Source organism: Carassius gibelio, chromosome A4 (genome assembly GCF_023724105.1).
Source record: "Carassius gibelio isolate Cgi1373 ecotype wild population from Czech Republic chromosome A4, carGib1.2-hapl.c, whole genome shotgun sequence".
NCBI classification, from domain to species: Eukaryota; Metazoa; Chordata; class Actinopteri; order Cypriniformes; family Cyprinidae; genus Carassius; species Carassius gibelio.
In genome coordinates, this window is record NC_068374.1 from 27,568,150 (window position 1) to 27,640,238 (window position 72,089).

General features: G+C 34.7%; 2 protein-coding genes across 3 annotated transcripts; one reads left to right on the forward strand and one right to left on the reverse strand.

Annotated features, from left to right (window-relative positions):
- Window positions 1-1,475: 1,475 nt before the first annotated feature.
- On the reverse strand, window positions 1,476-5,423 carry LOC127971068 (prolactin-like). The gene is made up of 6 exons (XM_052573827.1): window positions 5,358-5,423; window positions 4,985-5,072; window positions 4,666-4,859; window positions 3,634-3,741; window positions 3,113-3,292; window positions 1,476-2,088 (listed from the first exon to the last, which is right to left on the reverse strand). Exons 1-6 carry the CDS (start codon window positions 5,421-5,423, stop codon window positions 1,897-1,899), a joined length of 828 nt encoding a protein of 275 aa, XP_052429787.1. The 3' UTR covers window positions 1,476-1,896.
- Window positions 5,424-11,557: 6,134 nt separating this feature from the next.
- LOC127975523 (protein kinase C-binding protein NELL2) lies at window positions 11,558-53,511 on the forward strand. Of its 2 annotated transcripts, XM_052579668.1 has the most exons (20): window positions 11,560-11,887; window positions 12,523-12,651; window positions 18,301-18,451; window positions 19,636-19,809; window positions 19,911-20,007; window positions 20,108-20,180; window positions 20,258-20,340; window positions 21,059-21,187; window positions 22,132-22,234; window positions 22,744-22,835; window positions 23,957-24,059; window positions 25,403-25,537; window positions 28,247-28,372; window positions 33,887-34,009; window positions 35,132-35,227; window positions 47,727-47,867; window positions 48,045-48,238; window positions 48,328-48,504; window positions 51,320-51,547; window positions 52,760-53,511. In XM_052579668.1, exons 1-20 carry the CDS (start codon window positions 11,836-11,838, stop codon window positions 52,799-52,801), a joined length of 2,448 nt encoding a protein of 815 aa, XP_052435628.1. In that variant the 5' UTR covers window positions 11,560-11,835; the 3' UTR covers window positions 52,802-53,511. The 2 variants fall into 2 exon arrangements, with proteins under 2 accessions (XP_052435635.1, XP_052435628.1); XM_052579675.1 differs by lacking the exon at window positions 48,328-48,504 and having other exon boundaries at window positions 11,558-11,887.
- The last annotated feature ends 18,578 nt before the right edge of the window (window positions 53,512-72,089 follow it).

The following is a 72,089-nucleotide window of genomic DNA, read 5'->3' on the forward strand; positions in this document are numbered from 1 at the left end:
CATAACAGAAGATTTTTGAAATAGAAATACAAAGAAGTTTCTCTGTCTTACTATCACTTTTGATCAGTTGAATGCATTGATGCTAAACATTTTTTTAATATAAATATAACATGTATTTATTTTAAATACATTTATTAAATACATATTTTAAATAAATATATATTTTTATAAATATATACACACATTACACCCCAGTGGAATTCGTCAAGCAATGTATATAACCTCAACTATTGTTAAAATGTGGGTGCAATTTCATATTTTAATTGAAATTTTTATGAGAGTAACAGAGGCAATCATTATATTTATGCTTGATATCAAATTTATCAGTACAAAGTCATGTCATACTGTATAACAGCATCATTATTCTAGTGTTACTGTATGGCAATGGCCTCACCCTTAAAAATAAACTTTGTTTTGCCCTCTGACAGAGTCTCTCAGTTTTCTTTCGTATTTCCTGTTGAAATGTGGGCGGGGCATATAAAAAATATTTTTTTATAGATGGCCAACAGTCTCGAGTCACGTCACAGCCACAAACCATCATGTACTTGCTTTTTTAGTTGGTTGCAGATAATATTAGAAAGCATTTAATATGACAAAATGTCCAAGATTTATGAATAACTTTAATCCAAGAAGAGAACATCTATAAATTTGGCAAAAGTTTTATGCATGTACGATCAAAAACTAAAAGACATGGACTAAAAGCTACAAAAGTCAAATTTTGGGTTCTTGCGGTCCTTACTATGGTTTACAAATAATGCAGTTTTTCAAAACAGAACTAGACTTTTTCCTCCTTGAACATGACAGTGCACCTGAATATGTGACACATGGTCTGGTAAAATGGTAGAGTTCAGGCAGAAGCACAGGCCCCAGTAGTGTAACTCTAGTGTAATTCAATGCCTTTCTGTCCTACTGTATGAAGATTAAGCTGTCGTTACATGCAGAGAGAACACACAACTCCCACCCAGATATAATTAAATAATTATTAATCCCAAATGCACGTGCAGGTTTGCCTAGCCCAAATTAGTGATGAAGGAAATGTTTGTTCAGCACATTACGTGTTTTTTTTATTTTTTATTATTATTTTCTTTCTGCAAAGTAGATAAAATAAGAGATAATGAAATCAAATTAAAATGTAAAATATGTATTAAAATATGACTTATCCATAAATACTAATAAAATGCAACAAAATATGCAACATAATACATTGACAATTATAAAATTAATTAACATTCGACACACCCACACAAATATATATATATATATATATATATATATATATATATATATATATATATATATATATATATATATATATATATATATGTATATTACAGAATTATTTTCAAGCTCCAGTGTTGTGTGGTGGGAAGTGTGGTTGCAATACCATTTTAATGTTTCATTCAAATTCTTTAATAAATACAGTAAACATTGGGTCTGTGCTGAAGAATCTACAGTTTTAATGTCTTTTTTTTTTTTTGGCATCTCAGTTCATCCAACGAAAATTTTCTTTCTCATTGATAAAATTTGAAAACATAAAATAACAACATGATTAAGAGGAGTTTGACTTATTTGGAATTATAAATATTAAGCACTTGGTACATAGAAAAATATTTTAAAGAATGAATTGACTTTACAGGCAATTTCCTGTAAAGAGGCTAAACAATTTCTCCCTCTATTACTATGTATGTTTTTGATAATTATAGCAATACATTGGTTTGGAGTACTAGAGTATGAAGCGATGCAAAAAGTCAGGTTTATTGACTGGGATCTGGTGAAGTCTTAACGGATGGTGCAGAATCGAACATGCTTGATATGTTGGGACCAGCATTTGTCCATTGTGCTGTTCTTTAGTGCAGGTGAAAGGCCATTGTTTTTTTTTATTTGTTGTTTTTTAATCTAACAGTGGTGCTCAGGTACGATTCTGCACTTAAGAATCTTTAGATAGTTCTGGACTTTGTTCGAATCACGGCGAAAGCAGTACAGGAGCTCATAGTTGCTCATGGCCTCTCCGCTGTCAGATATAGGAAGCATGGTTTCTGCTGCAGACAGCCCTGTCACAGAGTTGCCAAGCATTCCCAGTACTCTCATCTGACAGAGGACGAGACAGAAAAAACAATGAATGAATCACAGCGTTCTTCACAGACAGGGTACAGAAAGTTCACTAAATGTTTATTGTCAACCACAGCAGGTCTGAATACTTTTATTTAACTTTTTTTCCTATCCTGTTCCAGTGTTTGATTAATTGGGATAGTTAAATAATTTGTCATAAAAATATCACTTAGTAGGAACCTAAGAATTTGAGACCAAATGTTGGTTTTGTCATTGGTTAAACTGTACATTTCCCACTAAGTAAAGAAAATATTTAGTATATAAAAAAAAAAATTTGCCTGCAAATGGAGAAAATATTTATATAAATTACATATAAATAAACATTACATTTTAATGTAATTTCTACTATAATAAATGAAATATTTTGAGAAATGCGATTTTCTCTCCCCTTAGATTCTGGTAATATTCATAATTTGCAAGTCATATAGTATGGATTATATAATATGATCATACTTATTTTTATATCTGACAAATATGAGGAAAATGCATATTTACATTACCAAATTGAGATATAATACTGCACTTTAAACCTAATACCTATCTAACATGATAAGCATATAAAAGTTAATTTGAAATTGTTTTAACTATAAAAAATAAATATTATACTACTAAAATTATATATATATATATATATATATATATATATATATATATATATATATATATATATATATATATATATATATTACAATATTTATTTCTTGAATATTGTCATAATGATCACTTTCAATGTATCATTTAACTGTTAGATGCATTAAAAAAATTAAGATAAAATGTGCTTGATTCCAGCTACTCTTTACTAATATTTATAATTTTATATTTAGTGATATTTGATCCAACATACCTAATACTCACAACAGAAAACATCTCTTATGCTGAGTATGAATAGTATGAAAACCAAAGATCTTGTGGAAAGTGCCTGCAGTAACTTATGACACATCATACTCATAACTACAATCGGTGTCGCACACCTTTTCTTATTTCCTGCTTTGATGTGACTCACCTTCTCAGCTACTTTCTCCACTCCTTTCCTCAGCTCATGGGCCATGTCACCCATCTCCAGGGCTTTGTTACTGCTGAAGCTGTTGAAGTCCTGCTGGTGAGCCATGCTCTGGTGCAGCTGGAACAGGGGGTCCCTCCAAGCCACCAGCAGTTTAAGAATCACCTCTGTTAACTCTTCACGCTGACACACAAGAATTAGAACCACAGTTATGACAAGAACAGTATCTGAAGTCTCATTTCTACATGTTCTACAGATTTGTCTGAAATTATATATAACATACTAATGAGGCTTGAGAGTTTGAGGAGTTGCTGTGTTACTTAATTTAGCAGGTGTGACTTTAAGTGCATTAATTGATGGGACAGTTCTCTTGGGGCAGGCTGCAGTTAAGTGCTTTGCTCAAGGGTACAGAGGTGATATGACAGTAGTGGGATCAGAGAACACAGTCCATTAATGACAAGCAATGGCAGCAGAATCACGTGATGAATTTATAGGAAGATGGCTGATTCGAATGTTATACTCACAGCTAGTTTCTGTGCATTCTCTTTGCCGTTTGGAGTCAGTATGCTGGAGGTGTGACACTTGCGGTAGATCTTTCCAATAGAATTTTTGCTGGGAAGGAAATACTGTTCCTTCAGAAAAAAGAAAAAGAGAGAAGATGGGGGGTGGGGGGCATTCAGTTTGCATATAGTTATTTAGTTTATTAATTTTACAATTTTATATAAATATAGTTGTATAAAATATTTGTAGAATAAAATAATAATTTATCAATTCAGTCAACTTTTAAATTGTATATAACTGATCAAATTGATTTGTGTACTTTTAAAATATCTACAATAGCTATTATTATTTAAGTTCAAATTGTATTATTAAAAGCTGTTAATTTCGAGTTTTCATTATGTATTTTAAATATCTAAAAAAGGCTAATATTATTTTAATTCACACTAGATGTTACGAAAATTGTACATTCGGTTGTTATGCATTTTATTATGCACTATATATAAAAAATTGTCAGATGCACTTAAAATATTTTTAAATGTCTATTCTTATTTAAACTAATATTTTATATTAACAAAAAGTTAATTTTGCTTTTATGATTTTATGAATGTTTTGATGCATTTTTAAACATCTAAAGTGTCTATTATTTTAATTAAAACTTGATATTAACAAAAACAGTTTTTGAATTGAAATTTGTTGCTATGATATTAGCAAAAATAGATTATTTTATCCGTGATATATATATATATATATATATATATATAAATATTTCAGTCAATTTATGCAATTTATGTTTTTTTTGTATGTAGTTTTTTGTTTATTATAGATAAGTAGATTATTTAGTTTAGATAATTACTTTAAGTAATAGTTATACAAATTTACAATTCATATACTGTGCATTTTGATATACAGGTACATTATAATTTTTTCTAAAATGCATTCTTGCATTACAAAATTTGAATATAACACTGTAGCATCTGGACAACATTTTACAGCCTCCTCACTTTACAAAGACTGTTGCATTAGAACATTTAGTAGAAGAGACAGATGTGACTCACAAACTCTGAGTGCAGATCGTTGGAGAGGCTGTGCATTCTGGCAGAGTGCTGAATGACCCTGTCGAAGAGATCTGCCAGGGACGGGACGTGACATCCTGATGGCCCGTGTGTGCAGATGGGCGCGGAGCTGACCCGGCTGTGAGGATCCAGGCACAGAAGTGCCACAAGCAGCACAGCCACTGCCCACAGAGACAAACCAAAAGAGAGAGAGAAATAGAGACAGAGAGTAAGGGAGCAGAGGGTTAGAGAAATTCAAAGTTCCTCCGAGAAAAACAGGAGAGTACATCCACAGATTGAAAAAGAGTTTCTGATTTCTAACTGTAGTCAGCCTCATGGGCTTCAAAAGCTAGTGGGTCTCCTTGAATCAGAGCCTCTGTCAGTTCATAGAAATACCTTGCTTCAGGCTCCTAGACATTCTGAGAGAAGAGGAGAGGAGAGGAGAGGAGTGGAGAGGTTGTGGAAAAGCAAGGGTCGGACTGCTATTTAAAGTGCCCAGAGTTTAGATGATGAGGGATGAATCTGCCCATTAAAAAGAAGGGAAGAACGAAGGGGGCGGGCATGAAAGTGTGCGTGCAGATGATGGCGTGATTGTCACAGTCCATCGTGTCTGTTCCTTCAATCAGATGGTGACTAATGTAGCTTTCCCCCACCAAAGTCCCTGAAGGCTGCACACTTCAATTTTGTGTTCTTACCTCTTTAACTCTCTCTTTCATCCGTCCTGTCATCTGACCCATGAGAGTAACCCGGGTGACTGGCATGCTTGCCTTCTGACATCCAAAATGTCAAAACTTGAAATAGTTATTGTAAGGAATAAATAGTAAGAGACAGAGATGGACTGGGTTGTTTTTAGAGTTTATAATTAATTCAGCTCTGTTAGTGTTCAGTAATGCACTGGAATAATTCCAAAAACTGGAAAAAGTCATACATTAAAGTAAATATATATAGTAAATAAAAAATATGAATTTTTTCTTGCATCGTAACATTAAATGGTGGTTAGAAATAAAGAAATTATTTATATTAACATGCATAAAATATTATGTTATTATCCTATAATTTTTGAATTTGTACCTTCTTAGTAAGTTCTTAGAAAAAATTATATTATATTATATTATATTATATTATATTATATTATATTATATTATATTATATTATATTATATTATATTATATTATATTATATTATAAATATTGAGGAGGATTGTATTAAAATGTTTGGAGAAGAGAATATTTTTAAAATATAAAAATATTTGTATGAGGTATGAAATAGGAAGAGAGTGAAAATGTGATATTTTTGAGTGTTTTTTTTTTTTTTTTTTTTGAGAGTCGCTTAAGTTGAACACAGTGTTCACTGCTTCTGTTTTTTTTAAGACTCAGTTCACTCAGTGTGAACACACTGATCTGACAAAAGCCAACAATCATTGCAATTTGATGTTTGATTTTGCAAATAATTTCTTTAAATTCAACATGTCTTGCTGCATGTGCTCTGTAAGAGACACTTGACCCTCAGACATTTGTGTTCGTGTGGTTGGATGTTCAGTACCACTGTGTCGACCATCATACGCCACCCAACCCTCAAGACACGATATGTGTGTCTATGACAGGTTGACTTTAAACAGGATGGAAATATGACGTCAGACAGCTGGATAGGCTGTGGGACTATTATTAGAAACAAAATCTTACAAACTGTCATAAAACAGTGAAGTGTTCTCTCAAATGTTCAGGGATGAAAATAGTATTCGGACAGAATGCCACTTCATATGATGATATGTGTAAAGCAAGATGACAGAAGGGATAGGGATCAGGTGAATGGATATAACTCTGTAGATGAACCTTATCTACAACTAAATATAGTTTTCCTTTATTGCTTTAGTGCTGAAGTATTACTCTTCCATTCAAAGGTTTGGGGTTAGTAGAGGCTTTTTTTTAAGATTTATTTTTGGCTTCATTATGATAGGACAGCATAGAGCTGACATGTAATGGAGTGGGAATGTTTTGCTTTTATGTAAAAGCAAAAGTTGGTAATTTGTAAATACCGCCATAACACAGAAGAGAAAAGAAAAGATTTGGTGACTTATTTTTGAATTATATACAGAGAAGTCCCTTTTAGTATGGCCTGAGTCTTTAGTTTAGTTTAGCTTATCCCATGACTGTACATATAGTAGGACAAATGGTTTAGGGGTTAAATTAATGTTATTTAATATAAAAAGGTTTGGTTGTATATCAAACAGTTTGCTAAATAAAATGGGACACAGAAAGCTAAGAGGATCCAGCACCACGGACAGCAACTTCTTCAAGGCAGGATATTTGAACCCTTCTTTTGAAAATGTGCAGGAAGGTTAAGGGTTTAAAACATGAATCGTGTCCATGGGATGACTTTTACTCTGTAAAAGTCTAAATGGGAAGTTCAGGCGTAAAGAAAGAACTTAAAAAAAAAAAAAAAGCCATTTTGAATCATACTGTACACTGAGTGGCTAAATGCCAGAGTGACATTTTCACCCATTAACAAACAAAAAGTTGGACAAATGCACTCTCAAGAGCACTTTAGACAATATAGTACATAAATGTACAAAAATAGCATCAGTATGTTTTTAAACCTTTTAAAAATGAAAGCATTCCAAAAACTACTTGGAAAGATTTCTTAGAAATGTCCAGATACACAATGTTGTTTCCTGACCTCTTGAAAACTTTACATGTACTGAAGGCCAGGCTCATGTCAAATGTATTAAATCAAATTGGACATCACTATTTATTTTATAGTAAAATACTGTTACATTAACAGTTTTTGGAAGTGAAAGATCAAGTCCTCTTATAATTTCAGTGAAAACTGTAAATTGACATTCTCAGAATTGCCCGTATGATAGCTCATGCTTATTTTAATATATATATATATATATATATATATATATATATATATATATATATATATATATATATATATATATATATATATGTATATGTATATATATGTGTATATATATATATATATATATATATATATATATATATATATATATATATATATATATATATATGTATGTATATTTACTTTTTTTTCTTATTTTTGTTTATTTTTATTAGGTATGCACATTAAGGTTTGATGTCATCTTAGTTTTAGTATAATGTTTACTACTATGATGGAGTTTGATATTTTTTGCATTTGTTTATTGTTTATTTTTTTACAGTGTACGTTATAATGCTTTTTCTTTTTTTATTATTATTATTTTTTTTTACTTATTTAGAATATATATATATATATATATATATATATATATATATATATATATATATATATATATATATATATATATATATATACATATATATATTCCAGTCATCAACAATATTGTAACATGAAAATAATGGACATTTCAAAATGTTAATTTTGGAATCTGTAAATCCGTAGTTAAAATAATTTTTAAACTTCAATTTTTGTGAAATGTTTGGTTTGAAAGATTATAATTTTTTCAAATTAATTCCACTCCCTTAGATAATTTATCTAATGCGATGACATTTTACTAAATTTCTAATTCATATTTAATAGTGTCTAAATGCTTTTAGAAATGGTGTGTATTGCTCAGCTGATTATCAAAGCCTCTGTCTGACATTTTCATCACCCAGAAAGGTTGTGGGTGGACAGTCCAGCATAGCACTCTGTACACAGTTCAGATTAATTTGGCAACATTGCTTTTTAGAGGTTCTGCATGAAGACTCCACTGGTGGCCCACATGCACTTAGCTTCATTTGTGTTTTGGTTCAGATGGGTTGTTATGTTAACTGGCAGGCTGCATATGCATACATGGCATGACACGGGTTGGCAGAGGTCTTCACGTTTGGCTGCATGTTCATGTAGTGTGCAGCACTTAAACTCGCATGCTTTTGAATCACGCTTATGTTTTGGCAGCAAGGAGACATACCTTTGACCGCTTGCACTGGCTCACATGGCTCATCATGATGGCGTAAAGTGGACTGATGTAAGCTAATTTTTTTTATTTTGTGCAATGAGTAGTCATTGCTGAGGTTGTGTACAGTACATGTGAATCATTTTGGACTTTAATTACCTAGTGCTTTTTTATTTTTATTTTTTTTATTTGTAACATATTTAGCAAGATGGAAAATTATGCAAACTACAGTATATGTTTTGCTACTGAATTGTTTTGCAAAAATCAGAGTCATTTTTGAAAACATTTTACAGGTGTTTCACATGTTTTTTTTTGTTTGTTTTTTCAGCAGTGTTACACCTTGTACTGGCACTTTTGTCTGTATTTTTTTTTCTTGGTCAGTTGCACAGCACAGCTGGTCCTGTGAATACTGAGTGCACCTTAACAAATACATTTGTATATTTCTACATTATACACAGTATATGCAGTAAACAAATATGTTATATTAATCTATCTATTAAATATCTAAAATGTAATTGCTTTTAATTAGAATTTTTATGCACATTCATTTCTAAGAAATTTATATATTAATACAGTTTTATATTTTATACGTTGTGTGTGTATACAATACACAAATATACTATATATATATATATATATATATATATATATATATATATATATATATATATATATATATATATATAGTCATATATATATATATATATATATATATATATATATATATATATATATATATATATATATATATATATATATATATATATATATATATATAGTCATACAAACAAATATACGTTTAGATATCTGAGAAACTGTGTCTGTTTGTTCCACTAGATGTCAGCATTGTATATCTATACTGTATATTGTTTCTTAGCCAACTTTGCTTCCTTTTTACTTGTTGCTTATCTACATATTGGTAGTTAATACTGTAATATGTTTTATTATTATGATTGTAATTATGTGGGTATTACTTGCATTCAAAACGTTTTATAATTTATTGCAATGTATGATAATGTCAAGTCTTAACTAGTGTACAGTTCAACTACTTTTTATATGTTCTTATGCTGTACTCTTTATGAATGCTTTTAAAACAGGCTGCATTGTAACAGTCACAATTATATATATATTAGGAATGTGCACTAAAAGCTTTAGAAGATGAGAAATCCTCCTTCTTGTGCTATGTTAGCTGCGTATCAGAAAAAATACATATTGAATGACCACCTAACATTACAGCCACCATCCGAAGGGGACTTGAAGAGGTTAAAAGGCTCAAAATATTATCCTTAACCATGGGGGATCATAAAGAGGAGTATACTAAAAACACTCTCTGTCTCACTCAATCAAAAACAGTGTGGTTTTTATTATTCTCTCTAGTGAAGAGAATGATTGCAGCACTCATACTGCAGTCCCCAACTGCTACTTTTATTGGAGGCCACAAAAATTGTCATGTAGACAGGCTGTTGTCTGAAACACTTGTTGTTATGTAGTGCCCAAACTGATAAGGAGGACAGCTACCTCACTGTGGATTGCTTTCTAAGCTACCTTCTGTCTCACTGATGCCTTGAGCTGTCATTGTGGAAACTGAAAGGTGCGTGCAAAGACATCCAGCAGTTTCTCTCTCACTTTCTTTCTGTTTTCACAACAGGTTTCTGGTTTCTATGCATTTAGATTAATACCATGTATATTGCATACAGTGGTCTAATAAATAATAAGTGATGGTGGGATCTTGTAATCAGATTTATAGGTTCACCATCCAAATGATTCATTAATAATGCATGAGCTTTCACTGCACATGCACACACGGAAATGCCACGTGTTTTTTTATTTTTTATTTTTTTTATGCAAAGCATTGAAACCACATTCTCATGGACACAAAACAGATGCAAGAAGCATTTTTTGGAAAGCCAGCCATTTTAAAACAGTGCTCTGCTACATGTATCACAAGTGCAAGACTGACGCGCATCATAAAATCCCTTTTTGATTGGTCCTGCAATTATTAATTATGCCTCACATGACCTTCTTCTTTGACCCTTCTCCATATGCAAATACACTGCAGATGCCATGGCAACGTGTCTTAGTTATTTCAGTGAAACAACGCTGGATATCCAAGCAACAAAATCTCTCCCATGCTTTTAGTAGATGAATATTTAATCAGTTCCTCTCCACTGATTTACATTAGTTATTGTAGGTCATTTTCATGTTGGGGATCATCATCATCAGTATCACATTTAGATTTTTTTACATAAATGAGCCAACAGTAATTATACATTTCATAAAATGATCACAGTAATTTTAAGAACCCTGAATATCTTAGAACTTTAATACCTGTTTTAACATAATAGCTGGTGCGGCCTTTTGTATCTTGACTGTCCGAGACTTCCGCTGACATTCGCCTCCAACTATTTTAGCTGAACAGAAACAATTATGCTGCTTGATTTTGCAAACTGGTATTTGTTATTGTATTATTTTTGATTTATCACTGTAACACACTGGTTCTTAGCGCTTATTACTGCACTTTGTTACTCTTCTAGTTATTTACCTTTATTGGAATGTTTGTCGGAAGTCTCGCACATAATGTTTACTTAAATGGTGTACAGTTCCATACATTTCAGGTGAAATTCCATACAATTCATACATTTCAGGTGAAATTTGTTTATATTAAAAATAAAAATAGATTTTATGGATTTCTAGCTAAATGTAAACCGTTAAACAATCGTAAGACTAATATTAAAATTCACGAAACAACCACAAGTTTGAAACAAGCTTTATCCCCAATGTAGAAAAAAATCATCAATGACAGGTTTTTAAGTATTTGAGCTTGTAAAAATGTTGACTTTTAATAACAGCTATTATTGTGATATTGTATGCGTAATGTGTGTATCTGCAAACTTAAAATGTTATATGAATTTTTATAGGCTGAACCACGTGCATGACCAGCAGGTGGCAGGATTTATGAGCTGCAGGTGCGTGTGTTCAATCTCTCTCTCTCTCTCTCTCTCTCTCTGGTCGTGAGGGAGGACAGAGGCACCTGCATCTTTCCACGGACAGCTCATTCACAAAAGGACATTGCCTCCCCAGAAGCTGAATTTTCGCCTCATGGAGTTTTCATTCTTGCTTTATTTCCCCGTGTTTATTTGCTAAAGTTCTGGCGAAGTGTAATGAGGGTTTGAGGATGCGTTTATTGGAGATGCATCACTGAAACCCATCTCGCTCAGTATCCAGCAGAACATCAGCATGATGGAATAGGCGTTTCTCTCCCCTCCTTCGCAATGGGATTATTCAAACTTTATTTTGCGTTTTGCAATCTCGGACTTTTCTGTGGTAAGCTTTGGTATTTATCCGATGTTTTATCGCTAGTTAATTTAGGCAACAGGATTGGTGCTGCTATGAGATAGTTATTTTTGCTTAGTGGATGGTCACACTAAATACTTACAGTGTTTGGGAAACCGAAATGTTGAGACATGTGTACAGATATTTAAGCATTCTGTATAAATGTGTTCTAACTTATTTAAAATTGGTATAGCATATAATAAACATTTAAAATAATAATAATGCAACTGTGGAATACCTGTAAACTGTAAAATTAGCTTACCATAAATTGAAAAAGTTATACATGTAATACTGTAAAATCCTGTATTTTTATTTTATTTTATTTTACTTTTTATTTTTTATTTTTATTTTTATTTTTTTTTTATTTATTTTTTTGGGGGGGGGGGGGTATTATTTAATTTATTCAAGGCTACATATTTTAATTATTGTTAATTAATTATTAAATGTGTATTAAATTTAGATTTTCTGTGATTTTTTTGTAAGTAGAACTGAGCATATGTTTATAATGCTCAGTATTGATTAACTTGAATATATATATACAATATTATCACTAAACACTATTATTATATTTAATTGCTTTTATTCAATTCTGTTTGTAAGTGATTCCATATGTTTATTTTCCTTAGTTTCAGGTTTTGGGGTTGATCCAGCATTACATGTGGATATCTTCGAGGAGTTTGATAATGTGAAGTCAAGTGTTGGAGTTTCCCAGGTCCAGGGGTTCCACAATGAGACCAGAGCGTATCTGTTTGAAGGTGCGTATAACTGGCATTTAACAAGTCAATCAAATTGCTTTTGTTTTAGTATCAGTGTGTAACTGACATCACAGCAGCTTTTCAGAAGAAAAAAAAAATGCATTCACAGTGAGCTTCATCAATTTAGAGGAATTGGAATCTATTGTCAACATCTGGTGAGACGAAACAGCCAAGCAGACAGCTGGTTTAGAACGGCATAATTCCAGATCCCACTTAATCTCTCATGAAAAATGGATCAACCCAACAGTGAAGCATCAATCCCAGGAGTAAACAGGCTCCTGTGTTGAGCAGCAAGTTCTTGCCCATCAAAGAATTGTCATCCCATTCAGGAGATGTGGTTAATGAGGACGGCGAGTAGAGAAGGGAATAACATCTGGCTCCGCTGCTCACTCTGAATGCCAGGATGATGCTGTTTATGGCTCTAGAGTTACAGTATGATAAATAGAACCAGTTACCAAAGAAGTCGGTTTCTAGGGCTCTAAAAATTAATTTCCATGTCATTGACTGCTGCCCTTTCCAGTCTTGCGTACTCTTTTCTTCTCTTTTCTACTGTGCTCTTTCTATAACTATGATGAATAGATAAGTCACTAACCAAAGTATTCAGCTAGGTTTTGAAAACAGATACAGTATGTGAATAATCTATTTGTTTATTCTCTTTTAAATCGTTATTCTATTCCATACTATTTCCGATCTACTGTATTTTATTTATTTATTGTCTATTCCTTGCTTTGTTCTGTTCTGTCCTTGTCTTCTCTTGCATTATCATATTATAGTCTTTGTTTATTCAATTACATTTCTTATCTAATATATTCTGTTCTATTCTGTTTTATTGAATGTCTGGTCTACTGCATTCTTTTCCATTTAGTTTTATTCTATTCTTTGCCTGTTCTATTATACATAATCCTATCTGCATTCTGTCTCCTTTATTTTATTCATATCTGCTGTGTTTAATTATTTTATGTTCTATTTGTGTAGTTTACTTTATTTGGTTCTGTGTCTGCTCTTGTATTCTATTCTATTCTATTCTATTCTATTCTATTCTCCTTTTTTGCACTATTCTGCTATTTCTGTCCTTTGTTCTTTTCTATTCTATTCCACTGTTTATTTGGAGGGCTGTTTTAGCAGACCTTCCTATAGCATCGGTGTCCCTCTGGTGATTTATAGCTGGTTGTTTATTCAGATTGATATCCCGCTTTGAGCAGTTTGGGGTTAAGTGTCTTGCTCAAGGGCAAAATGGTGATGGCCATTCTCTGCTTTCTGGCTCAACCAGTCTTAAGCACCTTAGGACAAACCACCAACCTTTTAGTTGCTAAAGCGCTATGCTGTCACCACTCCCGTGACCTACGATGATGACAGATTTTTATGCATGCAGTAATGTTCTAGGTTTGCAATTAGCCAGCATCTGTGTCATCACTTCTGTTCCGCACTGCAGTATGAATGGTGTATGAGACGTTGCTGCTCAGGGGAATGTATTCATATTGTATACGTTGTGCATGTGCAACTGTACACCCATACATATACACACAAACATTGCATTAGACAGACTTAGGATGCATGCATATTTGGTAGAAAAAAAGTCAAAAGACATTCTGGGATAAGCAGAAGCATTTGATATGAGTGGAGGCAATAGTCTTGTTCTAATTTGGGAAGATGGCACCTCAACAGTATTGATTGGCACTCCAGTAAATGCCAGTGGGATTGTGGAATTGGGATCTAAGAGACAGGCTTCAAGACAAGGTCATAAATGTGCAGAATGCAGATGAGAGACCTATCAATGTCCATTAATGACATCCATGCTGTGCTGTTTATTCAGGAGAAGAAAGAAGAAAATAGAAGAGAGGAGGAGGAGGAGATATTAAAGATAATTCAAGGATAAACACATTATAATGTCCCTGTAGACAGACATTGTGGTATTGAGTAAGTGCAAGTGGGTGGTATGAACAAAATCTTGTATCATGGTATGAGTAATTTTCTATCACAGTTATATATTTGTCACAGTACGCTCACAGACAAAAGCTGTACCCAAAAAAGGCACTGATTTGTACTTGTAAAGTAATAAAATGGTACTAATATGTACAATTAACTGGTAAATTAGGTGCAAAAATGTACATTTTCACCTTTTGTACTTTAAGGGAACATTTCAAATAAAGCTTTGCCCCTTTTAACTTAGAGTGTAGTTATATTTGTTGGAAAATTAACAAAAAATAGTATATGTATTGCATAAAAAATAAAATCTTGGAGAATGGATTGAAAGGCAAAGACCCCAAAACTTGTCGGTATTTACTCATCATTATTAACCCATATGTATTTTATGGAATGCAAAACATGAATTTTGAAATATTCTGTATACTATATTCAATATGATGAAAGTGAATGAGAAATGAGGCTGTCAAGCTCCAAAATGTCAAATTAAGCTCCAAAAATGACAATAACTGAGTAGGTTCTTTTTAATGAATCTGTTGATTCAGTTCACAAATCCTGAATGATTCATTCATGAATTAAACTAACCAGTTGACTGAATCAGTGAATAATGACTTAAATGTTGTTCATATGAGACATTTGGACCACTGTTAATATGTTAATGTGGTTTTACATTAAAAAATGTCACCTTTTATGTTTGGAATGACATGAGACTGAGTTCATAATGACAGAACTTACATTTTTGGATAAACTATCCCTTTAAATACTTTATTAAGCTTACTTTGTTATTTCTATTTCTATACTATTTCAAAAAAAATATCTTCAGTTGAATCATAGTTGAATCTGTACCCTTGAACTGTTGTAACTTCATGTTAAACATCAGAATGCCTAAAATACATCTGCAAGTCTGAGTGTAGCTGTGTTTCATTAAATAACTTGTCCTGACTGAATGAATTAATGAGTCAATGGATGGAGCAGTGCGGAAGCAATCAATAAAAGAAAGAAGTTTGGCTCAGTTGTACCTCTTCTGTCAGACCTGTGTTTGCTAGATCTTTTAAGTGCCAGGTTCAGATTCCTGCTCATTCATGCGCTATTTGAGCATGCAGCAGCCAAGAGGGACATCTGCTAAGTGCACTGATGCAGTCTGGACCAGACAAATACTATATTTCACTTGTATCACTCATCCTGCATTCCCCAGCTGAGATTCCATGTCTCGACTTTGTGTCTGCAGCAGGTCGATGAGATATTTCGCAGGGACTTCAATGAATACTTCACCCTCATGTTATTTCAAACCTAACTTTCTTTCTTATGTAGTACGCAAATTGAGATGCTTATCAAATTAAAATGGCACAAGTATGAGTAAATTAATTTTCATTTTTGTGAAAACTATTCCCTTGATACATGAATCTGTGGCATTTCTACAAACCAAACCACTGCTTTGAGTCACAGAATAATAGACCTCTGTCTTCTGATTAATGCAATGTTAACTTTAGGAGAGTAGCTTGCTCGTTTTGTCATTATAACAGGCCTTGAATAATTCAGAATATTTTTGTGCTCAGTGGTGACTGTGTACTCATGGCCTGGAATTTAGATAGTCTAATGTTCCTTAAATGAGATTAATAAACTAGAATCTTTAATGTTTATTTAAAAACTTACTGATAGATAAAATAATAATTTTTGTTATTAAATGTATTTGATATGCATTTTTTTAAATCTTTTAATTTATTATTTATATTTATATTTAAATATTTAGCTCACTAACTTTATTTATTAAAATTCAATATTTTGCTGACTTTGTACAAATTTGTACAGATTTGTAACAGATTTGTTTTTATTTAATTAATTATTTATATTTATTTATAATATTTAGCTCCTTTTATACTTAAAATTTTGTACTGATTTTATATTCATATTTTGCTAACTGTCTGCACAGATTTGCAACATTTATTTCTGTAATGTTTTGCTGACTAGTCTATCTGTACAGATTTGTAGCCATTTATTTAATTGTAATATATATATATATATATATATATATATATATATATATATATATATATATATATATATATATATATATATATAATTTGTTAACTCTCTGCACATATTTATTTATGTATTTAGAGCTAACTCTTTATCTGTACAGATTTGTAATTATTATTATTATTATTATTTATTTAATTATTTAATTATTTTTAAATATATTTATTTAGAGAGTCATTACTGGTAATCTGCATAATTTCCTTGCAGAAAGCCATCAACGATTTCCAGCTGCTCTCTGACCCTTAAATGCTGCAATCAAACGACTTGCCTTTGATTTACAGCACTTTATTACAACCCTCAATGATGAGTGGGATAGAAGAATAGTGCATCTGAGACCAAGTGTCGATCCAAGGGCAATCAATTCAGAGAGGTTTCCAAAATAAAGGTGTTTTCCTAGCCCTTCCCCAGAGGACTTTAATTTGATACTTGTGAACTGTCCTGGAATCCATTAGATCAGCTGCGGTGTCCTCTGTGGATTGTCGAGGTTACCAGGTTAGCTTCAGCTCACTGTCGTACAGTGTATTTGATTAATGAAGGTGCTGAAACTCCGCCTCATTCCTGGTGTACAATAGGCACATGGCTGGGGCTTACAGCTCCCCTGAGCTTTACTTGACAATAGCTAACAGTTGGCCTTTATGTGTGATCGAGTGTGTGTGGGTTGCATGTTTTTTTTTTCCCTGTGAGAGGATCAGACCCAGACATTTTTTATATTTTGACAGGACTGATTTAAACATTCATCCCTGAGGAGACAGTCAACTTCCTGTCTCCTTCTCATCCAACTCATCAGCTTTCCCAATGTGTTTCCTTTCTTTCTGCTTTTTCTATTTCCATTCCATTGCAACTCTCATCGGTGTTAGAACATGACCTGCAAGTCATCTTTAATGAAAAGATGATGCAAATCATCTTTTCCTTAAAATTGTCCTTTGTATGCTCAAAGTATAGCTTTATTACCTTGAGAAAGTTATCTTCTAGAATTCCCATTCATCTCAATGGTTGTTGCTCAGCGACCACCAACTTTAGCCTTTAGTTCTTGAACTGGTAAATATACAGTATATATTCTTTTCATTGTCCTAAACCCGTAGCAACTGTGCTGGTTTGTGATGTCACAAGGCAGCAATTAATATATGTAATTATATAAAATATATGTAATTTATATCTTGTTTTAGCACAAAATGACATTAATGGCAATGAATGCTTTTTGAGATGGCAAAGTTGTTTTTACCTGCTGGCACTAACCGGACTATACTAACCAACCAAACTTTAACCTCTTGGTATTTATCATGCTCACTTATTCCGTTTAGTTCAGTGTTCACACTGGCTCCAGAGTGGATATTTTAACTTAAATGTCACCAGTTGGCCTCGTTGGCTTAAAACACCCATCTTAGTTCCATAGCTACATCATGGTCAGGAAACTAAAGGCTGTTTCTGCCTCTAAGCCACTTTGCTTGATACCAGTAGCCTAAATGTTTAACAAATTCAATTACATGCTGATGGTTGTGTTGAATACGTTACGTACTGTAGCTTGGCCACACAGAGTTGAATGGATCAAACACATCTGTGTGACCTGTTCTGGGATCTATAATATATAAAGCATGTAATATATTCTTTAATATATAATGCATGTAAATTGATTCAAGTTGAATGAGAAATTAATGTCTCCTTCACTGATTTTGTCACTCTCTCCATCAGGCACATTAAGGAATGCAAGAGTGTCCCTCAAGGCAGCAGAGAGAATTCTTCAGAAGCTGAGAGGAAGAACTGAGTTCACTCTTCTATTGACCCTCAAACAGGAGAAGTTCAGCTCCGGAGTGCTGCTGTCTATCCACTATGGAGATCAGAGGTGTCTTATCTATCTCTATCTGTCTGTCTGTCTGTCCATCCATCCCTCCATCTTTCAATCAGTATGCCTGGCTGTCTGTCTCTCCATCCATTCCATCTCTCTCTCTCTCTCTCTCTCTCTCTCTCTCTCTCTCTCTCTCCCTTCCTCTATCTATCTATCTATCTATCTATCTATCTATCTATCTATCTATCTATCTGTCTATCTGTCTGTCTGTCTGTCTGTCTGTCTGTCTGTCTGTCTGTCTGTCTGTCCGTTTGTACGTCTGTCTGTACATCTGTCTGTCTGTACATCTGTCTGTCTGTCTGTACGTCTGTCTGTACGTCTGTCTGTCCGTCTATCTGTCTGTACGTCTGTCCATCTGTCCATCTGTCCATCTATTCCTTCTGTTGGTTGATCAGTCTGTCTTTCTGTCCACCATCCATCCATCCATCCATCCACCTCTCTTTCCATCCCTCCTTCCTTCCTTCCTTCCTTCCATCCATCCATCATCCATCCATCCATCCATCCATCCGTCATCCCCTCTTTCCATCCCTCCTTCCTTCCATCCATCTGTCCACCCCTCTTTCCCTCCCTCTTTCCTTCCTTCCTTCCTTCCTTCCTTCCATCCATACCTCCATCATCCCTGCATCCCTCCATCCATCTCTCCCTCCCTCCCCCTCACTCCCTCCCTCCATTGATCCATCCCTCTGCTTGTCTATCTATTTGGCTGTTTGTGCTTTCATTCTTCCGGTAGGCTTTTGCTCCTGTAAAACCTTTGTCCTTTTTTTTCTGTTTTGATTTACTGTTCCTCAGAGGAACACATAATCTGTTTTCATGATGGGATGTCTGTAACACTTCTGATTGGGGTGTCCACTGACATTTCTTAAACACACACAGTATTGATTTTACCACATCTTTAAGGTCAGCACTCAGAGTCCAGGCCAAGAGATTCACGGATCACTGCTCCTCTTCACATTCATTCAAAACTATACATTCCCTTGGGCAGCATTATTCCCTGCTGCTTTGCCACATTCCAGAATTTAATAATGACTTCTTGGCAGCTTAACCTGCTGAAGTCTTGTGCATGGGAACATTAGGGCTAACAGAAATCATTTTGGCAGCAGTTATTTCCTGGAGTTCTTAGATTTTAAGCTTGATTATGACTTTTCACAAGGGTAAATCTGTTTTCTTGGCTTCCTCCTCAGGTTTCTGGAGGTAGAGAGCAGCGGTCTGCGTAATGAGATCCGTCTCTTCTTCCAAACCTCAGACCAGCGGCAGCAGAGAGAGGTCTTCCCCTATGGTCTAGCAGATGGACACTGGCACAAAGTCTCCCTGGCATTCAGCGCCACCCAAGTGGTGCTCCATATTGACTGCAACAGGTGAATGGCTTGAGAACCACCAGAGATAGATTTGAATGCCTTGTAGTAGTCCTTATTATTGGCCACTCATGTGTTGCTTTTTATTTTGGCTTGCTTTTCAGAATTTACGAAAGGATTGTGGAGATGCCATCTATGGACTTTCCCAGAGGAACAAACATCTGGCTTGGTCAAAGAAACGACGCCCATGGGTTTTTCAGGGTACAACATAATCTTGTACATTGAAAACAGACCATAGAATATGTAATACTGTTCATTTATCTTGTCTACATCTCTAACTTTCTTTCTGTCTTTCTCTCAGGGAGTGATGCAAGATGTTCAGTTGGTAGTCGTACCCCATGGATACATCATCCAGTGTCCAGATCTCAACCGTAGTAAGTGCATACGCTCAGAAAAAAATACCAATGCACTTTGTTTACTTGCTGGTAATGCATTCCCTCCACTTTTGCAGCTTGTCCCACTTGTAATGATTTCCATGGGCTGGTTCAGAAGATCATGGAACTTCAAGATATTTTGGCTAAAACATCAAGCAAGGTACTGTAAGCTTTTAAAAAATGTTTAGCATTGGGGTACCGTGTCTTTAACATGATTTTGCTGCTTGCTCAATTTTTATTATTTGGTGCTGATGCAAAACAGTTGTTCCTTTTATTCACACTTTCCTTAATTTCATTCTGTACAATGAATTTAAATTTGTAATATAGAAGTTAATTTAATCAATTTGCATGGGGGCTACATGAATAATAAATAAATCATTTGAGCAGGGAAATTCCAGTTTTCAGCGTGAATTGTATGGGACTGGATTAGAAGTGTATATGTTAAAATTAAGTGTTATTTTTTAGTTTTTGAGCAAAATGACAAAAGAGTTTAAATGACTTTAAATGAGGGCTATTATTTCAATTCTATTTCACTACTTCTTGAAAAATGTACATTTAATTCAGTGTGTTTCATTGTATTTAATTCTAAAATGTAAAATTGTTTTTGTTTAATCTGTCTCATTTTATTGGTGCTTACTTGATTGTCTTTCCACTATGCAATGTTTATAGTACTGGTTTGAATGTCGCTAGTTTTATGTGCTATATAGTCTGTTTATAGTGAACACCACCAAAGCTGCCTTTATCATAAATCTCTTATTTCCCTCTCCTTCTTAAATATATTTTTTTGCTTGCTCGTCATTTTTTTTATCGCCTCCCTCTATTGATTCATCATTCAGTCTCACCCTCTCTTCTTTCTCACGTCTTCATTGTACTTGTAGTTGGCACTTGCCGAAGAGAAGATGATGTACTTGGATGGCTGTTACTGTGAGAGGACATGCACCCTAAATCGAGAGATATACAGGGACGATGATGCTTGGATAGATGGATGCAGAAACTGTACATGCTCAGTAAGTTCATGCATTGCCTGGATGGGGTGAATTAGGAATTTAAACAACAGATGGCTCTCCAATTTACAAACACAAGAACCGTTCTCAATGAAAGCAATTTTCAGTGACAAAGAAACTGGAAGTCATTCCTTTTAGTAATAGCTGCGACGACATGAGTGACAATACAAATGATGCAAATTAGCAGTGATGTGATCTGACTACTTCTGCTGTTACTACTGTGGGAGCTCTAAGAGGCCAATGCCTTTGCATTCTCTCACAAAAGTATTGCATTTCCCCAAGAAACCTTGTTTTCACATGCAAAACATTTGTAATTCTCACAAAACTATTACATTCTCTTGACAAACATTTTCATTCTCCTGCAAAATGATTATGTCCCCTCAAAAAACTTTGCATTCTCTCACAAAACAACTTCACTTTTTTTTTTACCATTACCAATTCCTTCCCATTAGCAGCTCTATGATATCCAAACACATTATACATTCACTGAAGATAAGATGTTAAGATTAGATTTCATGCATGAGGATCATACGATTTCAGTTCATACTTTAATGTTTATTTTTCAATAATTATATGCATATATTAATATAGATATATCAATATCTATATTTATTAATATTCATATTTATTTACAGTATCAAGTTTATCGGTGTCTATTAACTTTTTTTCTTATTTTTCTTACACCATTGGCATTTTCGTAAATATGTTTTACTAGAAAACTAGACAAAAAAATACTAAATATGTATCAATAAACAGTACAGAAAGTTGGCAAGCCAAACTGTCAAGATTAATTTCTTCATACCTTAGTATTTGTTGAGCTTTGTTTTAGTTCTGAGGATTTTGAAGACTTAACTTTGTGATTTGCTATCAGCATTCTGTCAGTTTATGTCGTGTGATTATGAAGCTCTTTTACTGATGATGATAGTGTGTGTGTTTTCCACCTACAGAATGGCACAGTGGAGTGCGAGAGTATTTTCTGCCCACCACCTCAGTGTCCCCCTGATACAGCTCCTATCTACATGCCTGGAGCTTGCTGTAAAGAATGCCAGCGTGAGTGTACACACAAACACACACAAACAAAATTGAGGCCATGCATGTATAAAGGTGCATATTTCTCTTCTCTGTCCCCTTGTTTCATGTTTGCTCCTTTATATCTCCATCATCTCTCTTTGCTATCTTTCTTTCCACCAAAATCGTTTATATAATCAAGCTGCGGTCTTGATAACAAAGTGACCACATCCCTGTGTTGCTAGGATACCGCTGCCACAAATGCGAATGTCAACACACACAACACATTCACACGTTTTCGCTGGTATCATTAATAATTCAAAACCAGTGTGTAGTGTTTGAGTGAGCAGAGCTAATGTGCAGAAGCTAATAGCAGTTTGACTGATAACCAGGGCTTTATTTAACACTGCGCTCTGCTAGGCTTAATCTAACATGCTTGTCTGATCGATGCTTTTCATTCTAAAGCACTTTGTTTTGGCTCTTTCCTCTTAATTTCTTGTCTGGATCTTATTTTTGCTCTTTTCTTCTCTGTATATCTTTTTCGGCTTTAGCCGTGTGTCTGTTCAGAGGAAGAGTTTACGTGGAAGGTGATCGCAAGAGCGTACATGACTCTGAGGGAAACTGTCTGCTGTTTGAATGCAGGGTAAGAATTAGTGGAACTACTGGCCAGCGATCTGAAAATGTTCAACAGACCCAGACAAATCAGACTTATTCCATAATTATTTGCACCTGTTTTTTTGAGAACAAAATTCTGAGTTCTCTTGCCTGGTTCCCTTATGAAACAAAAATATATTGCAGTATATTGGAAAATATCATGTAATATATTAGGCATATATTCTTATATATATTTATTTTTTCCAATATATTGCAATATATTGAAAGCGGCAATGATTTGTTTATTTTGCAATACATTATGTAATATATGTATCATCAATATATTATTAAATGCATTCAAATATATAAAATATTAGAAAATAAAAAGGGAAAATAACATATTACAATATATCACAATATATTTTAAGAAATATATTGGTAAATATATTTTCCTTTCGCAAGGGTTGTGCTAATTGGAATCCCATAAATAATCTGAATTCAGATTCTGCTGAAATCTGAATTCTTCTGTGAAGATTGTGCCTAGGCCTGGTTATGATTTGCAATCCCAAGCAGCATTTCAAACAGAATTTGAATTCTCCCTCGGCCTGGTTATGAATTTGAATTTCAGGCGGAATTTGAATTCTCTCTTGGCCTGGTTATTAATTTTAATTCCAAACAGCGGTTGAATTTAAATTCTGTCTGTGCCTGGTCATGAATTTGAATTCCAAGCAGCATTGGAGTTCAATATCTGTCTGTGCCTTGTTATGAATTTGAATCTCAGGCAGAATATTAAATCTGTCTCAGCCTGGTTATGGATTCAGGCAAAATTCCAGGCAAAATTTGAATTTAAAATTTGTATAAACCTGGTTATAAATTGGGTTACCTGCAGAATTATAATTCTGACTGAGCTTGTCTATAAATTTGAAATCCAAGCAACATTTGATTTTGAAAATTTGAAAATCAAGCTGATCATTAACTGGTTTATCCAAATGTTCCAAAAGCCATCTAGACTATCATGGAAGTTGGAATGTTGCTTGAACCATCTTAGACCAGCTTAAAAACAGCTACCATATTTCAAAACTAGCATTTAGCATCAGAAGTTGGATTTTCCCAGTTTGCAGTTTTATTTGCAGGATAAATTGAATAAAAACGTTGTTTGTGTGTTTGCAGGATCGAAGTATGCGTAGGGTTGAGATCACTTCTTGTCCAGAGCTAAACTGCCCGGAGTCAGAGCAGATCACACTCACAGACCGCTGCTGTAAAGTGTGCAGAGGTGCGACACACTAACACACGCAGACACAACACACACCCTCCACGCTCAACTGATTGGATTCATATTAAGGGCAGCCACCTTTGACCACTGCACACACAAACTAGATTTGTGCTCAATAACAAGCCTTGACTGTGCATGACACCACTCATCTATTTTTGCAGTCTTCACACATATAATTGCACACACATGGCACCTAGTTTAACAGTGACTTTAAAGGGCAGCATATTCTCAACTTTTCAACACCTTTCATAGTTCACAGAGCATGTTTTCTACAAAAAAAGTCTGACATGTTTGTGTTTTATGTGGCTTGAGAAAGTGAAAGAGCTATGCCAAGTCTGAGCGGTCAGACTGAGACATATTTCCAGAAATGCAATTTGAATAGGATTTCAAACCACATATGAATGTAGTTCCTAACAGATTTGTAAAATTTTAATTTCATGTGATTTTTTTTTTCTTTTTTTGCTGTTCCTATGCTAAATATGATCGAATTCCAACCGGATATGCACAAAAATCGGATTTGGACTGACAGTATGAAAAAGGCTTAACACTTCTTAACTGTTTTGTAAAATTGTTTTGTTAGGGTTGCTTTTTGTTCAGTATTTGCTTTTTATGTTTAATTGTAATTGTTTAATCATGTAATTTATATGAATATATAAGTGAATGTACATCTTTTTTTATTACTTCACTCTATATTTTTAAAGGGTCCTGCTTTATGACAGGTTGCTTAAACCACAAACAGACCATTTATTAATTTGAGATCATATAATCAAAATATACTACTCTTAATAATGATTTTTATCAAATGTTCAAGTTAGAATATCTAAATCCCTAAAAACAAGATCAGCTTATTTGTGCAAACAACACTGCATAAACCTCATATTAATTTTGTTCACTTGTTTTAAGTATAAACAAGTCCAATAGTACAAAACACATTTATGTTTAATAAATAATTTCTGAAAACAAACCTTAATATCTTAAATGCAAAGTTGCATCTCAAGTAAACTGATTTTGTTTAATGGAGATTTGTTGAGACAAGTTAAAAAGACCAATTAAAAGCTCATTAAGAAGTCATTTATTAACAATTATAAAATAATTGGTAAAATGCTATTTAAAATTATTTTAGATAATTTAGTATATTGCCTGTCACACCACAAGATATGCACTGCCCCAAAAGTGTTTCACATCTACTAGCCAGGTGTATGTGAACAAAAAATCCTCCCAGTTGAATGTAAAGTGTGTATTAACCACAATACATAGGGTAAATTGTGTAAATATAATGCATAAATTATAAATATCAGATTATGCATTGCATAGCACTTCTAATCTATCTATCTCACTTTTAGGGCACGATTTTTGTGCTGAGGATCACAGCCGCAGTTGCGTGGAGAATTCGGACTGCATTAACCTAGAAGCAGGAGCTTTCTGCAGCTGTAAAGAAGGTTACCATGCACTCAGGGACGACAGCGCCTACTGCCAAGGTATTAAACTCCCAAAGATTGTTTCTTAACACTATACAAACAAATGAAACTCTAAATCCATCAAAACCGTCATAGCTGTTATTTGACCCCCCACAGATTTGCTTTCTAGTAATTTCTGTTTTGTATAAGCAAATAACGGCTTTCACAAATCACTAAATTGCCTGCAATCACAGATGGAGGAGTTGCCGACGAAAGCTGTTGACTGGTGATTACTTAGTGTCTCGCAGAATTAATATTTCAGCACCGCTATTATCCTTACAGCTGTAATTAATGCATTGTGAACCCTAGAGTTCATGCTGTGCGAGTGTGTGTACAGATGTGAAGGAGGGTTCCTGTGGCTCACTGGCTTTTAATAGGATGTACCCTTGTCTTAACATACATGGAAGCCCAGCGAGAATGAGACGGATATCTCTTTTCACACATAAATCCAATGACTATTTATTGTTTTACCTTAGTGTTGCTTGAAAACATGCAAGAAGTTTTCTTTTGGTTAGGTTTTTAAGTCCTGTTATAGGAATAATTCAACTGAAAATGTACTCACCCTTAGGCCATCCAAATGTAGATGAGTTTGTTTCCTCATCAGAACAGATTTGGAGAAATGTAGCATCATATCACTTGCTCACCAATGGATCCTCTGCAGTGAATGGGTGCCGTCAGAATGAGAGTTTAAACAGCTGATAAAAACATCACAATAATCCACAAGTAATACACACAACTTCAATCCATCAATTAACATGTTGTGAAGCAGAAAGTCTGTAATAAACAGTTTTGACTTCCCCTTTAGGATTTCAAGGCAGTTATTTGAAAGCAGTTTAATTGAAAACCTTAAGCTGTGAAAAATCTATTGAGATGACTGCACTTTAAAGTGATGTGGAGACAAATAGCTTACTTTGTCATAATGTGACTTTCACCTTTATCAGTGTGAGTCACAGTAGGATGCTTCCAGCATAGACCGTCAATAGACAATTTTGGGGGAAGTGACATTAGAAAAACTTTTGGTCACCAGAAATGCACAGAATGCTTCTGTAAGTGTCTGAAAGAATTTACACAACACTGTTGTTACAGTAATGTGGCTCAAAGGCAAGCCTCAGTGTGACCTGCTGGGTCATAGTAGCACTCTTTATCAAGCACTGTTTGACTCGTTTAGCATTTGGAAATATGCTGATCTTGCCTGTTTTGATACCAGGTCAGGAAAGATCCACAGAAACAGGGAAAAACCTCTGTATGTGTTTTTGCTTTCTGCTGCAGTTAATCAGTGGTTTATATTTGTCTCACACATTAAGCTGGGATAAAATAACGTTTTTTTAACATCAGAATTACATAACTGACAATGGCCTCTATATGAAAGACTTTTTATCTTGTTAGTTTGTGGAACAATTCTGACTGTTGCAGTCTGTAGTTGGTAGCAGCCTCAGGCTTATAAATGATAACAGTGCTAGCACTGAAATAAACTTTAAATTATTAATTTGGGATTCATGTCTTCTAGAACAAAAGTGGCCAAAAAAGGCATTGCATTTTCAATTACAGAATAGAAGAGTGAATTTATTCTCCTAATTTTAAGTACTGAATTCTCCTCAGAAGACACATTGAGACAGATAAGACTTTAAACATATTCTCCCCACTATTCACTTTTAATCCAAACACACTGCTCTGATGGACTGATATTATGTTTTCACCATCTTAAAAAGAAAAATCGACTTTAACAGTCCATTGCTAAAGCTACTGGTGTGCAAAGGCTATTATTATAATTATTATTTCTCAAAAAAAAAAAAAATGTAATGCCTCTCCATTAATAAGACTTGTTTTCAGAGAATATATTTTTATTTTATTTTATTTTACTTATTTTTATTTTTTTTTATTTTGCCTGCAGCCAAAAATGGACCCTAGTTGGGACAAGTTGGTTGATTGCTTGGATGAATGGGTGGATATTTATTTTAAGAATAATCTTAGAAAAAAAAACTGATGATGAAAATGATATTTTCTAATAAAGAAAAAAAGAGACAATATGCTGATTAAGAGCATGAGTTTGTGCTTTAAACAGAGAAAAAATTGTGAGGAAGATTATATAAAGTGTTCTTGAGGAGGAGAGAGTGGGTGGACCGAAAGACAAGTGTGTGTCTATGAAAAGTATAAGAGAAAAAGCTGGAGGCTGAGAAAGTGAAGGGGGTGGAGGAAAGGGACAGAACGTGAAAGGTCTAGAAGTGTTCTGGGTTTTATTAATGCACTTACTATGCATTATTTTCAAAAGATATTCAAACCACTTTCTCTTTATTATAGATGGATTTGTTTTCTTTCTATCATCAAGGCTGTTGAAGTTTCAGGTGGATTTACAAGAAGTTTAAAGCAGTAGTTTATTTACTTGTTTTCATGGAAGACAGGGGGTCAAATAAGATTTGAGGCGACAAATGTATAATATGGCATAATTTAATTATTTTTGCTTCCCTTTAAATATTCATCAAACAATTCTAACATGGTGTTGGTGTTCCTGCTACATTACAGTCTTAACAGTTTCCTGCAGTAGTGTGAAGAGTAATGTTCTTTGTACAACAGAAGACTGGATCTTTCAGCACTCTTGACAAATGCTGCTTATTGATCGCAGCTGCAGTGTGAATGGTGGATTTTGGCATTGCTTCTTCCCAAATGTTTTGCAAACCATTTTGTGTCCGGGTCATAGTACAGAGTGTGTCTTGTGTTCTGCTGTGCTTGCAGATATCGATGAGTGTGCGGAGGGGAAACACTACTGCAGGGAGAACACAATGTGTATGAACACACCCGGCTCCTTTATGTGTGTCTGCAACAGCGGCTATGTCCGCATTGATGATTACTCCTGCACAGGTGAGTACAGAAATCATTCAAATGGGCTTTTTCGCCATGGAATTATTAACTTGAATCTCTTAGATGAGATCCATGCTATAATGTGTCTGGAGTGTTTATAGTTAGGTCATGGTTCCAGGCCATTAAAATATGATTAAAGAACCCATAAATTCATCTAATATGCCACATTCGGCACTCGTTCACTCATTTTTATTCACTCATTAAAGAAATATGAGCATTTGTTAAGGAGTAGATCGATTTTTAAAAATATTGTAAGTAAAGTCATAGAAGAATCTTAATTAAGTGAATTAATATTTTATTAAATGGATGCAGCTACTATATTTAATATTTTAATATAATAAATATTTTACTATGTAGTATTCCAAAAGTTTTAGAATAATTAATGCATATTTTAAAACTGTTTTTGAAAGTAGTCACTTAAATACATCAAGACTATTTATTTGATAAAAAATAGTAATATTGTAAACTATAATTACAATTACATTCTTATATATTTTTTTAGTTTTCTAGTTTTTGAAACATAAATCTCTTTAATAAACTTTTGCTGTTATCTTTTCTCTCTTTTTTTTGCTATTTTAATGTGAGTAAAAACTCAAATTTCCTTTCCTTTTCAATTCATTTAATTGATTTTAAAATTTAAAATGTATATATCAACGTACAGAAAAAATATAGTTTTGTTATTTTGTTTTGTTCTAATGATGTTTGTTTTATGCATCTTATCGAGCATTTTTAAACATTGCTTTAATAGTGCATGCAATTGTGGAATAATGAGAATTAAATAGAGGGAGAAAGAAAAAAAGGTTGAGAAAGTGAATTTGGGGGGGATAAAAGACAGCATATGTGAAATTTTTCACTGATGGAAAGTACAGATGGTTTGTGCTCCTGATCTTTAACTTAAAAAAAGCTATTAAATCTCTTCAGGAGTGCAGGATAAGGAAGCAAAACATGATGCAAGGGAACAACTATGCGATAAATGAGCCTTAGTCCTTCTGTGACCTACTTTAAAACTGAATTAATTACAATGAAGAGGCCAGGAAGGTTTCTGTCTCAATAAATACACAAAAGCACAAAAAAACTGCACCTGGGCTGCAAGGTGCAATCATGGGCAACAACAATTCAGCTTTTATTTTGGAAACTGTTCAAGGTTTCTTTCTGCTGATCATCTCAGAAAGCCATGTGTTTTCAAGGCCAGCTGCATTGTTGTTATTTATTCTCATTATTTTTCACGTAGTCTGCATACCACAGACCTCGCTATCAAGTTCTGGGTAGATGACGACTTCTGTTCGTTATAATGCTGCATGTTGTTGTTTTGTAATGGAAAGAGCTGGACTGATGTACGAAGGCTCAAGTGGAACAAGCTTTCTCTGAGCAAGCCTCTAAAGACCTGGTAATATGGTTGTGCTCAGCGGTTGATGAAAAAGCTTACAGAAATTGAACAGCATTGAGCCTCAAACTTATGTAGAGTTATGGAGTCAATTATTGTATGGTTAAGTTTGCCTATCTAGAGAGTTGTTTGGATACTGATCCATAAATGGTGTTCACAATGGCTGAAACTCTATTGATGCTATTCTAGAATCAAAGAATTGTTGCAGAATCAGATTTGGCGTCTAATTTTTGAAACTGATCCTTTGAATGTGTGTTGTCATCTCAAAATGTACAGGTGAGAGATTTATTTTTAAATTAATGTAAATGCGCACTGTGCTGCTTTTATATCCATTGAATGAAACCATCACTTGCAGCAGTTATAAGTTTAACTCCATATGTTGAATCTCTCATTTTTCCCTCTGGATCTGTTCCCCATTGATGATTGGTTGAAATCTTTGTGTCTATTGTTGATTGGCTCAGGGAGGCTGGCTTTCTGATGGCAAAAATTATTATTTTCAATTATTCATGTGTGCAGTCACACAGAGAAAAATATTGCATATTTTGCCTATGGGATTATTATGAGATAATCTTCAGTCTGCAGTCGCATCAGTTGAAACTGTAATTCATTTAAAATGAAGTTGCAATAGACGTTACCTGGTTTGAAACAAAAGCCCTTTAATCAGCTGATCGTATTTTAATTTAAAACATCAGAAGTTATTGGAATTACTGTAATTATTTTAATTGCGCTCCACTGTTTCCATATCTGTTCATTAAAGCTCTGTCTTGCCTTCATGATTGACTCACTGATATTTACTAATTACATCCTTTAACTAAGCAATGAACAAACTTGTAGGCATGATAAGAGGTTTTGTCAGTTACATGAACAGTACCAGACGTTTGTTGTCAAACGACGAAAAGAATATACGCAGTTAATAACAGTAATTATGGGATTTCTATTTCTCCTTTCTCTCTGTCTCTCACAGAACACTTCATTAGTTCCTTTTGAGCAGTCAGCAGATGTTAAACTAAAAATGACGTTAGTCTCCAATCAGTTCATTTATGTGTTATTCTGGACAGAGGTGGCCATGTAAATGTCCCTTCAAAGGTCAGAGAGATTTCACCTTATTAGGTTTCTATTTTTCAAGGAATAGTTCACCTTGAAATTAGAATAGCTTTCATTTAAGTCCCATTCACACCAAGCACAATAACTAGAAAGATAACGATAAAGATATAGTTCTAAAAATCATTCTCAATATTAAAGACTAGCATACTACAACTATAACGATAAAGGCATAGAGAAACGGTATCGTTGGAATCATTTTCAGAATGATTTTTTTTTCAGCTGATGAACGATACAAATAGTGACATCCAATCAGAATCCATCCTGCTATAACGAGCTCGAGGATTTAAAGCGACAGACGCACATGCGCTCAGAATAAACAGACGATATCGTTCGCTGGTGTGGACGCTAATATCGTTATCTTTATAGTTATCTTTAGAGGTGCTCCGATCACGATCGGCCGATCGTTATGCGTATCTCCTCAGTAAAGCCGGTTTTCTAATCAGCGGTTAATTCCATCAGGTGCGTGATTTCACATAGAGCAGCTGTTACTACACAGAGCCGTTGTTAATAGAGAAGATGCGCAAATCACGTTAATTTTCAGCGTTTATTGGCCCATCTTCTCAGTTAACAACGGCTCTGTGTAGTAACAGCTGCTCTATGTGAAATCACGCACCTGATGGAATTAACCGCTGATTAGAAAACCGGCTTTACTGACGAAATGCGCATTAACGATCGGCCGATCGTGATCGGAGCACCCCTAGTTATCTTTATAGTTATCATTCTTGGTATGTATGGGGCTTTACTCACACTCATGTCGTTTCAATTCTGTGTGACTTTCTTTGCTCCAAAGGAGATGTTTTGAAAAACGTTCATGCTGTTCTATTACATACAAGTGATCCATATGCATCATTCACTGTATTCAAAGTCTTCTAAAGCCATGTGATATGTTTGTGTAAGCAACAAACTGAAAAAAGCCTTTCCGCAACCATGTTCACCATTCACTTACATTGTGGAAAAAAGCAGCTTGGATGTTCTGCTAAACAACTTATTTTGTGTTTCACAGTATAAAGTGAAACAGGTTTCAAAAGACATGAGGATGACTAAATGATTTTATTCTTTGGATGAACTATCCCTTTCATGCACAAACACAACGAATCATCTTTTCCAAATGTGATTTTTTTTATTGCATGCTTGAGAAACAGCATTTCTGTCTGTAAGAACGAATATGGTTTTTGGCACCCTGTGCAAGCGTTCAGACTGAATCTGTGATTTGGTTAAGATTCCTTAATTCAGCTGCAAATGCAGCATAAAAACACACAGCCAATCAGCATCATTCATCGGTTAAAGTGCGTTTTAATGAGATTATTTAATGACATTTTAATGAGAGTGATTAAAAGATCTGTGCTGTAAGATTTATGAATAAAGTAGATTAGGCAGTTTTGCTTCACCGGAGGATGGGTTTGAGGAAATGAAAAGTGACTTGCGTTGAAGAAAAAGACACCAGACAGGTGTAAACATTGGGATTTGGAAAGATTAAACAGAATATGTAACAGATATGTGTGTGTGTGTGTGTGTGTTTGTGTATTTCTAAGCACAATGTGGGTCTGCTGTTTTTTGCAGTGCTTATGTGACTATATATTTTTTTCACCTGGTAGCTGACAGATCTGCCCATCTGGAAGATAGAAGGTACATGAATATGTGTGAGGCAGGGAGAGAAAAGCTTGTTAATGTGAGTAATTAGGAGGATAATTGGTGTCATTTTAGCTGTCATGGGCAGATGAGTCAACGCAGATGAGAAATCAGACCACACAAACACGTCCACTGTGAGGGATTCATCTCAGTCAAACGCTGCTTGGCATGACTGTAATATAACTGATTGAGGTAAACAGAGCTTGTGTCAAGGGAGCCAATGGAGCTGATATTAGACCAAATTGTTTATTGGCTTTTTTTCATACGTTATTTCTTCTTTTGGATCTTCATATTAGATAAAAATGCTAAATAAATCCTTTGAAATGCTACTATTCAATTTAGGCATCACAGCATTATAATCTGCAATTTGAAAATCAGATAATGAGTCTTAGATTTGCTAAAAATTACATTGCAACTATTAGTGTTTTTAAATATTAAGTAAGTGTTAGAAGGTTATCTGAATTTGCACAATTAAATATCTAATATAGACCAATATGCACAATAAAATATTTAATATAACATATAAATTGACCAACACTGATAAATTAAAAAATCTCAACAAGTGGCCAACAAACGATATTGTATTGGCATATACTTGTATTATTTATCCCTAATAAGTCCTCTCGGACCAAATAGAATTTGATTCGATTCCGAACTCCCGGCTGCTGTGGGAACATTTTTCCCCAAAGATATCTGCAGCAGAAGACCTTTCATTGGCATTTCAATTAGGCCGAGTGAAGTCTTTCTTTTAGTTTGGGGTCATCTGGAGGTCATCGTAAGACTGTAACATTGTGAGACGATTGCTGAATGTTTCATGATCGATTTCAATGCAAAATTATTAAAATGCAAAAAATACTATTATAATAGTGTAAATAATATATGGACTGGTTTGCGTTCTTTATTATAAATCAAATGTTTAAATACATTGTTACTGACATTAGTAATTTACTAGGAAATTAAAATTAAAACAGTAAAAATTTACGTTTGTGTGTTGGTAACAAAAAATAAACCTTGAATCTTAAGTGAAAGTAAAAAAAAAAAAAATGAAAAGGCAAAGGCTGAAGAAATATAAAGAAAGACTAAGTGCATAAAAAACATATTAATATTTGACAGCATCTCAAATGCGCAGACAACCTTCAACAAAGACTGTGGCATATTATTTTTGTACAGTAGTGTCAGTTATTCCCCAAGCACCGTACTCATGCGCATCTGACTCCTACCCCTTTTCGTGTTTTTATTCTTTCTTTCTGTCTTTTTCTCCTTCCTTCTACTTGTTTTTCATCTTGTATTTCCTCTGAGAGAAACAGCAGCAAGGAAGATGGAAAGTGCAGAACGTGCAAAAAGTTTGAGGAAAGTGTGCAAACACACACTGATGCACATGCTTCTTGTGTTTTCAGAGCACGACGAGTGTGTGCGTGAACTGAATACCTGTGATGAAAACGCTCTTTGCTTCAATACGGTGGACGGACACAGTTGCTCCTGTAAACCAGGATACGTCGGTAACGGAACCGTCTGCAGAGGTAAGCACAAACATCTGAACTCTACTCTATACACTGCACTGTCTCAGTACCAAAACTACAGTAAAAATTATTGAGTTTCAAAAACAAATTTAACTAATGTCAGGGTTAACATTAATATGAATGCATTTATAATGTTAAAGAGATAGTCAACCTTAAAAATTAAAATTCTGTCATTATTTACTCATACTTGTGTCTTTTTAAATCCTTATGACTTACTTTCTTCTCTGGAACTCATAATATTGGAGAACAGCGTTGGTTTCCATTATGTGAAAAAAAACAAAAACAAAAAAAAAAACAGACATTTCTCAAAATATCTTGTTTTACAGAAGAACAAAAGTCATACAGTTTTTGAACAACTCCATCAGTGAGTATGGACCATCCACTTAAAATAATATACTACTACTACTACTTCTACTAATAATAATAATATGAACAAATTTAGTTAAAACAAAGTATTTCTCAATTTAAAAAACAAGGTAATATTCCAAGTTAAATAATAAAAAATAAAGAGCAAAGAAATAAATAAGCAAATTGAACTTTAAAATGAACAGAACAAAAATATTTCTTTATGAATGATAAATTAAAAAAATAATAATTAATAAACAAATAAATAACAAGTATTTTTAAATACGTTTGTCATAGTAGATATTTAAGTAATTATATCATAAGTGGATAATAAACAAAAGAATGAATTACAAGCAAATTAAAGAAATTTGAAAGCAATTGTCAGGTTCATTAGACTGCATTTGCACCGCATTATCTAATGCATAATCCAGAATATTATATCTTCTTGCCAAGACCACCATTTTGAATATTTTTTATTTTATTTTTGTTTTTTTTTACTGTGCCTGACTGTTCACTCACACATTTAGATGCATACTGCAAATAGTACCATTACATTAAAAAAAAGGAATGTAATTTTTCTGTTACAAATTGCTAATTAATTACAAAGAAATAGCAAGTAACAATTAAACTTGAAATTTATATATATATCTTTCTCACAGTGTACGTCGCTATCCTGCAACCGTGCATTAGCTTCGTTTTCAGAGGCCTGTTTTTATTGGTATGGTGTAGTTCTGCTGAAATGTGTGTTGACCCGTGTGTCTTGTATTTGATGTGCAGTGCTGTGTGAGGGCCAGTGTCTCAATGGAGGTTCCTGCGTCTCTCCAGATACCTGCATCTGCCAGCAGGGCTTCACTGGAAAGAGATGTGAGACAGGTAAGACGCAATTAGGCCAGTGGAAGGACATTTCCTGTAACCTTTCAACAGCAGTCAGAGCAAGAAATTGGAAGTGGAGAAAAGTGTACAGCATATTCTTATACTGTGATGCTGCCCCGCAAGTGTTTTCATATTATAGTGTTGGAGTGAGTTGGTTGAAATATAGTGCCATAGGAGCTGCAGAAGCATGGAGGAGAGATGATTTATTTTTCCAGGCGAGTGCGATACTTATCTCAGATGATTTCCAAGAATGTGAACATGATCAAAGATGTCTCTATGTGGACTGTGCAATATTTCATGACACAGCTGATATGCATGTTTGCTAGGAATTTGACGATTAATGTCAAAAGGATGATCTAAAGTGATGCTTGCAGATATGCAATGAAAAATTGCTAAACTAATCCACTATATTTTGATGATTGCAAAGTATTTTAATATATCTCTGTATTATAATACAGAATATATACAAACGGGGGTTATTTATTTTATAAAGCAACAGATGTAATGGATAAATGTAATCAATTTAATTATAAATTACAATAAATTAAAACAAATATTTAAAAAAGAAAAATATAATTACTTGGTATAACTACTTTTTACAGTAGTTTTAGTATATTATTAATAAATTACAATATTAATATAATTTAATGTAAATTAATATTAATATAAAATAATACTAAAAATAAAAATTATAAAATTATAAAATTATAATTATTATAAAAATGTATTATAAAAATATTTTCAGTAGTCAATATGCTAGTGAAATTCTGATTTTCAATAACAATTTTAACCTCAAATTTAATTTAAATATTAAAATAAACTGTTAATATATATATATATATATATATATATATATATATATATATATATATATATATATATATATATATATATACTTATTTGTTGTTTTATTCACTGTAAATCACTGAGAACAATCCAAAGACAAAACAAGTTTTAAAGAGAAATAAGGAAAAAAGTAAGAAAAAATAAAAGAAAAAGAAAGACCAGAAGACATATTATTATTTTTTATTATCATTACAAAACTTATTTATTTATTTGAATGTCAATCAGCAAAATTCAGTGGTCAACTTTCAAGTATATGATACAGTGTTATGCAATACAGCTTATCGTCTTATATACTATATTCTGTCATCAATGCAGCTTCTCTTCATGAAACCCCCCACAAACAGAAGTGAAACAGGTGTCATCACAGTTAAAATACATGTGTCTGATTCTGAAGATAGATGTCAGCTGTTTCCCCGACAACGTGTTTTCACCAAATGTGCCATGAAAGCATCTAGATATAGATCACATCTTTTCCATGTAATTTCAGTCTGTGTCCTAATCAATCACGACAAGTGACATGTCAAGGTGTTTTGCCTGTCGCTTTGTTTGTGTTTTTGTTACACTGCGTTGACAAGCCTGCCAACACCTCATAGCTTTACATTAAACATTAAATATGTTCTGAAGGGCTGTGATTTTGTGGCTTCACACAGTATTGCACTTTTAGTGTTGACAGGAAAATTACTTGACACTGAAAACTTGTCAGGGTGTGGACACGTTCTCCATGGACTGGTGCAGAGTTGTACATGCAAAAATAAACAATGCAGAAAAATAATTTTGGAATCAGTATTTTGTGTTTTTCCATTATATATATATATATATATATATATATATAATGTCATGACTACATTTTACAAGAACATACTATTTCAGTTTTTCTATTTGCAAGTTTCATTCAGTGTCTTGCTTGCTATTTATTTGTGATTAACTGTGAAATCTACTAGCAATTTCTGATTGAAAATGGTTTCTACACAAACTTTATTTCCAAGCAGTGTTGGATGTAACGCAGTCAAGTTAGTCTTTCCCGTCTCAGAGTTCATTACCTGTAGCCAAACTTGCATGCAAACCCCCTCGTCACCTAGATACAAACCTAGATCTATTTTTCATCATTTTGACTTGCTATCAGGAATAAGCCAGAATTTACCTCAGAAGAACAGCATGATTTGACGCGGCGTTAATCAACAACTGAATAACAATAATTAACATGCTATTTTTACATAAACTTATATGTATTTTACTAGTTGGGCTTTTCCTAATGTACTATTAGATTTTGATGTTTATACAACGCTATCTCACGACCAATTCATACTTTTTTTACGCGGTGGCTTATTCGTACAAATTTGTACAACCTCACTCGTATGATTTTATACGATTTGTCTAAATCCCAGTGATGGTTAGGTTTAGGGGTGGGGTTAGGTGTAGGTCATTCGTACAAATTCATACGAATTGTGCAACTCATAAAATACGTAAGATTTGGCAAAAATCTTATGAATTTGTACGAGTGTGGTCGTACGAATTCGTACGAATAAGCCTCGTGAAAAATGTACGAATTGCCGTGAGATCGGGTTGGTTTATAATGTGCTAAGCTATAAGAATTTAGTTTTTAAAATATCAGAAGGTTGTTTATGAACTTTGTGGTAATACGTATGTGCATGTATTAAAGTATCGACGATATTATTAGTAATTAATTCTTTTTTAAAGTAACTTACCCTACACTGGTTCAAAGGATGTTTCAAAATTTCATTCAAAAACAAGCCAAAAATACAGAGATAGATTTTTTTTTGTAGTGCAGGCTTGTGTTGGCAGGTACGGTTACAAGCGAGCAACTGAATTTGGAACAGCAAAAAAGAGATGGCGATCCCCAGATGGCTCTGGGGATCGGTATGTGTGTGTTTGAGATAGAGAGACAGAAACCTTAGAACCTTTTGCTCAATGTTACCCGGCAGGGCATCTGCCGTTGATGTTTTACAAACTGGTCCGACACCCACATGCTCCTATGTGTGAGTGACAGAGGGATGATGAAGAGAAAGAGAAAAAGAGGAGTGAGGAGAGAGGAAATGAGGAGGCATGGGGACTAAAGGAGACAGCTGGTAGAGAGATAGAGAGAAGATAGAGTGAGGTGTGGTTTGCGAGACACTGTGTGTGTGCTGAAAGCCTGACTCACCGTTCTTGGAGGCAGAACTGGCTGACACACAGACAAACTCACAGCTATGTTACATGGGTCAGGTTTTGCCTACATTGCAGGGACCAAATGTCTCCACAAGGAAGAAAAGCTTAAAATATCTACACAGGGAAACAGCTTAATAAGTGTTCCAAAACAGTTATTTCAAATATTTTATACTCTGATTTTATTTTACAAAAATTATAAATGTTTATAAAGACTTTGAAACCCACAAAAACTATTTTATTTCAACTAAATTTGTTCATGAATTTGTGAATTACAGAGAGAAATTACCAAAAGAAAAAGACCTTTTAGTTATGTTAAAGAGGTCTCATTGTTTTGGGGTGTTGTGGTATTTTTCTGTATGTATGAGAGATAGACTATGCGCTTAATGCTTGTTTGGTGCGCTCAGCCGCCTGTAATCCCTCACAGTTTCCCCACATGTTTTCTTTCTTCCTCTGAGGGGAAATTTAATGTTATGTCAGAATCACAAAGAGGATAAATATTGCACAAACAAACATGAGAGGCAAGGAAAAGTCTGTTCTCTGTCCCTTTAAATCCTCCTATCCCTCCCTTAATAGAACTGCATTATTGAAACTCTCCGTTTTTGTCAGTAAGACTCTCTCTCTCTCTCTCTCTCTGTTTTTAAGTCTATGCCAGCTTGATGTTGGCACATATGGCCAACTTTGGTAACACTCCCTACCAGTTCTATAAATGCAAAGCAAGCCATTAGTTCAAGGGATATTGTTCTCCTGGTAAAACAGAGGAATAATTTGATAAGAGTATTGTGTTTTTATTGTTATTCTGTCTGTTTAATGAGAGTAATCGGGTGAAGCACAAAGACTCTTCTCTTAATTGTCTTCTCCGTCAAATATCCTGTCGCAGAGATGCTTTCTGAATAGAAATGCTGTGAGGGAAGCTCTCTCTCTCACTGTCTTTTTAATCTTCCTCTGAAAAGGAAACTGTAGGGAGTCGCATTTCCTTTCATATTTTAGCTCTTACCTCTTAGAAGATTGGCACCATGTATTATCCATCAGATTGGCTCAGATGCTTCACACAAGCTCTGTTCATAAAGGAAACCCAATTACAGCTGGTCCTCAGGGGTTAAACGCCCTGGGCTCAGGGGTCCTTCCTCTTAAACAAGACGTTGCTGCAGGCTACTTGTTAATTCTTTATGTGATGGGTGCATAGCAAGGAGATGTAAGCATCTTCAACTTGCAGTCTTGCGAAAAAATGCTTATGGTCTGACGCAGAACTCCTTAACTGTGTCTTTGTACCGGGATGGGAGTCTCAAGAAGTGTTTACTCATAATATAAAGCTAGAAAGTAGCCCTACCACTATTCAATTTTAATGAAGCTGGTGAGACAGTCCCACAGGGAGGAGTGTAACATTATATGTACAAAGAGATTCAAAACAGCTGCTGGGTGGGTCTTCTGATAAAACTCCTCCATGTTTATTTAAGTGCTATGATTATGTCTGCTTCATTGGGTTCATGTTTTCCAAGGCGTTACTCATAATGTCTAATGAGGTGGAGCTAATTAGTGTTTAGCTGTTGAGTGTTTTCCCTCACTGTGCAAAATAGACCTCAATTTTATCATAATCAGAGTAACACAAAATATATTTTAATTTATTTTATATATATCTATATAATTATAAAATATATTTTATATTCTTTTTATTTATATATATATTTATAATGCAACATAATATTTACATTTAAATATTTACATTTAATTAATTAAATAAAATAATTATTCTGTTTAATGAGGTGGAGCTAACTATTTACTATTTACCCTTACTATTTATCCTGCTTAAAACTGAAACATTAATGTATAATATTATGTAAAATAGTTCTAAAATTGTACTTTATATATTTTAATACACAATACAGTATATATAATTTTCCATTGTAATTATTAAAATTGTTAAATATATTATTTTAAATTGTTAAATTTAAACTTATGTTGATTTGATCATATTGATTATACATTTTAATTAAATTATTGTATAGTATAAGTTAGTATATATATACACATATGTATACGGGGGGGGGGGGGGGGGGGGTTATAATATTATAATTATTATTAAATGCTATGTAATGTGTTTAAGTATTTATTAATGAGATGACCAATACTTTTATAAATATATTATAATTTATTTTGATATTTTATTGTATATATAATATATGTCGCAATATTAAATATAAATATACTATATAGCTCTGTGGAATGTTTGATTCTGATTGGTTAGTCACGACATTCCGAGGTTTGTTATCCCTATATAACAACCAGAAAAAGCTAATAACAGACTCATCCGGGTAACAGCAGTCCGCGCTGTACTCTTCTTGAACAATTTTTCCTGGTATCGCGGACTCGCTCTCATTTCATACAAACGCAGCTGCTGCCATTTTGCTACGATTGTTTGGTAAGATGTAATGGATTATAAGAGAACTAACAAACTGGTAAGGTTTTGAAACATTTTTGTCTTAATTATTCTATTGCCTTAATTATTTTTGTGGTGAAATGTTGTGTAATAAGTGATTAGACTGCAAAAAATGCCTTCGAAGTCTTTTATTTTTTATAAAGTTTTTTTTTCCTTACCTGTTTATTCTAACTGTTCTTGCATCTCTCTAAATTGCTTAAAACAGGGAAAAACATTGATAATGGTGTCAGTATATAAACAGAAAAAAATTATCGTATTCAGTTAAAAATCAACTGTATTTACTTTCTAAATGTTCATGTTGTTCCAATTAAAGATTTCTTTTTTTCTCCCTGAATATCTTGAAATATCAATAAAATGGGTTATGAACAGCAGTTCAGTTCTACTTTAAAGATAATACAGTAATTTCCTCTGAATTGCCAAAAAATTACAAAAATTAAAATGTCAGACTTTTTTTTTAAGAATGGGACCAGGCTTTCATGCACACACTCTTGTTTGCATCAAGGCCCTTCTACAGTGCCGAGGTCCCCAGCGAGAACCAGCAGTGGGTGTGAATCTGTTCATTAGTGTGAGGATGGAGGGGGAGGATGAAGAGAAAGGGAAAAAAATTAGAGCAGAGCAGATGAAGCAGATAGCTGGCGTGGGAACAGCCGGGACGTTAAGGGACTGAGTGGATTGATGACTTACCGTTTGAAGAATCATCCCTGATGAAATCGACTTAAGGATTCTATTGTGGACCCATAACTATTCCCATCTGTACACATGGGATTGGATAATCTGTTTTACCTTGCATTTTGACTCGGGAAGTGTTCAGCCTGTTCTACTAGTATACAGGTGCATCTCAGTAAATTAGAATGTCGTGGAAAAGTTAATTTATTTCAGTAATTCAACTCAGATTGTGAAACTCTCGGCAGTGCTGAGGTGGTATGGAAGCCCAGGTTTCTTTGACAGTGGCCTTCAGCTCATCTATATTTTTTTTCCTCTTGACAATACCCCATAGATTCTTTATGAGGTTCAGGTCTGGTGAGTTTTCTGGCCAGTCAAGCACACCAACACCATGGTCATTTAACCAACTTTTGGATCTTTTGGCAGTTTTGGCAGGTGCCAAATCCTGCTGGAAAATGAAATCAGCATCTTCAAAAAGCTGGTCAGCAGAAGAAAGCCTGAAGTGTTCCAATATTTCTTGGTAAACGAGTGCAATGACTTTGGTTTTCAAAAAACAAAATGGACCAACACCAGCAGATGACATTGCACCCCAAAGACTTTGAAAACTGAACACTTGACTTCAAGCAACTTGGGCTTTGAGCTTCTCCACCAATGAAATACAAAACTTGCTCTCATCTGAAAAGAGGACTTTGGACCACTGCGCAACAGTCCAGTTCTTCTTCTCCTTAGCCTAGGAAAGATGCCTCTGATGTTGTCTGTGGTTCAGAAGTGGCTTCTAAACTAGCTTCTGTGTCACCAATCCCTAAGTACCCTTCGCCTGATAGTTTATTCAGATTCATTCTTATTCAAAATCAGAGGTCTTCAACCCTGCTCCTGGGGACCCACTGTCCTGCAAAGGTTATTTCCAACCAGCTTCAGCACTCCTACCTGTGTATTTTCAAGCAACATTGAGAAGCTAGATTTGCTGCCTCAGGTGTGTTTGATTAGGGTTGTAGCTAAACTCTGCAGGACAGTGGTTCCCAGGGTTGAAGACCTCTGTTTTAGACCACCTGCTGTCTTTTGTGTGCATCTTTTTTTTTGTGTGCACCTTTGCAGCTGCAAAATATGTTTGAATAGTAACAGTATTTCTGAACATTTTCAGGCTGGTTTTAAAATTCTACACAGCACAGAGTCTGCCCTTTGAAAGGTAATACTGATGCTGGTAATACTATGGCTTTAGTGCTTGACTAGTGCTTGCTAGTGTTTGACTCAGCTCTTGTTTTGTTATAGTCTCACTTGAGTGCTGGATCGGTGTTAGATGCAGTGTATTTGAATGATTTTGTTCCTTTCTGTCCAACAGGAGATTCTCTATAAATATAATAAAGCATTCTTCTTTCATATTATGTTTTACATGTGGTGTCCCTCAGGGTTCAACTTTGGCACCATTAATGTTTTCACTTTATATATTACCCATTGTTTCTATTTATGGAATTGTGTGTGTAGTATCATTGCTACGATGATGATACCCAACTTTACATGCCATTTATGTGCAATGACAGGTATGCCATGAATCAATTAATCCAAGAATTGAAATCATGGCTAACCAATACATATGTATTTTTTTGCATATGAAGGATGATAAAACGCAAATTGTTTTGAAGGGCCTACCGAGAAAACTGATTTGATTCCTGTTTACTTAGGTTCTGTCACTCTATATCGTTCTTTTGATGCCAAGGATTTGGATTTTATTTTGGATAATGGCCTAAAGCTAAACAAACAAATCAATCCTGTTGTCAGCTCTAGCTTTTATCACCTTCAAAGGTTAACAAAAGTTAAACCCTTCCAAAGTTCTGAGATTGAAATGCATGCTTTTGATTCATCATGGCTTGATTATTGAAATGTGCCATATTATGGGCTGCCTGTCTCATCTATTAATAGACTTTAATTGGTCCAAAATTAAACATGAAACTTAAACTTAGTCCAAAATTGCTCTTAACAGATAAGTTGGTGTATTTTGATGTGAGAGGTAAAATGGGGCTGGACTTTGTCACTGGACAAAGCTTTATTAAGCATTATGAACTCAATGGTTTAATGTTAAAAGGCTTAGATGATTGATTTGTTTCAAACATGCTATTCAACAGAGGTGGAAAGAGTACAAAAATATTCTACTCAAATAAAAGTACCATTACATGAATGAAATTTTACTTAAGTACAAGTAAAAGTACCAGTCTAAAAATCTACTCAAGTAAAAGTAAAAAGTAGCTCGTTTAAAATTTACTCAGAGTAAAAATTACTTCGTTACATTTTAACAGTGGTGGGGAGGCAAAAATGGGACCAAGGGTGTCAGACTCAGTTCCTGGAGGGCCACAGTCCTGCACAGTTCAGATATAACCCTAATTAAACAAACCTGATCCAGCTAATCTAATCATTTAGGTTTATTTGAAAACTACATGATATGTGTGCTGGAGCAGGGTTAGAAATAAACTCTGCAGGGCTACGGCCTTCCAGGAACTGAGTTTGACACCCCTGGGATAGGCCTATTAATCTCAAACTAGTTGTTTTTAATTAAAGGAATCAGTTATTTAGAATAATAAGACATTTGGGCTGTTACCAGGCAAATCAGTATCAACAAACTCATCTTTTCAATGCAGACGAAATGCAGAAGCTGCTTGGGAAGTGGCATTTAGATGTATTTACACACTGTTTAGTGCAGGACAAGAATGCATTTACAAATCTGCAGTTATAAATGCATGAATAATGTTTTGATATACAAGGCATAAAATGTTGAATACTCATTTGAAATGATAAGAAATTAATTATTTAAAAAAAAATCAAAAGATACTTTAAATGTGAAATTAAAATGGCCAGTATGTGTCAGCAAGTCACTGTTAATAAGTGAGTCACTGGGATTGAACCGAATCATTTAAACGGTTGATTCATTCAGGAACGAAAAACAGTCATGTTGCTCAGAGACGCAAAACTGTGCTTTGGTGGCTGTGTTTGGAATTATTTTTTGTTGTAAAAATAGAGCAAAAACAGGCAATATGGTATCTAAAACGCAAGTCTCTTAATTAACTTGTTTACTGTCCTGTTGTAAAAAAAATTATTATATTATATAATTATTGTATATATATATATATATATATATATATATATATATATATATATATATATATAATCATGATTTTTGGAGGAAAAGACATAATTCTTTGTGTGATTTTGATTTAATATATGAAATTATATAAATATGTAAATTTCTGCCCCTATATCTTCAATTTTGTGATCATTCTAAATGCGCTTTACAAGACTGAATCACACAGTGAAAGAACGCACTGTAAATGCGCGCACATTGTTAAAACAACAATGATATTATCGCAGACCATATATATCGCACAGTCCGCACCAGTCTTTTTGGCTAATTTGTGCAAAACCTCTTGCTAAAATGTCAAAGCTTCATTTTAACCACCAATGCAACGATGCAATTATTTAGCTTACCTCTACATGCTTGCGAAGGGTTGATGTCGAGATTTTATAAGCTGCTAGTTGGTCTCTGTAGGTAAGCACAGCTTACACTGAATAATAGAGCATGAATATGGCCAAGGGTTCACTTCATTTCCTTCGAGTTCAACTTCAGAATATGACTGGGTTTCGTTTTCAGCGGTGTCTGCACCACTAACGCCTGTTTTGTCCGTCTGCATCTTTCTTGTTATTTTAGCGCCAGTTTGCCCTCCTGCCCATTATTTACTGACGTAGTTTCCAGGGAGCGATTTTCTTTTTTTCTTTTTTTTTACTCAGTAATTAATGTGTTTTCAAATGTAGCGAAGTACAATACTTCAAACAAAATATACTTAAGTAAAAGTACAATTACAGATTTTAAAAAGTAGAAGTACACAAAAAAGCTACTCAATTACAGTAACACGAGTAAATGTAATTCGTTACTTTCCACCTCTGCTATTCAACTATTCACTTCATAGGACAGTGATTGATGAACTACTGTAGAGTTGTGTGGACTGTTTGTGGATTATTGTGGTGTTTTAATCAGCTGTTTGAACTCATTTTCTGATGGCATCCATTCACTGCAGAGGATTTACTGTAAGGTAATGCAAAATTTCTCAAAATCTTTTCCGATGAAGAAACAAACTCATTTACATCTGGGATTGCCCGAAGGCGGGTACATTTTCAGCAAATATTCATTTTTAAGTCAACTCCGCTTATAAACTGACCTTGGTTTTTGCTGCTGCAAACAAATGCAAATATATGAGGATCCCAAATGCTGAAGATGGAACAAATGAGATGGAGACAGTGTATTGTGCTGTCGACTTGTGACATTCCATGACAAATTAGTGGCAAGGCTGCAGGACAACGGGAACCCTGGGGGTTTGCCCATGAATACACATTCAATCAATACTCGCTACTGCTTACTGACAGCATAAATGCCAGCCTTTCCTCTGAGAGAGATGAGTGCAGTATGTGTTTATGCTCAAGGAAGAAAATGAATAAATGTCATCAGCACTGCCTACATTTATGTATTATTCAGCACTGTTTGTGTTATTTTCGTCGTTCTTTTGTTTTTGAGGGATAGGGAATTTAGTGTTAGGCAAGTGAAATCTTTAGAAAAAGAGTGGAAATTGAAGTCAGAGGAGTGAAAAATATTCAGAACCCTTGCAGGAAAAAATCGCACATCAGATATTCCACTTATGTTAAAATGTACAACATAATGTTCTCTTAAAGTGACAGTTCACCGAAATGAGAATGTTCTGTCATCATTTACAAACTCAAATGTACAATAACCTTCTGTTAATCACCCCAGATTCAATAAATGTAATATGAATTTTTAACATGTGCGGATGTTCAGTGTTAAGCATTTTTAATGTACAATATTTAAATATTTAAATAGAGCTGAGGCAGAGTAAAGGTTAAACATTTGCACTTCAGTATGTCAGAATTATGTCAAAATGTACATTTTTGAGGGAACTATCTCTTTAAAGATTTCTCAGCCCATGCAATACTAACATGCAACACTTGCAAACCTAATTCAAAAGGTCCTTTAGGTGGTTTCTCATTTTCTGTGCTCTTTCACAAAGACTCTCAAGGCTACATACATTTTTTCACTCTCACACATACACATACCCACAAACACACAATATTCATCAGGCTTTTGTTTAACCCTGTCTGCTCAGCCTTGCCTTCACTCCAGACATTGAACTTGGCATTGAAGTACAATGTAATACACCGCTCTTTTAACAATCTAATGAGATAGGTGAGGTGAAACACATTCGGTAGCTTAAGGTTAAAGTCACAAAGTCATTTCTCTACCAGTCTTCCATTGTGGTTGAAGTTGTCATTGAACTGGCTGGGTGTGTGGGAGTGTAATCCAAGGACAAGTACTGAAAATTTAATAGATTCTGAAGAGCATCATTATCAACAGCTGCTGGATATACTCCTTTCAAGACGCCCATGGCAAAAGCTCTATTTATCTCCCTACCTTTGTGTCTGGTGTGAGGACAGACATCAAATATACTTATGTAGATTTGCAACCATTTAGGAATTTGAAAAGATTGTGGAAACAGGACAACACACTCTAGCATAACTCAACATTACAATACACACTTTGCAATAATATTACAATAATAATATTACAATTTAAAATAATTGTTTTATATTTTAATATATTTTTAAAAAATGACATTTACTCCTGTGATGGCAAAGCTGAATTTTCAGACAGAAATCATTTTAATATGTTAATTTGGTGCTCAGGAAACATATATTATTATCATTATTGTTGAAAACAGTTGTGCAGATTTTTCAAGATTCTTTGATGAATAGGAAAAGATAAGTAAATAAATGAATAATGTAAAAAGTGTGTGTGTGATAGATATATAGTATATACATTTACAATTAGTCATTTAGCAGATGCTTTTATCCAAAGTGACTTATAAATGAGGACAATGGAAACAATCAACAATAAGAGAATAATAATAGTATATAATGTATACACACAAACACACACACACACACACAATCTTTAAGTGTCTTTCTCTCTTTAAATGGCATAATAGATCATATTAAATATTTCAGAGTATTTTTAACTTTTGACGTCATTCAGGTACAGTTGTCCTCAACTAAAGTGACACTGTGACTTCATAGGGTTTGGTAGCACTTTATTTTACAGTCCTGTTTTTCATGTACATACTATGTACTTATTATAGTAATTACAATAACTATGTAATAACTAGGTACTAACCCTGAACCTACCCCTAAACCTAACCCTACCCCATGTAGTTTCCTTGTATTACCAGAACTTTCTTAGATAAATACACTGTAATTACACTATAAGTACATGTTAGTACACGTACTGTAAAATAAAGTGCAACCGGGTTTCTCATGCGTGTCTCCACCTTGTCTCTTTAGACATCGACGAGTGCTCCGATGGATTTGTGGAGTGTGACAGTCGAGCCACTTGCGTCAACCTACCTGGCTGGTATCACTGCGAGTGTCGTGATGGCTACCATGACAACGGAATGTTCTCGGCCAATGGAGAGTCGTGTGAAGGTAACTTGTTTCGAATGAATGGAAATCAGTATAGTATAGTATACTCAGCTTGCTGTGTGTCCGTAGTTACGACATACACTAGCTAACCAGGTCATGCAAACTAACTAAACTATGACTGCTTGGATTAATCAAGTGACTTACTTTGGCTTTGGTGTCTCCTTTGTTTCTGCATGGCAGACATTGATGAATGTGAGATGGGGCGGCACAGCTGTGCTAACGACACTGTGTGCTTTAACGTGGACGGAGGTTATGACTGCCGCTGTCCGCACGGTAGGAACTGCACGGGCGACTGCGCCCATGATGGGAAGGTCAAACACAATGGGCAGATTTGGGTGCTGGATGACGACAGGTGCTCGGTCTGCTCTTGTCAGGTGAGACGAAGGGGTTGATGGGAATTGCAGTCATAAGGAAAACAGTTTTTTTCTTTTTTTACTCTCTCCATCTTTCTGTCCTATTTTAGTCAGGGTTGGTGATGTGTAGACGGATGGTGTGTGATTGTGAGAATCCCACAGTGGATGTGTTGTGCTGTCCTGAATGCGATCCTCGCTTGAGTTCTCAGTGTTTGCATCAGAATGGTTTGCTAGCGTACAGCAACGGAGAGACCTGGGTGGAGAACTGCCAGCAGTGCCAGTGCATGGTGAGTGGCAGCATGTTATGCCAACTCGATGTGGTAATGCATTCTGATTGCCAGTATATATTTATAAACTAATATGTAGTGTATGGTTGATGTTTGAAAGACCTCTTGCTAAAGAATATTAGAAAATATTCTATTAAAACAATGGGTTCCAAATGTCTGAGACCAATCGTAAAAATGCTTTTATTTTGCTTGCATTTCTATATATATATATATATTTAAATGTCAGATAAAAAAAAATGTGAAAATATTTTGTGCATTTATTATAATGTAATTATTTAATATGAGGTAAATGTAGTATTTTTATATTATTTTATATTTTTTATATGTTAAATGTCAAAAAATATAAATATTTATTATTTAGGTGTATGCATATTTTTAAATATAACATGTATAACACATTATTTGAAATATATCTTAAAAAATACATTTGAAAGTTTTTTTTTTACATATTTTTGTATTAAATTCTAAATCTAAATGTACAAATAATTAACCAACATTTTATACTTTTAATATGATTATTATTTGTGCATTTTTCAATTATAATAATATTGAATAATAATAATAATGATAACACCAACAATAATTATTGGTAGTAGTAAAAATTATTTTAGAAAATTTTTTTGTGGTTTTTGGAAAATATTTGGAAAATATTTTTCCATGAAATAAGAGCTCTTCAACCTATGACCACCCACAGCTGTTCAGCTGTTCACAAGTACATTGTCAAAAACAGCCTTAGAGTCAGAGTGAGGGTTGGAAAAGGCTCTGGACTCAAAGTAAATAACTGTACTTGAGGTAAAGAATGTGATGCAAAAGTGTGAAACATGTCCTCTTTAGTGAACAGTAAGTATTCACAAATGCACAATGCTCAGAATAAACTCCACTGTCTGTTCCCTGTGTATTAGATTCAGATTCAGAGAAACTGCTGGTCACAGTGGAACTTTCTTCAATATCTCAGTCAGGAAGTCTTGCGCCAAACCTTGAACAATGCAGTTTTCAGCCCCTCTGGTGCTTTTCCCTCCTGTGTGCTGTGTGGTTCAGCCCTGAACTTTCAACCAATAGCCATTTTTTTCTTTCTTTATGCAGAACTTTTTGCACTCTGAGAAGAATTGAATTACAAAGTACAGCTAACTCTATCTTTATCTCTTGTGAAAATCCTTACTGCAGTATTTGCCGAACTGACAATGGGTTCAAACAGGGCTCCTAAACTTGTCAGGGGATCTTCACATGACATGCCAGGCTCCCAGCTCACATTCTCTCCGAGATATTTTTTTTTTTTTAGTACACGGAGAATGACGTTTTTTCCTCCGGGTTTAGGACTGCTAAACTTGTAGGTCTGTAATGAATTCTGTTAAAGACTTCTGGACAGTTGTGGACAGTGTAACAGGCTTGTTTCCAGGCTAATGCTAAAGCCAGGCTCTGGATTAATTGCTCAATAACTGACTCTCAACTGAAAGCTCTTTTTAATCCTAGACAAGCATAGTCTGTGTCCTTTAAAGCAATTTGGAAAAAGAAACATGATCAAACAGAGTCAGTTTTGCATGGCCTTATTGAAATCTTATTAGGTTTCAGTACAGCTGCTTTTTGTTTGTCTCTTTAATGTTCTTCTTCTACCTTCAGACTGTTATCACATTCTCTTTCAGTCAGCGCTTTCTTTTAGTGATTTTCTACCCCCTTTACTCTTCGAATCCCTCCTCATCAGTTTTTTTCCTCGCTCCCTGTGAAGCATAAAGAACACAGAACTTGAAAGAGAGGAAGAGACGCCGAAAAAGAGAGAAGAACGCTTTGTATTTTAAGAATACAAAAGTGTGAGGAGTGAAAGAACAAAGAATGTTTCCGGAATGAAAAACTCCAGGAGGGTGGAGAGAGACATCCAAAGAAATATCTGCATTCCCCTTGTAATCAAGGTCTACATAACCTGCTCGGTCTGATTCGGGATGTGATCTGAAAAATATGCTGTCTTGCAGCGAAACAGCAATCATTTCCCGTCCAAAAATGAATCATTTATCTGCCCTCGTGGTTTCAAACCTGTAACTTCCCTGAAACACAAAAGGAAAGGATTTTAATAATGTGCAGAGCACTGAAGATCACTACTTGATTCATGAATTCTAATAAAATTGTGGGCTGTCTTAGCAAGTATGTTGTCCTGGTTGTTTGTTTTTGAAAGAAATGAATACTTTTATTGAGCAAGAACGCTATAAATTAATCATAGGGGACAGCAGAGACTTATAATGATAAAATATTTACATTTCAAATAAATGCTGTTCTTGCACATGCACATGACAGAGTAAAAATAAAACGAGATGCCTCACAAAGTGAATTGACTTGACTCGCCATATTAAGCAAATGATCTCCTCATTCTGTCCCTGGTTAGACTAAAGTCTCTTCTCTGTCTCACTTACTCAGACTTACCGTGCAGTGTTTGTTCGTACTGACCTTCACACACTTTTATGTTTGTCATTGCAAGTACACCGTCACTTTATCCTTGCACCTGTGGAAAGCATCCAAAAAGGATCAAAGCTTTGATATGTTTTGACACATCACCTGCAGTCGAGCAGATGTTACTCAAAGTTTTAAAGAATACTGGAGGAAACGGAACCCTGTGTGTGACTTTATTAATCCAGCTCTGACCTAGGAGTGTCGTATCGATCCTTCATTACACGCTCCTCTCTGGATCATTAAGGGCAATACACTATTTGTGATTTGCAGCATGTTAAAGAAGAAGTGTGTAATTTATGTCCTCAGTGAAAAGAATTGTGAAAATATTGATTCTGTTCTGTACAGGGCTGAAATATGTCTCTGTCTGTGTGTTTCTCAGAGGGGTGAAGTAGACTGCTGGCCGATATCGTGTGCGCCGGTGGCTGACTGTGAGTTTACAGTGGTTCCAGAGGGCGAGTGCTGTCCACGCTGCGTCTCGGACCCCTGCCTGGCCGATACCATTCGGAATGACATCACCAAGAGCTGCGTGGATGAATACGGGGTCACTCGCTTCAGCGGCTCTGCTTGGACCAAGCACGGCATGGAGTGTTCCCTCTGCCAATGCAAGGTACTTGACATTTACATAACCACCCACAGACACACGTTGCAAGTCACCAAGATCAAGCACTTTATTTATTATTGAGTATTTGGACATAAACCCTTGTGGTTGTCATTATTTTTAAGCTGGGTCCTTTCACATAAAACAAACACCGCTTTCATGGGGTTTCATGGACATCTGGCTAATTTATTTTTAATAATTTTAATACCGATTAAGTCAAAGGCAAATGATTTTGGTGGTGCTCCCAGTCACAGCTTTGATTTTATTGTTTTGGTGCATATAAATATTATTCATAAAACACTTGCCAGCGAGATCCAAAAATCTGAGACCCCACTGAATAGAGACCCCTAAAAACTAATCTAAACATGGAAATATGCAAAGGTTTCCAATTTAGAAAAATTGAAAGAAATCAAAGAAACTTTATGATATGGTATCATTAATGAACCTTTTTTAGAGACTTTGTTGACACGTTTCCACGGTTGTTAGCATTGTAAATCTAGCAATACCTTTTGCGAGATGTTAACTCCCAGTTTTGAGAAGAAAAGTCAGAGTTGCCAGATGAAAAATATTCTGCGGCAGAAAAAAAGGTCAGAATTGTGAAATGTGGACTTGGAATGGCAAGAAAGTAAGTCACAGTTTATATCTTGCAATTCTGAGTTTATATCTTACATTTTTGACTTTTGATATAAACTCAGAACTGCAAGAACAAAAGTTTGAAGTGTGAATTAAAAAGCCACAATTACCTTTTTTTTCCCCATTCCATTGCGTAAATGGGCTTCTTTGTAATTTTTTGAATATACTGACGATGTATTTTCACTAGTGGTCTCTGACATTTGAAGTCCTCTCTTAATGATGGGGTAAGTCATTAATAGACAGATAGCTTAGAAACACGGACAGTCCAGCTGAGCTCAGGGAAAACGGTCCCGGATGCTGTGAGATTTGACTGTGTGAGATGAATGGGATGAATGCAGGAATAAAAAACAGTAGTCAAGCACCGGAGAGAATAAATCTACTTATTTAAGCACCTTATGTGACTGGCCAAGGTCATCAGCTACATTTGAGCCGAAAGATGAATCATGAGAGTCTGTACTGATGCTTATTCAATGCATTACACACTTACAGTATGGAAATGGTTGAGTGAGTGTCAAAATGACTGCTTTTCTTTTTTGACAAATGTCTTCTTTCTTTTCCTTCCCTCCCTCCCTTTCTTTTCCTCTACAGAATGGTCACATCTGTTGCTCTGTGGATCCGTTGTGCCTTTAGTCCTATTCAAAGGCAAAATGTCTGACTACTTCTTCTTTTCTCGCTCTTCTTTTGTCTGTTTTACTTTTCCCCCTCTTTGTCTCGGCTCTCTGTACAGTTCCATCCCCTTAAGAAGATAATTTTTTACCAAATCCTCACATGTACTATAACATAAACAATTAACAGATAGCTAAGTCACTCTTAACACAAGATAAAGGTAACTATCAGAAAACCGAATCGTTTTAGCTTTGAACAGTGTTTAAGATTTGCTTGATGCATTTGATAAGATGTTTATTTGTCATTTATTGATTATCATCAGAAACCATGACGCAATATTCAGATTAAGAGGTCAAGTTTAGCTAATTCCATTCAATTTTCAGAGTTCAATATCAAAACTATGTTGAAAAAATAAAGGTTAACTTGTTATTGATGGCAGTATTTTCTGCTTGATGGGTTCAACAGACTGCAGACATGGTAAAATCATTAGTAATTGACCTACAGGTCTTACCAGTATTTACTTCTTTCAGTATTAATGGTTGTTCTGCTCCCTCCCGGGGAAAATATGACCTTGATGTTGTGAATAGTTAATTTAATGTGTTTCTTTTGAATTCTGTCTTTACTTTGATGTTTTATGTCACACCTTCTGTCAAATTGATGTTTTGTTTCCTTCGATTGCTCGGTGCACTATTGTGACATGGTGAAATAAAAGGTTTCCATTGAAAAATATAGAAGATGTATTCTTGTTCTTTTTTATTAATTTAACTCAAAACACTCTAACAAATCTAATTGCACAGCCAGCAGTTGTGTATCAGAAACTCTCACATGCTGAATTCCATCTGAAACATTTTTGTTGCCATTAACTAATTATTATTAATTAGCTGTGTATCATATAATGTTTGTATGTATAAAATAATTACATTTATTCATGTTTTACACATTAGACTCTCAACAGAATTTGTTAATTTTTAGGATGTTTGATGCATATCATGTTTAAGTTGTTTATAATAAGGTTTGCAAAAGACAAAAAGTATGAATTATAAGAAATGCAGCTTTTAACCTATTGTACTTTCAAGATGTGAAGGATTTCAGAGTTTGTTATATTCTGATTTTGATTAAAGATTAGGGATTACAAAGACAAACAGTTTCCTTTAGAATAATATGCACAGATGAATCTTTCACAGACTAGATAAGATTTTGATTTAATCTTGACTGTAAGTATATTTTTGAGGGCAATGAGGGTTTGAAACAGACAATGAAACATCAGAATTAGTTTTTTTCAGCATCATTATTTTGTCCACTTGATTCCATTCCTGTTGAATCATTGTCATCCTCCAAGTATCTTTATTATTTCATATCTTTTTATTATAACTTTCTGTCTCTATCTATCAATTTGGTGTCTGGATTCTTCTGATGCAGGCTGAACTTGGGTTTATTTTACTGCCAGTAATCCTGTGCAATTACACTTGGTTTGAATAGTTGGTTGATAGTGGCTGGTTCTGTTTACCCGGCCTATACAGCCTCTCTCATCTCTTTCTTTCACACGCACACACTGTTTTCCCGATGCAGGAGATTACCGCAGTGTGATGGCTCTCATTTCCGTGATTTTACTGATCCCACAGATTAGGGACCATACTGCAGATCTGATGTCACTGTGCCAGCCCTCGCCTTATGAGAGCCACGTCATGTGCCAACCTTTGTCTGATCTATAGTGTATGCTTGAATGTGTGGACATATGGGTGTGGGGTTGTCTCTGTGTTTTCTCTTGATGGAATAAATGTCTAATGTGAGTAGCTATTTATTGAATTAGCATTTGGGCAATTGGCATGAAATACTTTTGGAATATTGATGTGTTACAGTGTCAACTGCTAAACTCCATCTAATACCCTTTTGAATGGCAATTACTATGTACTGTATTTGTTTTTCTCTTTGCTTATTTATTTTTTATTTAAAAAAATAAGTTCGATTATTTATTTAGCAATTTAGCCAATTATATAATAATAATTATATAATTAGTAGTAGTAGTAATAATAATTATGGTTAGGTTATACAGTTCACTATTGCGAAACAAATAATATTTTTAAAATAAAATGACAAAAATTAAAATAAGAAAATAGAGAAATAAATGCAATACATATATGCCATTAAAAACTGTATTTTATAAAAAAGTATAATCACCATGCTGATTGACATTTTTGTAGCCATACTTTTTATTCTTATCTTCTTTCTCTCTTTCTCACCAAGTGCTTGTTTTTTAATCTCTTGCCCTTTTCAGCACAGCGTGTAATCTTGCTGAAGTGGTGAATCGGGTCTCTGCCAAAACTAACTGGCAATGTGTCTTTCCCCTGTTGGACACTTTGGCTCTATATTTGTCTGCTGGCTAATGGGGAGCCAAGAGTCTGACTAGTGCTTCCTCGTGCCTGTGAAGAGCAGAGAGGAAGAGAGAGAGGGGGGGAGACCAAGTGACCCGGCATGTTGTCTGGTTATCCAGCTGGCTCTGAAAAGCCTGTAGCAGAGAAGAGCCCCACGCTTCAGCGGAAATATCAGCACCACGGAGAGCTCCTCTGAGAGTTTCTCTTACGTCAGTGCCGGTGGGACAGGATGCCAGGAAATCTGACTCCCAGAGAGGATAGCGTATCTCTTTATGAGTGTTTGACTTAGTTTTACAGGCTTGAAGGGATACGTCTCCCCAAAATGAACATTCAGGTGCCATTTACTCACCTTCATGTTGCTCCAAACCTCTACTGTATCACTTTCTTTCTTACGTGGAAACCAAAAAAAAAAAAAAAGTCTGCTAGTCAGTCTTTTTTATGCAGTTACAATGAGAGGAGACTGAAGCATACAAGCTTCATGAAGGCTGTAAATCACCATAAAAACACCATAAAAGTGAATCATACGAAGCCATATGATAGTTTGTATGAACAGACTGGTATTTAAGTCATTATTCACCGATGATGGGATATTATTGAAATTTCTAAAAATGTGAGCGACACTAAACATTATCCAGTTTATTTACTAAGATATTTTTTTCTCAGTTTCTACACAATAAAATATTTTAGAGCTTGGCAAACTAGAAAAAATCGGAAATGTCTTATAACTGTGAGATTTCTGGTTCAACAAACAATTGCAGAGGCAACAAACTGCTGAAGGGGTGAGAAGGAATAACTTGATTTTTAGTTATTTTATCATATTTTATATAAATTAAAATGATTTTGAGGCCCCTTTGCATGTGTGCTAACCCCTGATTGAGAACTGCTGCTGTACAGAAAGACAACAAAAGACATCAAAGCAATTTACTGTTGACTTTGACTTCTACAGTTTGTGAACACCTAGCATGTTAAAATTATTACTTTTCGTGTAAAACAGTTAAAATATTTTTTTTTTTTTATTTTAATTTTGTTTCACCGTTTGAATTATGTTATGAGCTATTAAATTGATGCTGGGGTTTCCTTAAACATGAGAGTTATGCAAATTTTCCATAATATGTCTACATTTCCTAATATATGAACTGTTTTTGACAGGAGGAAATGTTCAGTGAGGTTAGCGAAGGGTGTGATGTTCTGACCAGTCGTATCCAGTTCAGCAAGACAGCACTTTAGGGAGGAGCAGACACATTAAAAACCTCTGATCCGCCAGAAGAAAAGGAATCATGTTACCTTTGATCTTCACTGAATGAAGGAAGTCACAGTGTGAAACCTCCGTCTCACTCCCTTTCACTCTCCCTTGCTCTCCTCTTCAATCCCACCTTTTCAACTCACTTCAGTCAAAAGAAATTAAGAAGATCTGTAGCGAGATCCATTTTCCCTGCCATATTTCTTTTATAGACCTATAGAAGCAGCTTGAATGATCTAACTTCACTGCAGGGAAAGTTTAGTTTCCTTTTTTACATTTACTCATGCTTTATAGTTACACTGTTACCAGAAGCACTACGCCTTTAAAGTCATTTGAAACCAATCTGAAGTCAGATGAATCATTTCAATGGTGGAGAACCTCTACTTTGATATGATTTTACTCTGACATAAAACCACCTAAGCACTCAGTGTGTGAAAAGCTTGAATAGTGAAGTATTGCAGAAGGGGGATTGGTTATGCGGTATTAAAGGTTCAGCAGATCTATGGCCAGGGCTTTTCCTTTGATGTCCGTGCCATTGAGCGTGTTCATGCAGTAATGGACACTCTTGAAAAGCATGAAGATTTTGAGCTGCCACTTTCTATTTGATTATATTTCTCTAATAAAGCTCGGCCATACACTGAAGGGGCTTAATGCAGAGTTTAAAAGCAGTCCATGTCTCTAAGAAATAAATCCTTTTTTATTCCTGCTACAAGTCTCTTTTCATATGCTTCGCAAAAGAGATTTATTTTCCGATTTATGGCTTGAATAATTTAGGCTAATAGACTTCATCATTCATAGTTTTGTATGCTGTAGAAAAGGATAGTTTCCAATTACAGGACCATAATGGGAGATAATGTAGGGTGTGAGATTCTAACACAACCCTAACAGATGTAAGCCTGAATATTTTCACTTACAATTATGATTATTAATAAGGCTTAATAATCATTATCACCTCTCTCCCATGGGTGTCATCATGTAGAGAATGTGATGGGAGAGAGGTGGGGGTCCCATGGTATTCTCAGAGACACAGATGTACAGAACATGCCTCTTGTACACACATATAGAAACATTATTATGTTATTCTATTATATGTTATACATTATTATATGTAATGTTAAACAGGCCGACCGCTAGATATTATGCTGGAATCATTCTAGGTTGTTCTGGAAAAGAGAGATTATAATAGAGAGAAAATTGCCATCACATTTTAAAAGATATTAAAATAGAAACTTAAATTGTAACAATATTTTACTGTTTTGACTATTCCTGATCAAATAAAAGTAGCCTTGGTGAACATTAGAAATCTTAAAAACCTTGCCGACCACACTTGTAGTGCCTGTATAAACGCAAATGTGTTTGAGAATCAAATTTAGTTTTAGTTTGGAGAGAATCTCTGTTAGCATGTATGTCTTATTAGCTGAAAACAAACCTCTTTTGAAATGCAGATTTATTCCAGTTACTTGTTGGCAGTGTGCTGCACGTTGATTTATTTTATGCAGTATCTGTCATGTTTAAAAAAAGTAGGACGTTAACTATTACTGACAGTTTGTGGAAAGACACTGTCATTTTACAGATATTAATGACTACCAAGACTGTATCATATGAATAATCTGTCAGTCGGCTTTGATAGTTCAGGACCCAAAGGACGAGACTCCAATCAAGAGAGGGAGGTTTCAGAGTAATAATATTTTAAAACCTTATTCACATGGGATATACACAGATGTATGGTTGCAGTCTTTACATTTAAGCTTAGCAAGAAATTCAATGTAAAAGTGACCTAGTCATTCAGCTTTAGCATTAGAGTGATAACGCCAATCTATCAGTGCAATAAGAAAAAAACTTGTGTGAATCATGGAGAATGCATATCTTGCGCTGTGTTTCATCTTTAAACTCAAGCTTCAATTCAGTGTGAAATTGACCAAGTCACTAGCATTAGCATGCTAGCACCTGCTTGAATCAAGCATTTTTCAGCCAGTGTAAGGTCTTGTGTTCCCCGTAACCTATATTCATAAATAACCTGCTTTATTTTAAAAAATAATAAATAAACCGTTTGGCAAAAACCTGCTTAAACATCAAGGAAATCGTAAGCCATTAACGCAACCCTTCATTTTTCATCTATTTAAATTGTCAGTAAACCCTGACAACAAAGACGGTTCTGCGACAAAAGTTTATTTTCCTCCCAAGGTCAAAATGGAGCCTGAGTGCGTGTGTGTGTCTGCGTGAGGAAAGTGAATTGCCGCACAAAAGGGCTACTTTTTGAATAATTTGTGCTTAAAAAGCTTTCTTGTAATATCAGCAGGATTCAGCACTCTGTCCTGCCCTTACATGCATTGTCTCTCCGCCGGCTGAATGCTAATGCAGGTTTTACACTGAGCTGTCAGGCCACTCTCTCCTGTAAACTATCAGATAGCTGCAAGACTGCAGTGTAAGGTCTTGACAGATGCCTGCTCTGTCTCTCTCTCTCTCTCTTAAAGGAAGCACAAAGAGTGTTTTAAAGGACACTGTCAGAGCACTTTCAAACCCAGTCTCATCATTATCCTCCAAGCCCATCTCTCCATTCTTCTTCCTTTATCACAAACTCGTTTTTTTCCTTCTCCACAATTCCATCCACCTTCTTCTCTCTGACCTTACAGCATCTCATGCACTCATGTCATTCATCTCTTGTATTCTTCTTTATCTAATGTCTCTGAATGACTTGTTGCTCTCTATTGACTGAACACTCACAGCACTTCTGGAGAAAACTAGGGGTGCAAAAACTAATGTTCTAAAGTAGCGGTTCTCAATCCTGTTCCTCGGATCACCCTGCTCTGCATCTCTCTCTCTCTCCCTCTCTCTCTCTCTCTCTCTCTCTCTCTCTCTCGCTCTCTCTCTATCTTTCTCTCGATCTGTTGTCGCAGCTGTCTGGATTCTCATTCTGACGGCACCCATTCACTATAGAGGATTCTTTTATGAACAAGTGATATAATGCTCAATTTTCCTTAATCTGAAAAAAAGAACAAAACCAAAACATATGCATTTCCAAAACACTTTATAAAATCTGCCATTGCAGTAGGAAAATAAACACATACATTAAAGATTGATCCAAGCGCACTCCTCTGTGTGGTCCAGACCAACTTCATTTAACATGAATCGCTTGTTGAACACAAGTGCCAATCTTTTTCTAGAGTCTTTGCATGACTGACAACAGAAGCAGCATCTTGAGAGAAAAGAGAGAAAAAAAAAAGAAAATGAGCGGGAGAAAGTGTCAGAAAGTGAATGAGTGAATGAGAGCCAATCAGTTGTGACTGCCGTCAGAGTCTCTCACTGTGTATGTGTGTGTGTGTGTGTGTGTGTGTGTGTGTTTGAAACAGAATGAGGGATTCAGTCCCACTCACACAGTCTGTTTGAAAATCATCCATGTCTGTTATGCAATAACTGTTTGTCCAAGCAAAAAGTGATCCATTATCAGTGCTGTTGTCATATTTCAAAATTACAATTTATGAGATATATTTCAAGAATTTTCTGGAATTGTATTTATTTGTTTTACATTTAATTTCATGTTTTAAAATGTTTTGTATTCAAATAATGTATAGAAGCAAGGTATGCACTTAAAAAAAAAGTCTATTTTCATTTAATTTTTGGGTGAACTATTTCGTAATTTCTTCTTTTAAGAAAATCAACTTGTATAAGTGCATTCAAAACTCCTGATCCCTCAATCTACTGCCTAAATTTTGAAAGCTGACACAATCCTAGTGTTTTTAATCATATCTACGGTAATCCTTGAATAAAGCACGCACAGTATTCATTGTTTTGCTTGCTAAACCCTTAAATGCATATTGATCATTAATGGTAAGTGAATGTTGTTTCAGCCTTCCCCTTCCCCTGCTGTATTTCAGTGATAAGCCTGTATCATTGATTAGTAGGTGGGCTTGTGTTGACTGTATATGGGCCACACTGAGAACTCTGCTCAGTGATATGACCAGTGAATCTGGGTCAGTTGCTTTCCCTTGAGTGTATCTCGACTAGACCATATTGTCGATGGATGAAGAGCCAAAGCTCTAGAAACTGGAACACAGTTGATAAGTGCATGTACATTTTGTGTATGTGTGTAGAAGAATTTGGGTCTGGCTTCAGTGTTAACAGTCAGAGGGAGTTTGCATTTTTTAGCATTATTTAAGGCTACGTACACAGTGTACATTTTCGGGGAGAAACATCCACCATCAATAGAGCTGTCGTGTTTTGTTTGTTTGGGTTACTTAGCAGACCGTGCATTTGAAAGGGTTGCCATTTCCTCATAAGCAACACGCATTATGGGCTTGTTTTTATTTATTTATTTAGTCTATTCCTAACGAGATCTGTCAAAATTTATGAGTCAAAATGTCATTTCTTGGACCACACTTATTTAACAGAATAGGCACAACTCTGCTACAACTCTACGCATTCAAATATGTCATAAAAAATGAGTTAGTATTCAGTATACGCAAGTGTGACTTGTGATTTATGATTGTATGATCATGTGACTCATAGGATCATCTAACCACATTTAACATTGGCTCCTTGACTTGGTGTTGTGATCAGACATCGAGTTTGCCATTTTCAGTAAAATATTATTATTATTTTTATCTTGCATCAACTAGTTTTTATTGTTAATTGTTTTATTATTTTCAATTGAATTATTTAAATGAATTGAATATAAAAAAAAAAAGAACAGTCTCTATCTCGCATTTGGTTGTGTTTCTCATTTAAATCTCAATTCTACAAGTTTATAATTTGGTGAATATATATTGCTAATCTGGATTTTTGTGGCCTTAACACACATATTGACCTTGTTTTAACTCCTCTTAATGTGCAGTGAGTTTTATTTAAAACTACACAGCACGAAGAAACACAACTTCAAAGTTTAATCGTAATTTATTCTAACATCTGTTACGTTGAGTCATCTTTCCCTGCTGCTCTCATTGCCCACATATTGCCTCTGCACATATATACAACATGCATTTACCTCTCAGGTTAAGCTGAGCTCACGGTTCAGTGAGAAAGATCATTTACATCTTGTTCGGTGGATCTGTGTAGGTGTAGGTAATGTTCAAACCGCCACTGAATACTGTGCAAATGAATGCCACGTCATTCCCCTCAAACACAACAGTAATACTGTTCGCTCAGTATCAGCCGTAACGAGAACTAAATGATCGACTCCAGATACAAATTCACTCCCGCCTGATTCTCAATGCCTTGTTATTTTATTGCATATCAAAAATGTCAGCCCACAGATGCCTCCCGTCAGGCCTGCACTGCCTGTTCCTCACGGATTAAAACTCTCCTCACTCGCAATTTGAGGCAGGAAATTGAGAGAGGAAGGCAGAAAGAGAGAAGGGAGAAAATGAAAAGCCCCTTGCTGCTGGACCTCCTGCATATTTCTTTTTGTTAAGTCGTTTTCGGCTGACTCGCTGCAGGACATATTCTCCTCTCCACTTGCTTCCTACACAGCTCATTAGATCTGAAGATCCCCATCGTCCGTCAAACCCACAGTAGCCCGGGAACCTCTCGTGTCCTGAACCTGTGCCTCATCCACCTCCAGAGAGAAGTGGCCACCTTTATGTTATCTCTCGAGTGCAGGGTTTAGTTACAATTGCTGTTCAGTATTAGGGTTTATATCCGAAAATCCATTTAAATCACGTTAATGCATTTTTTAAAGCGTGTCCAAATGGATTTCTGTCACGAAAAAACTATGGCGGCAGTGTTTGTTTAGTCATACTCCTACAATTTTAATGACCCGGGGCTGTGTGAAGAGTCTAACAGAAATTTAATTGTGTTTGTCAGACTTAGGGCTCACCTTGTCTCACATAACAAGATAATAAACATAGTCTTGTGTTATTCTAGATAAAATTGGCCAGATGTCTAAAGTTGTGTGAGGGAACCAAAATAGTTTCTAGGTGGCATTTAGAGGTGGGTAGATAATGTAGCATAAAATATTTGTATTATTATTATTATCATTATTATTAATCCTTTCAATTATTAATGTGTGTGTGTGTGTGTGTGTGTGTGTGTGTGTGTATATATATATATATATATATATATATATATATATATATATATATATATATATATATATATATATATATATAATTTGATGTTTTTTATATGTTATACACATTTAACCTGTTAAATGTCACCCCGTCCCGTATACGGGACGCCTATGTTGACTATACTATATTACAATCAAATTTAATCTAATCTTGACAAACTATATATCGTTGGAAAGGTCTAAGACTCCCAAATATATATTATACCAATATTTTTTGTTAAAAATCATGTAGGAAAAGTAATAGATCAATTTATGACAAGAGTGCACCCTCAGAAATCTACATTACAAAAGGAGCTTTGACCTTTGTTTAAAAAAAAAGACTTCGTCGTTGCCTTTTTCTCTATCACTTTTTAGAAATCAACAGAAGCTATATATCACTTGAAAACATAAAATCTCAAAATTCATCCTTTAATTGTGTCATCAGACATAGCATTACCATGTAAATGGCACATCAAAATCATGTTACAAAATGTTTTCAGTCATGAATTATAAAAATTTAGGTTTGTATCATGCACATTCAAGTCTATCTTCAAAAACGTGAGTGACAGTTTACAGGTTAAAATATATGGATATTTTATATTTAAAATAAATTATAATGTAAAAATAAAATTATGGCTGTATGTAATGGCTGTACCAAAATAACTAAAGTGTTTAAAAATATATATATATTTTAAATATGCAGATGCCCAATGCATTCTATTGCATGCTATATAAGTCAGAATTTAAATTTTTTAAAATAACATTTAATTATTTTTTTTAGGAATTTTATAAAATACAATTGAATAAAAACAACATTTTTAAACAATATTTTTAAGCGAAAAAAAAGATGTGTAACAATAAAATATGATATAAACATAAAATAATACAATACATTTATATTTCATATGTATAAAAATAAAGATAATATTTTAGATTTAAAAATAAAATAAAATTAAGTATCAAAAGTAAAATGTAAAAATTAGTAAAATATGCAAATAAACTACTGAAGCTAAGAAATGGCTCACATTTGTTCTCAAATGGTGATTTAAAAAAAACTGAAAGTCATTAGGTCAGTAATCTTTAATTTGTTCCTCTTGCATGCTTTATTCATGTATGCTAAAATTTGAAACGGGCGGAATGTAGGACACCTGTTAGAGCCAATGTGGCCATCAAACCCGGGTCTTCTCCTGCTACTGTGGGTTAATCTTTGAACTCCTCCTGAGACTCATTAGCCATTTTAGTTCACTAGTGCTAATTATGAGTTTGTGAGGGTAGCAGAATTTGCCAAATGCAAACTGGAAGTTCCTGCTGGGCTGATACAGTCACATCAGCACACTCATGAATATATACAAAAAACCTAAAAAAAAAAAAACACATTCAGGCCACCAGTAGTGTGCATCTGTTCAGCAGCACACACCTGGAGAGAGACCCCCGCAGTCGTCTGGCGCACAGGAAAAGGTGCAAGATTATCGAATCTTACCTTTTCAAACAGACTTTAGAAAGCCTTTGCTCAAGACTCATACAAAACAAGAAAAGAAAATATTAAAAGTATGAAGTTTCTCAGAGTTTTTTCACTGTGGCTTGAGACTTATATTTGATCTTACAAATGCTCTCTGCTCTCCAGTTTGCCTTCAGCAATGAATATTAATTTAGAATCTGCAATTCCTTTGTGTTCCAATAATTGTTGGCATGGCTCACTTTTAAGTGGTGGACTCAGGTGTTCCGGATCCACCAGCTGCACCTCTGGACCCCCATAAGGCATCATTATCATACTAAAGCGATGAGAGACTAGCAGATTCAGCCATTCACTCTCCACTGAGAGGCCATGAGCAGCATGACGGCCCCTTCAACCATTCGTCATTAAATTACTGTCTGCTCCAGCGTCCTCCAATCACCAAACCCCCTCAGGCTTAAAAAGTACCAGGTCCAAAAGGACAAATCTCAAATAAGGTCATATTTCCTCTTGAGAGCCTCACATGTTCTGTTACTGATATTGATTTTGTGACAAAGCCAAAGGTTATTTGCAAAATATGCAAATATACTATATATGCATTTGTTTTGCTCCTCGGGTAAATTGTTTATTTAAAACATATGGATATATACATATTTAAACATACACTGTTTGTAGTGCAGAATCATTTCATTCCATTTTGTTTCATTTCATTTCATTAGCCCTTAAAAACTGACCTCTGAAGTATGTCTGGTGCTTCTATCTTAATATTCCCCTCAGCAAACCAATGCACAGCTCTGGACTATCTTGTAGAAATGTCATTAGTAAGCTGTGGGGGTCACTTTCCCAGCCCTCTAATCGTTTTTCAGTAGGCTGCTCTATTACACACTACAGCAACATGAAAAGGTGTCCGTTCGCATGATGCCATGCATCAGTCAGATAGCCAGACCCCCTGGGCTCTTCATTAGACCTCCGTTTTCAGACAGATTGTGTGTAAGGGCCAGGTGTGAATACGTATGGGCCTTTTGCGCATATCAGGAATGAGGCCGAGCTGATTGGATGCTGTGAACATAAGTGTAGAATCCTTCGCTTTGGCTAAAATGCATGAATTGTGCCCATATGTTTAATATACTGCTTAGAAGAATTGTGGAATTGTGTTTGATATTTGCCTTTGAAATGAAAAAACAAAAATAGTAAACCAAAATGAGAAGCTACTTAATTTAATTCAGAAATTCTAAAAGCTTAATTCAAAAGGTGAGAATTGTAGAATACCTTAAATTTCAATATGATTAAAATAAAGCTGGTTTTATAAATATAAATATAGCTTTTTTATTATTATTACTGTATATTAAAATATATAAATATAATATTATAATTAATCTTTCATTTAAAAAAAATACTACATTTTTATTTATTTATGCATAAATCAGGAAAAATGTAATAATATAAAATCACATTCAAGATATACTCTATCTAATCTAAAACCATATTACCTTATCAAGTAAAAAATAAATAAATAAATTAATTAATTAATTAATTAATTAATTAATTAATAATAATAATAATAATAATAATAATAATAATAATAATAATAATAATAGTGAATTCTGTCTAATATGAGTCCCTTTGGTTCATATGGTATTTTTGGCCACACTATGGAAGTCAGTGGGACCAAGAGCCATTTGTTTACCAACATTCTTTAAAATATCATGTTCCACAGAAAATTAGAAAGTCATACAGTTTGTGCTTGTGGATGTAAATAACACCCCAAATGCTGCCAGATTTTGCCTGGTGGAAAATTAAATGGAGGAAAACCCATCAATAGGTATAATATTAGCCTAAAAAGCAGCCAGGTTGATCACCATTCACAGTGAATTTGGAGAAACAGTGAATGGGGCAAACAGGAGTTCCGATGGAGAATGGAAGACAATGAAAGGGTGGAGAGGAATGGTGAAGTGAACTAGCTGCATGCTGTAATTCGGCTAAGCAGGCGTTTCTAATGGCCCTCTCAGTGTAAGACATTTACCGCCTCAAAATCCCCCTCACAATAGATCATTCTAAATAAATCCCTGTGCACCACTCCTCAACACACACACACACTGCGCTCTAGCAGTGCTTGATAAATGGCAGTGTGTAGACTGAGGTGATGGTAATTGAATCTGTGAGAGTTATTCATGCTGAGAGAAGCATTTTCAGCGGTTTGACTGGAATTTTCTTGGTCAAATACATTTCTGTACAATTAAGCCAGTTCATTAGTATTAACAGCACAGCCATCTGCTACTCTCTACTGAGGAAAAGCTTCAGTAGGACTTTTGATAAGGCACTTCAGCTATAAGGGGAAAATATGTCATGATAATGAGATCCTATGTTCAGTCTAATAAGGTACAGGGATCCTTTAATTGTAACGTTGAGCAAAGCAATATTGCTAATATTTTAAAGGGGTCATATGATGCTGCTAAAAAGAACATTATTTGCTGTATTTGGTGTAATGAAATGTGTTTATATGGTTTAAGGTAAAAAAAAATAAAATAAAATTATTTTCCATTTAATTCACATTATTGTTTCTTCTCTATGCCCGCCTTCTGAAAGGTTTTTTTTTTTTTTACAAGACTCATTGGTCTAAAAAAGCAAGTTGTGCTCTGATTGGCCAGCTATCCAGTGCATTGTGATTGGCCGAATCCCTCAAGCGTGTGACAGAAATGCAATGCCCCTTAACATATTATATATTAAAAGTGACGTGACATTAAGCCAAGAATGGTGCCCCATACTCAGAATTCGTGCTCTGCATGCCGGCCCGAGTTTCGAAACCACAACCCTAGGGTTAGGAGTCAAACTCTCTAGCCACTAGGCCACAACTTCCCCTTTTTTTAGCAGTTCAGTGGATGCTCTTTTAGGAGTAACTGAATAACTCTGGATATTGGTTTATTTGCACGCGTGAGGGAGTGTAAGGCACGTTTATAAAGCGAATAATTTGTGGATTAGTGCATACTGGAGACGCAAACAGTTTCAAACGATTCAGTTTGATTTGGTGAACTGGTTCGACCGGTTCAATAAGAAGATCCGGTTGAATAGAACGATTTGTTCGCGATCTAGATATCACTGGTTCAGGAAACAGTCCTCATCCTCCATAAATTGCACAGCACACATCTGAATATTTGGGTTGGACTGTTCTGTAACAGTGTTGAAATACAACTTAACCACTGATTTATAGTCGTGTCCTCTTTTGGGAGGCCAAACAGGTACTTTACCTTTCACAACGAAGCACACAGCAACTCTACGACATGGCAGCAGCGGCAACAGAGAGAATAAAAGTTATGCCTTCTTTCTTTGCGTGAACATCTGGGCAGCGTTATGCAAATCTTCCCACATAGTGACGTAGAGATGTGGGGGCGTGTTAGAACGAGCCGTTTTTATGTGGTTGACTGTTAACTTTTATAAAGAATATCTGATTATGTATCTGAGACTTAGTCTTTGCAAATTTACAGATCGTCTTAATGTACTGTACAAAGAGCTTGTAACACTCCAAAGAGAAAGGAAAAATTGAAATCGCATCATATGACCCGTTTAATGCAATAACTTGCATTTCCACAGCTTCTACCAGATCAAAGAGACACAAAAAAGGTAAAGCTCACAATGGTTCTCTGGTTTTGCTTCAGGAACCGAACCAGATTTTATGTTCGACATCAATTGACAATTCAGCACACACAGAAAAACAAAAAAACAGACAAAATAAATACATTTTCTAGTAGAAACTTAACTATTTAAAAAGAAAAATAATGTATTAATATTATTGTTATTGTTAATGTATATACATTTGTGTACTTTATATGTGATTATAAATTAACAATAGTCATATCATAATAAAAAATAAAGCAATCATATATATTTAGATGCACACACACACATTACAGAATATAATATATAATATTGTATAACATTAATGTTGTCACAGTTGAGAACGTCACTCAACCTCTCCTAATTTACTAGTTTCTTTGCAATATTTGCCTTAATAATGCTTGAGAACACAAGCTTTTAACCCCCCCCCCCCCCCCAAAAAAAAAAGTTTAATTTCAGCAATGTGCTTAAAATACACTTAATTGCCCATTAAGGAAAAACATTTAAAAAGAGGATTATGTTAACATTAAGTGTTTTTGGGTGGAATTCTCAATTTAAATGGGTTGAAAACCATTGGACTGGAATGTGTCAACTGATCTTCACTACGTTCTAAGATTGCTTTCAAAACATCATATACACAGAGAATTACAGAGAGAAAATGCAGTTTATTCAGCAGAAAGATAGAGGGTAATAACAGCTGAGATATGTTCTAAATGGAAGGTGCTGTCAAAGCTGGACGGTACCATTTAATTTCGGTGCTTCCGAACACACCCAACTCTAGCCAGAGAGCAATCAACAAAATCATTGGAATGGTCTTCAAAACACAAAGAAAGATGTTTATCTTTATTTTTTCTCTCTCTATCTCTCTTTTTTTTACCCAGCGTCCAAAATATTAATTTGCTATTGCTTATAAGTGAAATTAAATTACAAGATAATTGCGATGTGTCAAAAAGATCTCTCTCTTCAGAGGATGTCCCTCCCCCATCGGCCACCTTTCATGATCTGAGTAATGGATGGGGTGATTACAAAAGCATCTACCCTGCCCCCCAAAAACACAAAGAGAAATACTCTGCTGTCCTTCAGAGTTGCTCCTAATGTACGCACATCATGAGTTGTTGGCTAGCATTGGTAAAACTATAAAATATGAGTTTAATAAAATAGACAGTGTAGCACTGGGGCGCTGTTGTGTCACCCATCATATACTGATTCATTGATAAGTCAGTGCTGTAAAATGTCAGAAGCCAGTTGCACATCCCAAGGGCAACTTCTTGTTTCATGTAGAGCAAATATGGAGCATCATTAGGTTAGCTTGAAATGATCTTTTCAAAATATCATTTGGAGCAAAATTGTGCCTCTTGGTTTCTAAACATGTTTGATGCTTGTTTCATGTTTTTCAATAATTCCAGGTGTACAGCATGGGAAAGAGATGGAATATGGGACCATGCCATGTATTTTCATGTTAATAACAAATTGGACCCAATATGATGCACAAATTTGTGTTTGATTTTGAGTTTCAGAGAGCTATAAGCTCTTAGAATTTTCTATAAATGACACTTCTTTTCAACGTTAATAGACTCGATAAAACATCATGAAAGCATTATTAACTTTTTTGTTATAGTGTAATATTACTAAATGCAGTTAGACTGTTGTTTTACATATCTGCATCTATAATGACTCAACTGCATTTAAAACTGATGTTTTAAAATTGTCCATTAAAGAAAATAGTTTTTTTTTTTTTTTTTGGATAATGAGACATTCAAAATGACATTCTAATAACATTAGCATACTTTGGCAAAATTAACACTGTTACTTTCCTGTTTATTACCATGAAGCAGTTTTGAAACGATCTGTATTGTTATTGTAATCATGTGATTTAGACACCCCATATATACAGTATATACATTATAAGCCTATCTAGCTAAAATGTCTGTTTTAAGTACATTTTTTTAATTATGTTAGGTAAGCATTATTTCTGACCATTCAAATGTTTCAATTGTGAAAAAAACATAAGTGTTCCTGAATCATTAAAAACAGTAAATAACTTAAGAAGAATAAGTCTATGATCTTAGAACATGAACTCGTTAGCTTAACATATTCCGCTAACATTTTCCCGAATGTTCGAATAGCCAAGGAAAAATGTTCTTTAAAAAAAATGTGAATGTCCACAGAAGTTTCATTCACGTGATAGAAATGTTAGGATAATGTTCTTAAAACTTGTTACATCTCTGTTGTCTGATTTGTGATAATGCAACAAAAAATGTATAGAGACTAGGCTTGTTGCTTGATAATTGAACGAAAGAAAGAATACTTTGGTGCTGGGATGTTTTAAATCCCACAGCATTGGGGATAGCTTTTAAATGCCTCATGTAAACATACAGTTTGGCAGATCAACATGTCTTAGAGAGACAATAATTGCCTTGGTACGTCCCTCTGTGTCAAGTCACAATGTGAAATAAAACACAGATTCATGTTGATTATAAATTCAAATGGCTTTCCATGAACTTTCTTCATAAATGTAACACTATCTCGTGCGGCGACCATAAATCTCTTACTCTGCCACTGAAGGTCATGAAATTTTAAGCACCAAAATTTGATGATGTCCATCTGGATATGAGCTATAAAGTAGCCGAGCTGTGCCAAATCCCCTAAACCCGGAGCCCGCTGACAGATGAAGGCAAGAGTGCTCTCAGCAGCGCTAAAATGAGAATACATTCACCCATTTTATGTGAATTTCCCTACGGATCCTCCAAATACAGGTATAACATCTTCTTTGGGGTGTAATTAGTTTTTCGTTCGGTTAAGAGGATGAATGGTGGGATTTTCCTGCGGTGATGTTTCTCAGTAATGAGATTTGAAAAGGAGCTAACAGTAGGATACATTATAGCTCTTATTAGACTAAGAGTGGGCACACAATATGCATCATTACAGTAGGTGCTTGTGATTTTGTACACTTATATCATAGTCATGGGCAGAAATATATTTCCAGGCTGTATCTGTTCTGTTCTCTACCTTTCTCTATCTCCCTCCTACGCACACCAACAAAAACCATGAGCCTACACATTTTCCTTTTCTTTCTCAGTCTGTGTCGTCATCAACACACACATGTAAACACACTCAAACAAATGAGGCAGCTTGAGTTAAGGCCTTTATGCCTATCTTGATATAGCCTTTCAGTTCTGGACAAACACCTGATGGCAGCTTTGGATGAGTTTATTTATTTTCCTATTACATGAAGGCAAGACAATATTGGGTCTGTTGTGTGTTCTGGAGATTTTTTGCATGAGAACCCTCCTGACTGAGTATGTGCCCCATGACACCTTTTTAACTGTGTCCTGTGCATTTAAATTCCTGTTTTGTTTGTTTTGCGTCACTGCTGTGTTTCAGAAATGGATTTAAAGAATAAAGAAGACTCACTCCCTCTGGTGAATGACGGCATCTGGAGAAAGCAAACACTAATCTGCAACTGCTTTCCTGAATTTACATGTCATATTTAGTCTGAACTTGTTTAAGAAATAAAAAATAAATGTCCCAAAATAGATAGGATAATGGCTCCACCTAGTGGTTCAGACAGCATTAACGTTTCATTTCATGTGATCCTGGAGACCTTTTGGTTCATGTGTGTTTGATTATGGTTGGAGCTGGAATCTGCAGGAAAGTGGGTCCCCAGGAGCAGGTTTGAGGACCTACTGTATGCTATACATCTTAATCAGGGTAATTCCTTTTTTTATTTTATTTTATTTAATTTTTTTTTACATGAATGTAAACGAGAATGTGTGAAGGATAAATGGTGCATTCAGTGGAAAGTACTGTTGTTTAACAACATACCGATTGTTCAGCTAACGAAATGTATTACTGAAAGAAACTTTCAGTAGACTAATAATAATAAACCATGAAACAGTTTTGAAAGTTGTGAGCTGTGATGCGATATTAGGACCTTCATACAATGCGTGCAATTAAATACTGTAACTCTGTCCAGTAAGTTCAATATGAAATCTAACCAAAATACACAAAAGCTTCAAAAGGTGTAGGCTATCATTTAGGAATGTAGGCCTACATTTTAGGTTAGCCTACTTTTAAGGTACAAATATGTACCTTTAGGGGTTAAAGAGATACAAATGTGTACCTTTTGAAAAGGTTACCGCCCTATTGAGTTTATACTTTCTAAAAGGAAAACAATGAACATTAATGTTTCAAAACGTTGTATGCTACATACATCCTCATCACACTGCATTTGAAGTTATAATTTCAGAAGTTAAACGAAACATGCATTTTCAGTTCAATTTTGTTTACATTTCGTATCTTTTGGTGAATAATGAGTCAGGAAGAGATGTTAAAATTTGTGACTGATGTTACTTGTTCATTAATCACAATTGGAGTTGGAAAGTTAAATTTGAGCATTGCATTATTCAATAGAAGATTGTGCTCTTTTGTAGGCCTGTACTCTTTATTGCACACACTGAAAAAAAAAGAAGAAAAATTACACACTGTATACTGCGTATTCCAGGAATATCCTATGATTCATGTCTATTTGAATTATTGAGCTTCTAACTTTATTAGTCATATTGTATAGTGTCAGAGTTTTCTCTGATTGT

What these genes read in the sequence shown, in the direction of transcription:
- LOC127971068 (XM_052573827.1), bottom strand. Translation starts at nt 5,423, where the DNA reads ATGCCAGTCACCCGGGTTACTCTCATGGGTCAGATGACAGGACGGATG. An exon ending in AGCCCATGAGGCTGACTACA is followed by an intron (nt 4,860 to 4,984) that starts GTTAGAAATCAG and finishes TCTCTTTTGGTT; the next exon opens with TGTCTCTGTGGGCAGTGGCT. An exon ending in ACGATCTGCACTCAGAGTTT is followed by an intron (nt 3,742 to 4,665) that starts GTGAGTCACATC and finishes TTTTTTCTGAAG; the next exon opens with GAACAGTATTTCCTTCCCAG.
- LOC127975523 (XM_052579668.1), top strand. Translation starts at nt 11,836, where the DNA reads ATGGGATTATTCAAACTTTATTTTGCGTTTTGCAATCTCGGACTTTTC. An exon ending in TTGCTGTAAAGAATGCCAGC is followed by an intron (nt 22,235 to 22,743) that starts GTGAGTGTACAC and finishes TTTCGGCTTTAG; the next exon opens with CCGTGTGTCTGTTCAGAGGA. An exon ending in TAACGGAACCGTCTGCAGAG is followed by an intron (nt 34,010 to 35,131) that starts GTAAGCACAAAC and finishes TTTGATGTGCAG; the next exon opens with TGCTGTGTGAGGGCCAGTGT.